We start from the raw sequence: 56,734 nt of genomic DNA on the forward strand, positions 1-56,734 counted from the left end.
GCGCGGATCCTAAAGCTCACCTGGATCAGGAGCAACAGTCAATGACGTCATAAAATATCGAAATTTTGTTCATGTGCAGAATCTGGTCACGTGATTGGTTGAATGGAAGCCCTCTCTGATTGGTTTCTGATTGTAAGCCCTGATTGATTGAATGAATTCCAGTGATACAGGTCATGTTTCTGGCATCCCCTGCAGGTTAGGGCAGAAATTTTTAGCGTTTTTGGCCTGATTTAAACCTGTTAATGAGTGCAGATTTTGATGCGGGCACTACACCTTTGTTAGGCATCAGATATGATGGTTGTGGCCAAGTTTCATCAAAATCGGTGTTTGGTTCAAGCGATAATAACTGAAATGTTTGCAGACCCACTCACTCATTCACTCACTCACTGACTTGCTTACGGACCCTGCTCGATCCCATAAGCTCACCGGACTAAAGTCCAGATGGGCTAAACATGGAAACACCTGGGTAAATGAGAGACATCAAGCAATGGCTTCCACATAGGTGTGGCCCATGTGTTAATGAAGCAAATAACATCCCAGCATGCTTAGGGTCATGTGTAAAAATGTTGCACAGGCCTGGTTGACTATAATTATAGGTAGCATGACTGCAAGAGATTTCTCTTACCTTCAGCTGCCTGTTAGCCTTGTTGTGTTCCTTTTGAACGCTATTAAATTCCCCATCTTGTCTATTTGTTTCTCCTATCCTTTTTTTCCTGTTAGTCCTGTGTTTTCATTCATCCTTTCCCTTCCAGCTCCTTCCAGGCCTCCCCCCCCCCCCGTCTGGCAGGCCTCAACCACCAGGCAGGATTGGAGCCTCGCACTTCTCTTCCCTACCACCTCCCTACCACATCCATCCCTCTCCATCCCTACCGCCCACCCCCCCCCCCCCCCTTCAATCCTAGTGTTGTCCCCGTCCTCCCCAGAACCCTGATATGGTGAGCAGATGCCATAACTGTGTCCTGTTGTCGTTTTTGAAGGATGGAGCCATCCCAACAAGTGAGGTATTTGGTTGGCCGGTATTGGTGGACATGCTGGGGTTTAAAGCTGAAGATTTTTTTTCTGCCTCCTCTCATTTGCCCATGGGCTTGATGTGTCCTTCCTGTCCTCTGAAAGGCTTGCCGAGTTCTGGGTGCCGGCAACTACAGCTCGGTAAGCTGGGTTTCTTGCTGATTGAGTGATTGAGGCCCTCTCTGACAATGAGAGTGTGTCATATTACGATGTGAAATATTAGTTGTCGAGATAGGTTGATAGACCCCACCATGGTTTATCTGGCATGGTTTGGGTATATAGACTGGAGCTCGACAGTTGGCCATTGCGTTTAAATTCCGGGTCAACGAGGATTTCATGGTCACCCACATTCCTCATGGCATTGTTAGAGGGATGGACCGTGGACAGGTTTTTTGTATTCGGGTCAGCCGAAAGTATGCCACAGGGCCGGTCAACTGCGTCACCTTGTGTCTGGGTGCAAAAACCAGTATTGCTCTCAGTGTGGCCAGTTGGGACATTTGAGGGAGCGCTGCAACACATAGGTGCAGTGTAACGTTTGTGATGCACCAGGGCACACCTTCTGCTCCTGCCTGCAGAGCTACACAAGCAAGATGCATGCATCTGTGGGCAGGGGTGGGGATGTTTCCCCAGGGACAGGTGCGGGGGTTGTGCCAGCTGTTTCCTCCCCCCAACCCCAACCTCTCGCAGTAAAGGAGGATGGAGGGAAAGGAGGAGGAGAGGAGCAAGGAGAGGAGCAAGGAGAGGAGCAAGGAGAGGAGCAAGGAGGAGAGCAAGGAGGAGAGCAAGGAGGAGAGTAACAAGGACCTGGATGTGGTAACACCGGGTGCCGGGCCCACTGATGTGGGAGGGGAGGACTACACTGAAGAGGTTGCTTCAGCGGCGGTGTCGGGGGAAATGGTCTCCATTCAAGAGACTCGCTGCCAGAGGTTGGATGTGACGGCTCCTCCTCCAGTTACGAGGACATCAGGGATTCTGGTGAATGGACAACGAAAAAGTGACTTAGGAGGGGCCGTGACAAAGGAAAGGCTCTCCTGGGCAGGACCTCACCATGCATTTACTCAAAACGGATTAAGGGGTTCAAAGCCCACCATGCACGAGGCAGCCCATCTAGAGCCGGGGTAAAATTGGGAGTGGACTTTTTATACCGTTGGTGGTGGGGGAGCTCCCGTTGTCCCCCACTGCTCCTTTCCATTCCTGCTCTCACTCCCCTAGAAAAGGCTCCCTAACCCTCACTTCTGTCCAGTCCCCCACTTCGGGGGCAGTTGAGGCCATGGGGATAAGCTACATATGTGAGGAAATTATTTGGTATGGTTTTATTACTGGATTTATTTGACCTTGATTCTTGTTTATTGATTTTTGGATTTATTGTCCCTGATTTATTGTTCTTTTATTTATTGGTCTTTGGTTTCATGTTCTTTGATTTCTTGTTTTGATTCTTGATTATTTTTGTATTGTGGAGTTTTTTAAACCTTTTTTTTTTTTAATAAAAAAAGTCTGAGGCCATAATCCTCCATGAATGCCCCCAATGATTTGATGAGCATGATAATGATGTTATACATATGTCATGATGGCCTTCTCAGTCACTAGATCTGAACCCAGTCGAGTTTTTATGGTATACTAGCAGGTGTACACAGCGTTACCCGGTGATGTTCTAATCCTGTTGGCATTTTGAACAAATTAATTTGTTTTTTTTCTATTTTTTGTGAGTGCCTAAAACACTTACTGACACCCACAAAGGAAAATTTATATTTCATATTATAACACACAGGCACGCATTAACCTAGCTACAAAGGCTCAGGTACTATAGAGTGATTTTTGTAATCCCCAAAAAATCGAACTTTCTTTTTTTAATTTAGAAATACGTTTTGCCTAAACCACTCCCCGTCACTCAACTGACGAACCTCTGAAAGTTTGATGAAGATCCGTTCAGCCATCTCTTAGAAAAATGGAAATGCATAGACACAATCAAACGGCTCTCATCTCCATATATATAAAAGAAATTTTTTGTTTGTTTGTTTGTTTGTTTGTTTGTCTGCATGCGCTAATCTCCTGAACGGTGAAAGATAGGAGGAAACCTCTGAAACAAAAAATGTCAGGACGGGCCCCGGGAAGGTTATAGCCAAGGTGGCGAGGCCGGTCGAGGCCGCCTCGGCCGGGCAGGGCCCATTTCGCAATTAAAAGCTGAGCTGAATTATAGTAGTCAATCTTCTATAGTATAGATGCTGGAACGACGCCTGAGACAGCGTTTTCCACCTCCATCAAACAGGTGAGGGTTGATTGACGTTCTTGTGGAAGAAGAATACTGCCACATCCCTCCTGCAGAATTCCAGACGCTAGCGCTAGTGCGCTAGTGCCATGGTGCATACAGGCCGTACTGGCCGCACGTGGTGGGCCAACGCAACATTAAGTCACTTTACATTGGTGTTTCCATTTTTTTGTCCACTACCTGTGTGTACTATGCTAAACATGTACTATACTATACCTGTACTATGCTATACTGGTGCTATGCTAGATGTGCTAGTAATAGGTGTCTACAACATTCTTGACCATGTTGTGGAACGCCAGCCGAGGCCCTCACTTTGTATTTCTTCCGTCCTCACTTTTTCACCTTTATTCGCTTTTGTTAAGTGTTACCTCCCCAAACTCCGGTTACGGTGCACCTCAGAGTCTCGAGAGGGAACTCGGCAGAAAGATTTGTTATTTTGAGTGTTCTAATAAACCATGGTAAAACCACACTAACGCAATTGTGTAAAATAAGTAATTCTATAAGAACTCTCACATACACAATAATAACACTCTTAACAAAAGTACCATAAAAATATAATTTGCATCTCATGAACAATTCCTATCCATCATTCCCCAATACTCTCCAATCAGTAAACTCACGATTTGCCAAACGTGAATGAAATGTAACAATCCCAAAGTCCCTGCATGAATCCCCATGCTGGGTGAAGGTCGAAGGTGAAGAACGGCAAGAACAACAGGCAGGTATCAGGATGGCTGCGGACAAGGAGTTACAAGGTGAGAGGTCGGGCTGATGGCGGTACGGTAACGATCCCCTAAAATGTGAGTGCAATCCCCGGCCCACGTCCATCAACGATTAAGCCGATATGGAAACCAATCGTGATCAACACGAAGAGGTCGATATGGGAATTATCCCGATATGGGAACCAACGGCGATCCACACGATGATGTCGATATGGGAATCCCAACGACCAAACACGATGCAGCAGGCGGACGGCCTCGAGGAAAATTGGGATCGGCCTGTAATGGAAGCGCTTGCTTTCCCGCCAACAATAGTTCACACTCGGTACCAAAACCTGAGACACAGGTTTAATTGCAATCGCAATATGGGACGGTGTTGTGAGCAATCCCTTTCACGGGAAGCCTCAATTCAATCGCGACCAATATTGAGGAAGTCCACTCGCAGCCTCGATGCGACTCATGGCTGTCTCTTTTCACCGCCAATTTTCCTCCGCTCTCCTCTTCCGGTTTCTTTGCTGCGTTTTTCTTTTTACTCCACAAACGTTTATTTTTACCTTTTACTAAAGTCATCTCCATTTCACACAGAAATCTTAACAACAATATTACCTGAAACTAAAAATCCTACCAGTATATAATAACAACAAAGGCGGAAGTGACGAATCCGTAACACTTTCAAATTTGTTTTCTCCACAACTGTTTGAACGATTGACACTAAACTTTCAACATAGAAGTGCCTACCCATGGATATTTTTTTTAAACAAAGTTACATGATCATTGAATGGAAAATGCGGCCGGCATTACAAAAAGCGATTTCTGTAAGCATGGGTTGAAGCCTGCAGGGTGTTTCACGTATCAGGAATCAATGGCCTCAACCTTGCTTCACTCACCCTCAGCAGAACTATGCTAGTTATACTATTCTATACCTGTACTATACTCTACCTGTATTATGCTAGATATGCTATGCTATACCTGTACTATGCTAGATATACTATGCTATCTCTACCTGTACTATGCTAGATATACTATATGCTATGCCTGTACTATGCTAGATATACTATGCAGGTACGTACCATCGTTAAAATTTTCAATTTACCTAATTAAGATAAATAGAAATTTTTTAGGACTTTTTAAAATAGATAATGTTTAGTTCTGTGATTTTGTATTGATACTCGTATATCCTAAATTCAATATTAAAAAGTTTATGGCACTTTTTAAACAATTTTGGCGGTCATTTTGAAAAAACATGGCCGTCATGTTGAATTTTCTCGTTGGCTAATTGGCTGGATTTAAAAAGTATCTATATAAGAACATCACTGCCAAGTTTCATGCTTGTATCTCAATGAGAACGGTTTTTTGTGTGTTAGCCGCCTAGCTGTGACTCTCGGGGACAGGTGAACAAGCCACCCAGCGTAACACGTGAGCGCCCTCTTTTGGGCATGTTTGAGCAGCCAGTAGAATCAGCAGGGAGAACCAAAGTAGGATCCAAGATGACGGTTCAGGCAGATGAAGATCATTCGCGAGGAATGCTTACTCAAAACTGCGAAACATCATGTAAATATTTCCATATCAATCTCGATCACTTTGCTGATGCTGATTTATAGTTACTAGCAACGGTACCCGACCGACGGGCTTCAATTGGGAGGCCCAAATGAAAAGGTAATATATCAGAAATTGAAGGCTTTTTTTATTTTAAACGATTCATCTAAACATCCGTTAAATCATATCACACGCAAATCATCAAAATCTAAACAGTATCTTACTATAATTCACCAAATGTCCCACAGTGATCGATACACTATGATCGTGATGATCGTGATCGTGAATCGTGATCGATAATCGTGTTCACAATCGCTATGTCGTATGTACTCCCGATACGTGTTTCCTTCAGTTGAAATGGGTTAGAATTCTCTCAAGCATGGATTCAACCCATGTCCTTATAGATATAGGGGAGATACCCGCTAGATAGAGCTAGCTAGATGGCTAGGGAGATACCCGTGCTTCGCACGGGTGGGAAGCCAGAAGCAAACAGACAATGCAGATACGGCGAATGCTAAAGCATGAAACCAATAAATTCCACATTCCTGTAGCACCCTCAGTCGCACGTCAGACATGGACAGCAAGTTCGTGAAGGACTTCCATGAAAAACGTACCCGTTCGCAAACAAATGGGTACGTTCACGTATCGAAACAGCGATCGTGGGACCGTGGTGAATCTGAATATGGCGATCCGCGAAGTTCACGTTCAGAAAGTAGAAACCATCATGGCATGTCGTCATTTACTTGAACTCGATTTCACTAGAACTCGATAAACTTTTAACAACATTGTTAATGTTTCCTTCATTGTAAGAACTACCAAATCAACAGTTGAAAGGATTTTGAGCTGATAGCTGTTACGGCCTTGGCAAGATCGATGGAGACAGCGATCTGTTAGCGTAATCACCACCCAAATATCAATGTGGAATTCTCTCATGTAGAGATTAAATGTCGTTTGAACTTTGGCCGAGGTCATTATTTACTTTTAATGATGTTTTTTTTCGAATGATGTTTAATGATGTTTATATTGGTTTTGGATCGTCCTTTCCGCATATCTCGTGGGATTGTAAGTTGGAGAGATGGCCGTGATGGCGGGGAGGGGTTTGGAATTCTCTCAAGCAGGGATTCAACCCATGTCCTTATAAAAGGTCTTTGTCCGAGTTCACCAAGTTCGATCGGTGCAGCCGTTTGTGTGGCACCCGGGAAAACAACATCGTCACAATGAAAACATCGTCACAATGAACGTTATGCGAACGTGAATGTTATGCGGGAGTCCAAACCTGAGAATGCTGGAGACCAAAGCTGAAATTGGGAAAACTAAATAGCCTATTTTACTCCTGGAGATCCCAGGATTACCCACACAAAATATCGTTGCGATCGGTTCAGCAGTTTTTACGGTACCTTTGAACGGACAGACAGACAGACAGACAGACGGACGGACATTTGGTGAATTATAGTAAGATAAGCTCGTACGTATTATAACTATACTCCACTCACACTTATCATTCACTTTTCTTTCAATACTTACATCAGATATTTAGAGGGCTTCATCCAAGATCCATCGTTAAGCACATCGATTAGGAGACAGGTCGACCACTTCTCCAAAACACACCACTCTATCTGCTGACGGAAGGCATACGATCTCGTCATTAATAGATACTGATGCTCTTTCCCTGGTGGACAGTTTGCTTGAGGCTGCAGCGGGAAGATCTTTTTGACCAAGTTGGATCAGCACCCACATGTAAAACGGGGCCATGTGAACTCTGGACCACTAAGGGTGTGCGTAAGGTAATGCTGTTCCTGCTCCATGTGTGTATTGGTTTGGTGTTTTGTAAAACACCATAAGCCCTTGGGACTCGAACGGGATTGTGTGAGATCTCGCGAGAGCACATCACACAGCTATGACCTGATGAATAAAGCAGTTGTTCGTGTTGTTGTTGTTGTTGTATAGCCCCGGACAGTTCTCATAAACAGGCCCGAGGCACGGAGACTCCAAATCAATCTCACAGGAGCGACCTAGAGATCCCCCACATCAAGGATGGTGTGCCACTGCCTTCACAAAGTCAGGGCCATGACAGAGTTAGAGATAGAGGAAGACAAAAGGGAAAGGACCGGTCCATGGGGACCAATCAGCACTCTGACCATGACCGCACTGCCCTGATGAAATCCAGGCAGCAGGGAACAATGGGGAAGATTTGGCCCACAACTTGCAATGGGGGGTACAAGCAATGCGAAGATGCATCCCTGATAGATGCCGAATAAAGCAGTTATCTTACATGGTGTCAGAAGTTAACAGAAATCACTGCTTTCCGACAAATGACCATCCATAAGTACAGTATGGCGTTTCCGAAATCTGAATACCCAGCTATCGATTGGGATGCAGTGGATTTCTTTGGCGAATGTACTTGGTTTCGAGACCCTGTTCAGTTCATGTTCCCATGCCCGCTGTCTGAGCTAACCCGGAAGCAAAAGGCCAGATGGCTGAGCACTTGGATCGATGCTTATGGGTATGAAGTTTACAAAACGTTCACATGGGAGGAAACTAAGAAATATGATGCACTAGCACAGGGCGCTCAGATATTTTGAAAGGTATGTGCGTCCGAGAAAGAACAAGGCACCCACGACCCATGTCTCCTCATCCATGCTTCATTCCCACCTCCGCCATCCCTGAAGTGGCCTCCGGTGTACGCCAGGGTACAGTCTCTTCCCTCTCAATCTCATCCACCTCGGTCTCATCCTTCAAAGCTGCCATATTTGGCATGGTACTGGATCACATGAAGCTCGGTTCACAAAGTTGCCGTGCATTCAGCATCTGGCGTGATCCTCGATCTCACCGCGATCTCCCACATCCTCAACGGACAGAGCCCGGAAAAAGGAGTTCTGCTAAAGCTCTGGCCCTCCCATCCGGGTCCGCCAAATCGCAGGCCCCTCCATGTGCACATGTGACTGTTCTCCTTGACAGGTTGGAGACAGCAAAATCCATCAAGCCACGGGCGTCTCCCCTCCAACCACTATAGCCGCCCACGAACCTGTTGTATTCGACACATTACTTGGTCTCACGGAGCTCAGTTCCCTGCAGGCATAACATGGCTTAAAAGGGAGTCGCCAAAACCTGGGCTCTCGCTCCCAGCATGATGAGGTCAGGGAAACCCAGCAAGCCGCCAGGCCAAGTCCCAGATAATCCACGCAACCTCGGGTGCCACGTGCACGGCGTTCCGCCTCATCAAAACCGCCGTGCACTCCGAAGCTGCCACACACAACACAAATCCTCGATCTCACCTCACCCTCTCACATCCTCACCGGACAGAGCTCTACAGAAGGAGGCCATCAAAGCACGGGCCTTCACACCCAGCAGCATGGGGCCCACAAGTCCCACCAAGTTCCAAACCCAGGCTTCCCAAACGTAAGTTGAACGGCGCGACACCGACCACCATCTCGTCCCATCAAAGCTGCCGTTCTCAGGTCAGTCTTTGCTGTCTTCAAAACTGATTTATTGGACACAGCTCATAGTCCCCTCCATTCCAGGCAGGAGGGAGGCGATTACATTTTGTGTAATGCATAGACCGGCAAGTCTTTCCACCTACCTCGCCGCCGCCATCTTGTGATTGTGCGTGTGTGTGTATTGTGTATCTTTTGGTGGAAAATCCACTATACTGTTTCTCATATATTTATATGTTTATTCTTTGTTGATGTGATTTTAATGTGTTTGAGTGTTTTGGGTCTTCAGGGTGTTTTGGGTCTTCGGGGTGTTTTGGGTCTTCAGGTTATTTTGGGTTTTCCTGGTCTTCGGGGTGTTCTGGGTCTTCAGGGTATTTTGTGTCTTCAGGGGTCTTGGTGGCCTTAAGAGAATTAAACGGTCGTCAAAGGTCTGAGGGGTCTCAGCAGTCTAAACGTAATTATGAGGGTTAATTAAGAGGGTGTTAATTGTATTTGAAGAAGAAGACGTTTTCGTCGTATTTAAACAAACATAAATAATGACATAACATATACGTTGGCTCGATTATAATAAAGAAGATATGGAGAAATCAAATTTATAATTTGGTCAAAAGGTCAAAGGTCAGCATCAGATAAAATCGTCAATTTTTATCCAATTTACTTGAAAGTTAAAGAATTTGTACATTAGGTCACTAAATTGGTTCACCAATGAAAAGCTAGAAGGCAATTGTTAGCTCACCTGGAACAAAGTTCATGGGAGCTTATGCAATGGCGCGTCGTCCCTCCATCAGTCCAAACACTTGAAACTTCTCTGATACCGCTGATGGGATTGCGCCCAAATTTTGCACAAATTATATTTGTTGCGTTGTGACTAAATTTTGTTCACGGCATTAAAAAAAAATCTGCCCCTTTGGGGGTCTACGAGTGAAAATCTGCTCCTTTGGGGGTCTACGAGTGAAAATCTGCTCCTTTGGGGGTCTACGGGTGGTCAAAGTGGGTCCAGGTTTGAACCCCCCAAAATAGTGAAACTACACACGCAATTCCGATGAAACTTCACCACAACCTTCACCACCCGTGATGTACCAACGTTTGTTCACGGCATTAAAAAAAATCTGCCCCTTTGGGGATCTACGGGGGGATTGCCCCCCAAAATAGGTATTTCCTTTGTTCTTAGAAACTGCACATGCAATTTTGATGAAACTTGGCCACAACCGTAATCACCCGTGTCGTACCAAAGTTTGTTCCTGGCATTTAAAAAATCGGGGTCTAAGGTGGTCTATGGGGGAGGAGGGATTTGCCCCCCAAAATAGGTAATTCCTGCACTGGATGGGTGTTTGCATTTTCAGATGCTTTCTCGTTGGTAGTGAAAGACATCCCAAGTCATGTTCACAGCTTCCATGGGAGGTCATTAGATTAGGCCAACAGTGACAATATTGATCGTCTTCTCCGCCAAATATAGGATTACATCTTTCGTTGCCTCGGCTTTTTATTTTGTGTAATATTTGTGACGTTCCATATTCGTTCGTCTTCCATACGTCTTATTTTAATGGACATCATAATTATCCTGTGGTGCTATGCACATTGCACACACAACTCGTTTGCCAAGAAGGTAGGCCACAACGCGTTGTACAAACCAAAACACTTTATTCTATGCTCGCACGTAAGCACTGGGCGGGCTCGACTTTCGAGCCCGCATATATGTCCCGAAGCCACGCCTTACCCTCGGGCGTGGCCGGTCGGCCGAAAGGTGGGGCATGTATTTCAGTTCCACCCTGCGCCTCGTGATGCCTTTGCTCCGGGCGTGGCCAGAGTCGTGCTTCCACGCCCGGTCGCTCACGCCACCCACTGGTGCACGGAATTATTACCCGCTGGCATTGTGTCCGCCACACACGCCCCCCCAGAATTCCCACGCACCTGAAGGGTGAGCTTGCGGGGAAGCCGGATGACCCGGCCGAAACGCCCTCTGGCGATGCATGCAGAGCTGGGGGGTGGCGGGACGGCGGGGGTGGGGGGTGGCGGGACGGCGGGGGTGGGGGTGCCGGGGGTCTGCCCGCCGGGGGGTGGCCTCGACGCAGAGGCAGAGCTGCTTGCGGGGGGTGGTCCAGGTCGAGGTGGGCCGGCTTGAGGCGGTCCACGGAGATACGATCTGGAGTACCGCCGATGTCCACGGTGAAGTGCTTGTCCCCGGTCTCCAGCACGTGGAAGGGCCCGTCGTACGGGGGCCGCAGTGGTGCCCGGTGGGCGTCGTGCTGGACAAAAACGTACTCCGCCGTGCGAAGCTCCGGGGCGATGTGGGAGGACGGGCAACCGTGGTGTGCCGTCGGCACCGGGGTGAACCTCCTGGTGGTCTCCTGAAGGGTGGAGCGCTGTTGCGCCGCGGACCAAGGTGCCGTGGAGTCGGGGATAAATTCGCCCGGTACCCGCAGTGGTTGTCTGAAGACCAGCTCCGCCGAGGACGCGCGCAGGTCATCCTTGGGTGCCGTCCTGAGGCCCAGCAGGACCCAGGGGAGCCTGTCGGCCCAGCTGCCGTCGCGGAGGCTGGCCCGGAGCGCGGCCTTCATTGAGCGATGGAAGCGCTCGCACAGGCCGTTGGCCTGGGGGTGGTAGGCCGTGGTGCGGTGCAGCTTGACGCCGAGCCCTTGCACCACTGCTCCCCAGAGCTCCGAGGTGAACTGGGGGCCGCGGTCGGACGAGATGTCCGAGGGGGCGCCGAACCGGGCAACCCAAGTGGCGATGAAAGCTTGTGCGACGTCAGCCGCAGCCGTCGCCGCCAATGGCACGGCCTCCGGCCACCGGGTGGTGCGGTCCACCATGTGAGGAGGTGGGAGGGAGGTGAGGAGGTGGGTGAAACCCAGCGAGGGGGGCAGAGGTCCCACCAAGTCGACGTGGACATGGTCGAACCGACGTTCGGGCACTGTAAACGGGGCCAACGGGGCCTGGTTGTGGCAGTGGACCTTTGCGCGCTAGCACGCGAGGCACGTTCTGGCCCAGTTGCGGACGTTCTTCCGGAGGCCATGCCAGACGAACTTTGCTGCGACAAGCTTCTGGGAGGCCTTCGTGCCCGGGTGGGACAGGCCGTGGATGGCGTCAAAAACCGGGTGCTGCCAGCCAGCGGGCACGATGGGGCGAGGCCGGCCGAGGGAGACGTCGCACAAGAGGGCAGTGCCCGCGACGTCGAACGGTATCTCGGGCAGTGCCCGCGACGTCGAACGGTACCTCGGTGATGCGGAGGCCCGTGTCGGTGGTCCGAAAGGCCTGGACGCTGGGGTCGGCGGTCTGGTCTGCCGCCATCCGGGCATAGTCGATCCCGAGGTGGACCGCGTGTGCGACGGACCGGGAAAGGCAATCCGCCACCGGGTTGTTCTTACCCGCGACGTGTCGGATGTCCGTCATGTATTCGGACACGGCAGAGAGGTGACGCTGCTGCCGGGCCGACCACGGTTCGGCGACCTTGGCCATCGCGAAAACAAGGGGCTTGTGATCGACGAAGGCCGTAAACGGGCGGCCCTCGAGAAAATGGCGGAAGTGTCAGACCGCCAGGTGGAGCCCGAGCAGCTCGGGGTCGAAGGTGCTGTACCGGCATTCATGCGGGCGGAGCTGCCGACTAAAGAATGCCAGCGGCTGCCAAGCACCATTCACCCACTGCTCGTGCACCGCGCCCACCGCGTAGTCCGACGCGTCGGTGGTAAGGGCGATTGGTGCATCGGGCGCCGGGTGCGCCAGCATGGTGGCATTGGCCAAGGCCAGCTTCGCGCCCACAAACGCCGCGTCCATCGGCTCCGTCCAGGCGATATCACCTTTGCCCGGCTTCCCCCGGAGGGCCTCATGCAGGGGGCGCAGGAGCTGGGCGACGCGGGGCACGAAGCTGTGATAAAAATTCACCATGCCCAGGAATTCCTGGAGCCCCTTGATCGTGCGGGGGCGCGGGAATCTCCTGACCGCCTCCACCTTGGCCGGTAAAGGGACGGCCCCATGCCTGGTGATGCGGTGCCCCAAGAAGTCGATGACGGTGACGCCGAACCGGGACTTCGCGAGGTTGATTATTTATCAGTCCATGCTGGCCCAGGCGTTCGAAGAGCGTGCGGAGATGGAGCAGGTGCTCCTCCCTGGACGCGCTCGCGACTAGGATGTCGTCCAGGTAGACGTAGACGAAGGACAGGTCACGCAAGACGCTGTCCATGAGCCGCATTTTTCAACCCAAAAGGCATCCGCAAGAACTCGAAGAGGCCGAAAGGAGTTATAACGGCCGTCTTCGGTACGTCTTCCGGTTGTACGGGGACCTGGTGGTAGCCCCGGATGAGGTACACCTTGGAAAAAAAGGTGTTTTTGCCAACCGGGCAGAAAAGTCCTGAATATGCGGGACCGGGTAGCGGTTGGGGATGGTGGCGTCGTTGAGCCGGCGGTAGTCACCGCACGGCCGCCATCCGCCGCCGGGCTTGAGCACAATGTGTAGAGGTGAGGCCCATGCGCTGTTGGAGCACCGGACAATGCCCAGCCGCTCCAGCGTGGCGAACTCCGCTTTCGCAACGGCGAGCTTCATTGGGTCGAGGCAGCGCGCCCGGGCATAGACCGGTGGTCCGACGGTGGGAATATGGTGTTCCACCCCGTGTTTGACGGCCACCGCTGAAAAGGTGGGCCGCGTGAGTGCCGGGAAACTGGCGAGGAGGCGGGTAAACTCGTCCGCTGCCGGAAGCGTACAGACCAACTTCGCCGGGACGGAACCGCTCAGCAAACCGCTTGGTAAGCCGCTCGGTGAGCCGCTCAGCGAACAAGCGAGCGAGCTGAAGGTTTCGGCCTGGACGAGGCGTCGACGCTTAACGTCCACCAACAGCCCATCTGCACAAAGGAAGTCCGCACCGAGCAGGGCCATTGGCACGCTGGCGGTGACGAAAGACCATTGGAAGCGCTGTCCCCCAAAACGCAGCGAGAGGCAACGCTTCCCGAATGTGCGGATGGGAGTTCCGTTGGTGGCGAGCAAGGCGGGGCCCCGGCCCGCGGCTTGCTTGTCGGACGCGGAGGCAGGGAGGACGCTTACCTGCGCTCCAGTGTCGCACAGAAAACGGTGACCAGACGAGGTGTCTGTGATGAACAGGAGGCTGCCGGAATGGCCGACGCTCATGGCCGCAAGTGAGCGCCGGCCCGGTCGTTTCCCGACCTGTCGAAAGAGCACGGCGGGCGGCACGCCCTAGCCTTGCGGCCGAACCTGGCATGATAATAAAACCAGGTTTGCCCCGGTGGTGGCGGCCGTGTCGGTCGTGACGGCAGTGGTGGACGGGGTGTAGCAGCGGCCACAAGGGGGCGCGGCGCTGAAGCCTCTGCACCGGGATCCAGTACGGCAGCGCTATGCATCGACCGCGTGCCGCCGCACCGGGATCCACTACGGCAGCGCCATACGTCGGCCGCGTGTCGCAGGCCACGAAAAATTTGTCCGCCTCTCTGGCCAGGGCGCGGGGTTCCGTTATGGCTGAACCGGCCAGCGCGAACCGCACCTGCGCAGGTAGCTGGCGGAGGAAAAGCCATCGGAAAAGGAAATCCGGGCGCTGGTCTCCAAGAAGGGACAACATCCGAATGGACGGTCGTGTGTCGCCGAGGGCTGGAAGGTCAAGGAGGCGGTCGGCGCGGTCGGCCTCCGTGAGCCCGAACGTGGTGAGGAGAAGTCGTTTGAGCGCCGCGTACTTGTGGGCGCCCGGCGGGTGCCAAAGGATGGACACGACGCGGGCGGCAGTGCCGGGCCCGAGGGCGGCGACCACGTGAAAGTACATGATGTCGTCCGCCGTGATGCCCCGGAGCTGGAATTGGGCTTCGGCCTGCACAAACCAAACGTCGGCCTGTGCTTCCCAGAACTCCGGGAGTTTAACTCCAACAGCGTTGGTAGCCATGGCGCGTTCAGGGGTCAGCTACGGCTGAACCAGTCGGGGTCACCAGTGTGGTGCTATGCACACACAACTTGTTTGCCAAGAAGGTAGGCCACAACGCGTTGTACAAAACAAAACACTTTATTCTATGCTCGCACGTAAGCACTGGGCGGGCTCGACTTTCGAGCCCGCATATATGTCCCGAGGCCATTCCTTGCCCTCGGGCGTGGCCGGTCGGCCGAAAGGCGGGGCATGTATTTCAGTTCCACCCTGCGCCTCGTGACGCCTTTGCTCCGGGCGTGGCCCGAGCCGTGCTTCCACGCCCGGCCGCTCGCGCGTCGCGCCACCGGCCACCCACTGCCACTGGTGTGCGGAATTATTACCCGCTGGCCGCTGGCATTGTGTCCGCCACAATCCCACCTTTTCATGTCGGGTCGGTCGGGGGAAGCTCGATGCTCGAGTCTTCACGAAGCGGTCGGGGGTGCCGGAGATAGGTCGCTTACTCTTCGCGAATAACATCACATGGTATAGCTATTTAGCGTCCACCAACGAATTATGGCAGACGAGCCGCCAGCATAACGTCCATCCGAGGGAGGCCACACGCATTGATGAATCACCAAGCTGGTAGTTTATAAGTTATAACTTGAGTCAGGAATCGAACCCAGGCTCGACAGCCGAGTGTGTGCATACAGGAACCATCCTGTCCTATTTATGAGCCGCCATGAGTGAGATTTTAGCTTCCAGGGCAAAATATATTCTCTGAGTGCTTGCGTAATGAGTCATAGTTTGTCGGCCAAAGCAGTATAGTTAGCCACAGTACTTTGGCATTAATATTCGCCGTTTCGTTTTAAAATCTTTAAACAAAGAGATATTGTGTATGCATATATTAGGAGACCTCTAAGACGGTCATTGCACCTGAAAATATCTCACTAATATTAATAATAAGAAGAAGAGTGAAGAGTATTTACTATTCGTCATGGCTGCCTCCTGTGTGCGTTTTCGTCCCATGTTTGTCTGGGTAACTCGGGCCGCTAACAGAGCTGGGACTGGCAGTCGCCTTTGCTCAGTTCATGAACTCGGACATAGATTAGACAAGGTACCACTGATGGATCTTGCATGATTTTACATCCCTTGATGTCGCTATTTCTAAATTGTAAAAAATAATGCACTATTCGTGTCCTTTCCACACCTGACAAATGTGGAGGTGTGTGTGTATATATGTATACACACACACACACACACAAGTGAATACAAAATTTTTCATCTTATTATGCTAAATTAAAAAGGCAATGTAGGGATGACAAACTACAGTCTAAAAAAGGTCCTAAGCAAGATCGGGATGATGTTGGTTTAGAGAGTAGCTAACAGTATTGCCATCACATAACAATCCCTGCATCACTGCCTCCAGACTATTGTCTAGGGCTAGGCCTAGCTAAAAGTATTAGAAGCGCCTATATTTCATTTCTGCAGAAGTATAAGAAGCTCCTATATAATTTCAGGGACTTCTTGCAGCTTTAGTTGTCTTTCCTACTTTTTTTTATCAACTTAGAGTAACCAATCACAAATGGAGATAATTATAGAATGTTGTTATTAGAGATGTTCATGCAGTTTGTAAGAAGTTGATGATCATGTACTGATATTATAACATTGTACTCGGCTGCTAATTTGTAGATTCTCAGTATGTGGCTACACTGCAGGAGTAATCAAGTACTGTGGAAACCAGTGAAGTGTTTGTAGAAGCTTGAAGCAATAATTGATGAAGTGTAAATGAGGCAGTGATGTGGGGATTGTTATGTGATGGCAATACTGTTAGCTACTCTCTAAAGTCTAAACCAACATCATCCCGATCTTGTTTAGGACCTTTTTTAGACTGTAGTTTGTCATCCCCACATTGCCTTTTTAATTTAGCATAAATTTTTTTATTCACTTGTTTCTGTAATTTTTTTCACTGTGGAATAACACAATGGTATATGGTACTCAGAGGATACCCAATCTTGGAGCAAAGGTGTCAAGATATCTTGGTCTACAATGTCAAACACTGCACATGTTCCTATATTGTCTTAAGTAACCCTGACTGTATCTTGCAGCTCTGTTATCAAAATAAGATAAAGGTACTTCTCTGTAGTATCCAAATCCTGGTTCTGATAAATCAGAATACCTCGGTAATAGTTGAGTAGATTCTCGCCAGACAAATACAGTCACTATAAATCATCAGAAAGACGTCAGTCAAACACACTGTACACGTGACATGCTTTCTTATCTGCACATGCGCATAGCAAGGTTCAGGATTGAGCAAGTAAGGAAACTAGGATCTTTATATTTAAATATCAATTAATTGACCATTGACCACTGCAGTCGATGCAGTATGCCAAAACAAAGATGAAACTGTTCCATACGAAGGCCTCAGTGATGTGCTGACGTAGCGAATCTTCCGCCGAGAATCCGTGACTGGAGGGTTCGTGATCACGTGTCCCGTGTGCGGTGTATAGCACTGGTACCTCACTATTATTTTATTTTCATAAATGTAACGATGAAAAACAAGGCATTTCCCGACATGATATTTCTGCTGATATTATTTGATGCCACAACATTATCCTTTTGAAATTGAAATTTCAATATGCCTTTTGAATGCCTTTTGGCAATGTTTTTGCCTTTTGCCTTTTGAAATTTCAATATCTCGTCTTCAGTTGTCATACCCTTCCTCCCGTCCATGGTACACGGAATCTTGTGGTGAGGCTGTTGCCCAGAAACAACTTGCCTTCGTCTCCTGGAAAGCAAATCCAATGGAAGGAAATCTCATTTCCTTTCACAAAGCCCAAAACAAGTGTGTCCACCCTCAGGAGAGCCAGGAAACAATATCTCTCCATTCTCAAGAACGAACTCTCTTATCTGTCTCCCTCTTCCAAATCCTGGTGGCGTCTGGTCAAATCTGTTTCTGGTGTTTGTTCCCCCTCAATCCCCTCCCTCACCTCAAACGGCTACACAGCTGACTCCGCACGTGAAAAAGCTGAATGCCTCAACTCTGTGTTTGCCTCTAAATCTTGTGTCCCAAACCCATCCCTCTCTGTACCCACCGTACCCAGTCGTACCCAGCTGCTCCTGGACTCTGTGTCCTTTCCTCCTGACAAGGTGGAAAAGTTTCTGTCAACCCTCGACTGATTCTGCAACTGGACCTGACAGCATCAGCCCACGGGTCCGAAAATCCTGTTCTTCCGCTCTTTCACTCCCTCTCTCTGTTCTCTTCACCCTCTCTTTTGCTCAAGGTCATCTGCCATCTGCTCGGAAATTGGCCAACATCACCGCCTTGCACAAAAAATGTGCAAAAACAGATCCTAGCAACTACAGACCAATCAGCCTTCTCCCAATTATCAGCAAAGTCATGGAATCCATCATTGCTTCGGATATGAAATCTTTCCTCTTCCCCAATGGCTTGATCTCTGATCATCAATTTGGTTTCAGACCAGGTCACTCCACTCTGGACATGCTGCTTCTGCTTTCTCAACAATGGATGGAGGTCCTCAATGCCAAACAGTAAATTAGAGCTGTCTCCCTTGACATATCACGTGCCTCCGATACGGTTTGGCACCCCGCTCTGCTCACCAAACTCTCCTCCTTTGGTATCCATGGAAATGTCCACGCATGGCTGGCGGACTTCCTCTCTAGTCGTAGTCAACGTGTGGCCCTGAATGGGTTTCTCTCATCCTCTTCCTGTTCAGGCTGGAGTTCCCCAAGGCAGTGTTCTGGGCCCTGTGCTTTTTCTGGTCTTCATCAATGATCTCTCTGACTCTTGAAAATCCTCTCTATCTCTTTGCTGATGACTCTACTCTCTGTCGCTCCATTCCTCATCCCTCAGATCGGCAGTCTGCAGCCTCCTCACTCTCTGCAGACCTGGACAAAATCACAGACTGGGCAAACAAGTGGAACATGTCTTTCAATCCTGACAAATCTCACACTCTTACGATTACTCTCCGAAAAGACCGACTGGACAACCCTCCCATCCACTTTCTGAATAATCCTCTCCAAGAAGTTCTGTCACTCAAGCTTTTGGGTCTCACTATCTGCCATGATCTTTCCTGGGAAAACCATATTTCAAATCTGGCCTCCAAAGCCAGTCGCCGACTGGGCATCCTCCGTCGTGCGAAGTCCTTCCTTGGCACACCTGAGCTCCTCACCACATACAAGGCTTTCAACCGCAGCTCAATGGAATACTGCTCTCCCTTCTGGGCTGGTGCTCCTGCATCACACCTAGCTCGTCTTCACGCTGTTGAAACCAAAGCGTTCAGAATCATTGGCATCTCCCCCGATGAAGCTAACTCCGAGGGCCTTTCATTCACTCACCGCAGGCAGGTTGGTGGTCTTTCTGTCTTCTACCGACTCCTCTCCGGACCTGCCCCCCCCCCCCCCCCCCAGCTCTCTCTGGGCTCTGTCCCCCAAATATGCCTACAGGTCGCACAAGATCTGCCTGCAACCATCTTATGGTTAAACTGCCAAAATCAAGACTCTCTGCTCACCTTCACTCCTTCATTCCTCTTTTCTCCCACCTCTGGAACAAACTCCCTCACTTTCTTCAATCCCACTCCTCCCTCCAGGTCTTTAAAACAGCTGTTCACCACAATCTCTTATCTTCCCCCATCCAAAACCTTGATCTTTTCTACCCCCGCTAATTTCACCCCAAATCCACTTTTTTGAAATACCAATTCTTTCCTGGAAGTCGTTGTGTTTGATACTTCTCCCACCCCCCCCCCCCCCTTTCCCACGCCTCCTCCCCCCAAGCCCTCTCCCTCCCACACATCTCCCGATGTCCCTGCTCTCAAATGTTGTGTTTGTGTGCTTCCCCTTCTCTCCCCATCTTGTCTACTGCTCCCTCTTTTCATATATTTTGTTTGTCTGATTTGTTTGTGTGATAAATGTTAGCTCTTTCACGAGCCTCGGTTCTGTATACAAAAAAAAAAAAAAAGGGTGTACTTACTTTTTCCACATGTGAAATTTGCATTTATGTTTATTTAAATTATACAATGGACTACAAAATGTAAATATTTCATGATATTTGTTATATTATATCTCCTTTATCTATCAATATTGTTGACATGAAGATCAAATAGCTGTATGTTGAAATATGTTGAAAAAGTCAAAACTTTACATGGGGTGTACTTACTTTTTCACGTGACTGTATATGCAGAAGTGCATTGGAGATTAATTCATCTACATTTTTTTAATAAACAGGAATTAAATTCCTGCGTGGGGAAAGTGTGGAAAATTCTGACTCAACCCGAGACTCGAACCAGGGACCTCCATCACTTACGCGGTGACAGCCCACTGCGCTGTTGAGCAAACCGAATCTCCTCAGAAATTTTCCACACTTAACATTGCGAGCTTTATAATGGCTGATGTTAGTATATATGTATAATGTATAATGTATATATATATATATATATATATATATATATATATATATATATATATATATATATATACATATATATATATATATATATATATATATATATATATATATATATATATATATATCTCAGAGAGTACACTTGTACTCTCTATGTCGGGATGGCATGGAAAAAAAATGTTGCTCCCATCTGCTACATACAAAACTAAAGTTGGATTATCTTCTTTAAAAACTCGTTTTGGCTACACGTGAGAGCCTACCTGGTCTGTTCAGCTGGTTGACGAGGTGGGGATCACTTTTCAATTCTCCAGACCAAGGCAAAAGCAAAATAAAGCAAAAAAAAAACGAGCTCGGTCAAACCTGGGAATTCATCTTCTTGTTCATAACTCGATGGTATTCATAGAATACTTACCCTGCGCAGTCAACTTGGTGTGAGCCAACTCTTCTATTTTTGAACATTTCTTTTTTTTTTGATCCAATATGGCTGCCAGACCACGTGAGCGATGACATGACAAATTTATATTCTCTAAATAATTGTTGCATAGATCATGCTCAATAAGTTTCAAACTGATCAGACTAAGCGTTGTCCCTGTCGAATTATGATGTCATAATTATGGCACCAATGACGTCATCGTTAACAACACGTATTCCCCATATGGAGTTCTTTACAATGAGCCACGTTTCAATTTTTAAAACTAGTGAGGTACCCGTGCTATGCACGGGTGGGAGGCCAGGAGCAAACAGACAATGCAGAAACGGCGAATGCTAAAGCATGAAACCAATAAATTCCACATTACTGTAGCACCTTCAGTCGCACGTCAGACATGGACAGCAAGTTCGTGAAGGACTTCCATGAAAAACGTACCAGTTCGCAAACAAACGGGTACGTTTGTTCCATACCCAGTCAATGGCGAATCTGCATATGGTGATCCGCGAATTCATGTTTAGAAAGTAGAAACCATCATGGCATTTTGTCATTCACTTGAACTCGATATCTCTTTTTTCATTCCAAACAGCATAACTGCAATCACAAATTAAATAACATTAATATAAAAAATAAACTTTTAACAACATTCGTGATATAAACAAATATTTAAATCCTGATGTGAAGTTTCGTACGGTTAGGTGAACACAATTACCAATTCAAAATCGTAATTGTATTCACTCAATTCCAATCATCAATTGATACTTTAACAAAACGATTAACACGACTAACGTACAACGATTTAACATTACGAATGAATGACGGTTGTATTGGGATATTATCAAACCTGCGCTTTGCCGTCATCTGTCCACTTCCGGATTCGCTGCAGGATCCCAATTCTCATCAAAATCTAAACGGTATTTGTTGAAATTCAATAAAAGCCACATCACTGGTCATATCGGTAAATATTATTCCATCGTGTTTGGAAAAACTGGAAAATTGGAAAACGTGGAAAAACAATATAGCCTATTTTACTCCAGGGGGTCCCAGGAATACCCACCCAAAATATCGTTGCGATCGGTTGAGCCGTTTTTGCGTTACCTTCGAACGGATGGACATTTGGTGAATTATAGTAAGATGCTGACATGGCACACACTTTACTTTACTGGAATGCAGACACAAATGTTATATTTTGGTCAAACATCTTCGGAATTTCGCCAAATCTGTTTTTGTCATGTGTTAATATACCTCGGCGATTGACAAATCTGAAATCAGAATTATATTTGAGGTCAAAATGACCTCGTGAGGTCGCTCCGTACTTTGCCTGCTCGTCATGTGCAGTGTGATAATTAATTCCATGCCCATTCTGGAGGGCTCTTCTTCTTCACGCAATAACAACTTCTAGCTTCCAGACCGTACATCCAATCATCTTGAAATTACACTTCATTACCTCCACGATAATATAAAGTTTCACATCGATCAATGAAGCGGTTCAAGAGTTATAAATTTATTAATATTTTCGTTTAATTATTTATATCTGCCAAACCACGTGACACATCACAAATTCCAAAAGGTCATTTAAGTAGACTGATATGCGGAACACATCTGTGAAGTTTGCCTTCAATAGGATCAAAAATGAGGGAGGAGCTTTGTTTTTAAAGTTTATGCTTATAAACGTCATCTATCTATAATTCCAGTAATGTGTGTGTGTGTGTGTGTGTGTGTGTGTGTGTGTGTGTGTGTGTGTGTGTGTGTGTGTGTGTGTGTGTGTGTGTGTGTGTGTGTGTGTGTGTGTCTGTGTGTCTGTGTGTGTGTGTCTGTGTGTGTGTTTGTTTGTTTGTCTGTGACCGCTGTTTCTCGACAACAACGGGTCCGATATACTTGCAACTTGCCAGGTATATTGCTGGGGACCCGAGGATGTGCCTTTTCAAGGTTTGAAATTAATCGGACAAGTAGTTACCGAGCTATGTCCAAAAAACGATTCAACCAATCAGAGAGCAGCGAGCTATCACGTGTGCCGAACGTGGCGAACAGACTCTGCCTCGGACGGCACATTTGAGAGCGTATTCATTTATTTCACAACTATGTTGGCGCTATGTTGGCGTTAAACTATGTTTTAAAACTAATAAAAACTAATTTGCGATTCTTTCGCTTTCCTGCGCGTTTGGGCACGCTATGGCGATTTCTTTACCAAACTCCGCAAGCCGTTCGCTTTGGACCAAACCATTTCATGTAAATAGAGGGGGGGGGATTGTCACCGTACTCGCAAGCCGTTCGCTTTGGACCAAACCATTTCATGTAAATAGAGGGGGGGGATTGTCACCGTACTCGCAAGCCGTTCGCTTTGGACCAAACCATTTCATGTAAATAGAGGGGGGGGATTGTCACCGTACTCGCAAGCCGTTCGCTTTGGACCAAACCATTTCATGTAAATAGAGGGGGGGGGATATAATTTTAGATATATATATAGTACGGGCATGCCCTAGTAACTCCAAAACCATGTGATGCATGACGTCATGCTCGATTACTTTTTTGTTCATCATGGGTATGCGATTCTGCCTTCAAAGTTTGGCCTCGATCTGTTCAGTCGTTCAGGAGAAAATTGGATTTTAGTGGTTTTTCAGGCTTTTCACTCAAAATAATATGGCGTCCGAACCATGTGACCAACAACGTCATTATAATTTGATTTCTGCATCAATTTATACCGAGAAGATGCTCAAGAAATTCCAAAAGGTGGCAACCTACAAGTGCAACACATTTGTGGGAACTTCTGCAACTGTGTTGGGAAGAACTTCCCGAACAATATTTGATTTCCGTTGTGGAAAGAATGCCACGAGTGTGTTCGGCCGTTATATCTGCAAAAGGTGGCTACTTTGCTGAGTCAAAATTTTAAATTAAATTTTGTTAAACAAAATGATTCTATGATTTCTTTTTATCTCCAATTGTTTTTTTTGTGCTTAATTTCTGTGTTTCTGTGCTTAATTTCAGAGTACATTGAGACATTAAACTGCGTAAATTTCAATAAAAACTGGAAAAATTGAGGTGTTCTCAAACTTTTGACCGGTAGTGTATATATATATTTATTTATTTATATATATATATTGTTGCGGATCTCCCGAAGCCCGTCGACGTACAGAGGGGGGGTTACACCCCTTTTCCCCCTCGGGTCTTCGTGTCCACGAGGCCGAGTCGCCACTCCCACAGCGAGCGTGGAAAAGGGTATCGGGTCGATGCCACACGTACCTTTGGTACCCACGCTGCTACGAAAACGGGGACCGGACCTCGTTCAAGCCACGCTAATCCAATATGCCCGAGCAGTGTGTGTATCACATGACTCGTGCCGTTACCTTTTATTGAACCCGATTCGAGCGGTTCTGTTCGTGCGATGCTAAGCCAATTGTGAAATGACGGGAACGATCAAATAAGAGGAAGAACACGGTTTATTTACAGCTATACAGGTGAAGAGACACAGAGCAGGCACTTTAGCAGTCTTTACTTATCGCCAGACAAAGGGCCCACTCACTCACGCGGGGAAAAAGAAGGAAGGAAGTTCGCGCGCCAAACGCGCCTTGCCGTCGGTCGCTCCCGGACAGCTCGCCCGGCATGGCCCTTGGGTGTTCACGGCACGTGTGCAGGGAGCCCAGGTAGGAGGGTCGTCGGCGTAGGTGGCTCCGGGATGGATCGTCTCCACACCGCGCGATTAATACAGCCGCGGAGCACAGGGCACGGGGAATTCGTGTACAGCGAGGCTATAACAAGCAATTCAATTCAAGCACTCCGACTCGTTCAGGGGCTGGGCGACTCTGACGCGTTCTGTCGATTCTCACTCAAGCTCTGACTTGTCTGCTGACGCGGGGGGCTCGGGGCAGGGTTTTATATGGCCCCTCCCCGGCCTTACCCAAATGTTCCAGGCCCCTCCTCTCGTTGCTGTAGTGAGCCACTCCCCTCGAGCTCTGATTGGCGGCTCGCTGCTTACCGGCCACTCCCCCTGCAGCTCCTCCATTCGGCCTTGCCAGACTTGTTCCAGGCCGAGCACATGGCATTCTAGCCCAATTGAGGCCTACTCACTGGCCTGCTCAACGCAAAACTAACACAGGAAAGGAGACTACGCTTACATTTACTGAGAAATAACTGAACTACAGCGAGGCTACATGTTGTGGTGCAACTACCTACGAGGGGGGGGGGGGGGGGGTCATCCTTTATTCACAAAACCGCAACAATATATATATATATATATATATATATATATATATATATATATATATATATATATATATATATATATAAATATATATATATTTATATAAATATATTTATATGTGTGTGTATATAATGGACGGTAGACCTGGCACGGCGAGGAGGTGGACGTGGGAATGCCAGTGCACAAAGGTGACTTGACGTCAAGTAATTGTAATACTATATTCTACTCTTTCTTTCAGCAACTCTCCCATGACACTTTATTAGGAAAATCCCCATTGCCGTCTGTTCAAACCGTAACAGTGACGTCATCGACCTACCTGCACCAAAAGAGCAACAGACGTTGTGCTTCAGTCTCATCTCGAGAAATTCCAATAAGTTGAAAACTTTATATTTCACCAAATCCAGGGGAGACATCAATGTGATGTTGGGGCCCCTGATTCTCGGGGAGGTTAGTTGCTCATTGTGCTCTGTACTGATAGTATTAGTAGTTCTGATTTTTTGAGAATGACACTAAACGACAAAGGTTGGACCAAGATAGGTCATAGCTGATGGCGAGGCCGAGAAGTTCAAGACTGAACCTCTGCCAGTGGTTGACCAAAGTAATAGGTGGGATGGTTTGATCATCTTGGAGTGACAGGTGAGATGTTCCATGAATGAAAGACATATTCCATTCAGCAGACCAACATCTAATCAATTCCAGACGGGTCTTGTATTCCAGGTAAGTGTAAAAAGAGACCGTTGTAGCAGTGACAACCTTTCTTGTACCAGCCACGTATTTGGCATGCTTTTGCCTGATGTGGATAAAAGATATGAGACAAATCAGCAATTTGACGCCACCGAGGTTGGAGTGCATTTTTTATTTTGTTCCAACATTTTAGGATGAGAATGTAACTTATTCATGTAAATTACTTAATTGGGTAATTGTGACGTTAAAAAAAATGTTTAAACCCTTCCTTTATACCAACTTAGCTCTTAAGTCCTTGGTCATTGGGTACTTTGATTATGTTGAGCCGTGTCGTGTCAGTCATTCACACAGCTCAAAGACATTATTACCGCGTCTCGATGCTTGTAGATATGGAGCCGCAGCCTCTGGCAACGGGCAGCAGTGTCTCAGCAGCACATTTCCCCGGCAGCTATGGCAGCAGCAGCAGCGAAGAAGCAATACACAGAGGAATACATCCGCAAGCAGGTGGAGGAGTTTCAATTCGGCCGGCGACACTTGGCGAACATGATGGGAGAAAATCCCGACAACTTTACTCAGGAAGATGTTGATGTGAGTTGTCGGCTGTGTTTAAATTCTGATCTGTTGTTGTTCTCCAGGAAAAAAATTATCATTGTCATCATCGTCATCATCTTTATCAACAACCACATCGTAAAGCACAATACATTATTGTACTATATGTGCAAGAACAATTTTAACTCTTGTAGTTGTGCACTGTTTCCATCATTCTCTTGTGCTGCAGAGAGCCATTCGGTACCTGCTTCCTTCGGCCCTCCATGAAAAGAGGGCGCGACCCATCATGAAGGTTGGTTAAACACAAGACCAAAAGTCTAACAGCGGTGTAGCCGACCTTGTTTGATAATGTAGTTGAAGAGGGTAGTTTGACCTGGGTGGAGATTCTATTTTTACATATACATATACAGTACATATAGATATAGCATATTATATATAGCATATCTATATTATAAAAGGAGTCGTGTCAGTTTGTCTGTTTGTCGTGTTATAACTTGAGAACGGATTAACGGATTTAAATAAATCCAACTACGGTGGATTCGGGTAACTCCGGGGAGTGTTTGTGATCCAAAATATATACATATTGTTGCGGTTTTGAGAACCCACACAGGTAACATCATTAAAGGTTAAAGGTTGCACCCCATAGATAGGCCACAAGCCACACGTAGGTCACCTTAGGACGTTAGTTATTTCATAGTATGTGTTTAAGATAAGGCCATATCCAATAGTTGCATCTGCGTTGTGTAAAACAAATAAGAGTAGGCCCCCCGTCCATTTTGCAGCCTCCCTTCAATCGACGCCATTAAGCGCTATCCTGTCTGTACTCCATCGCCCTCGCAGTTTGTTACGCTTCCTTTGCCAGCAGCGTTTGCTGCCGCTGGGCTTCCGCTCAAACCAGCCCAAAAGCCACGAGGTAAGGCCCGAAAAGGGGGCGGAGCGCAAGGGTGGGGGTGTGGCCACGTCAAGCAGCCATCAAGGCGGAGCCGGTAAGCCCTCACCAGCCAATCAGGGCTGAGTCGACATCGCCTGACAGGGTGTGGCTGGACATTCCAGAGGGTTCGCTGGGCATGGCAATATAACCCCTTGCGCGAGGCCCCCACCTCAGTTATGAGGAGAGAGGGGGCTTGATCAGAGTTATGAGGAGGACCTGCGCTGAGAAAGATCCCAAAAGTATCGAGTCGAGTTTTGTGTTACGGGAGAGACGCTGGCAGAGTCAGAGGGAGAGACGCGCAGTGACAAGCCTTGATTGATTGATTGATTGCGCTTTACAAAGGGCTGGCGCACGGCACGCATTGCAGAGGACTGCAGCGTGCAGAAGGACGTTGGTGGAAGGCGCTTTAGGAACATCATCGGGGAAACAGCGTATTGTACCCCGCGATACCGGGCGCGCGTATAAAGGCGCCGGTACAAGTATTACATACGCAATCTAATCGCCAGCTTACCTTTCCCCGATATATAATTGTCCGCTCGCGCCAACGCCACGCGGAGAGCTGCCGGCCAACCTCCATCATCTGCACGGTACGAGTCGGGGACCGGACGAGCCGTGGACCCTTGGACCCTCAACACCACCATCCACCATCTACAAACCCCGTGTGAGTGAGCCTGAGGGTGAATCTGAGAGTGAACGGGCCCGTGTCCAGGGATAAGTATAAGACTGTTTGAGGCTGCCCTGTGTACCTGCTTCTTCCTCTTCCCTGTACATCCTTTCTTTTCCTTCCTCTTCTTATTTGTACAAATTGTAATAAATCACCTGTTCTTCCTGGTTTTCCTCTTAATCCGATCGTCCTAGTGATTTCTCAATTGGGTAAGCGTGGCACGATTATAACCGCTCCAATCGGGTTAGTTCCTGGTAACGGCCCGAATCGCGGCTCGCTTCGCTCGGCATGTCCACCAACGCCGTGGTTCGGGCGGACGTTATTTCCTCGTTTCCGGTCAGCGTTAGTACTTAGGTAATAGGACTAATTCGACCAACAACCCTATTTAACGCTGCCCGGGAAGGACGTTATAGCCCCCGGGATCGCGTCGGCCAGTAAAAGGACAAGGGGATTAATCCCCCCTTCGTAAAGGGGAAGGCCGACGGACGAGATCCGCAGCAATATATATATGTGTATATGTGTATATATATATTGTTGCGAATATGGAATTTGGCCTCCATATCCGCTTGTAAATATTCCCCTATTTTCTCCAATACTCCCCAACTTTCCCCAATCCCCCATTCCCTAGTCCCATTGCATGTAAATAACAATCAGTAGAGCCGACCTTCCCCTTATTCCCCCATTAAATGTCGTGCCCAGGTCCACCGCACCACACGTAGACAACTTTCGGACATCTTCCTAGTTATTCTTATTCTATGTCAGTTAAGGCCTCGTTTCCATTAATTATGACTCTTCGTTGCACCAGAATGTGATTATATGGCACCAGTAGTGAGTTTAGGACCTTTCCCATACCTCCTCCCATCTTCTTCCCCGTCTACAACAACAGAGGGGCACGGCGCTGCGCGGGGGGGAGTGTGCGTCCTCCCACCGGCTCGGTTCGCCGCCATCGACAATGCGCTCCAGACGATGCGCTCCAGACCATGCGCTCCACGGGGTTACCACGAAGGGGCTCCTTGTCAGCTCCTCGTCAAGGGCGGAGCCTGGTAAACCCCCCGCACGCACCCAATGAGAAGCAACGTGCCGATTCCACGAGGCGGAGCTAACGAGCCGAGGGCGTGTCACTCCCCGCCGGATATACGCGGCCACGCGCCGGATGTGAAGAGAGATGCGCCCCCAGCTGGAGAAAGAAGGACCTGCGAGCGCTGAAACAGATGCGCCTGAGTTTGGAGAGGCCTGAGAAAGAACGTCACCTCTGAGCGCTGCGACGAGACCTCCCCGCATCTCTGGACCGAACCGTGTACCCTGCTTTGAGCCAAGAGTGCACCTTGAGCCATCGATACCCGCTTTCCTGCCATCAACCCCCGTGTGAGTCAGCCGTTGTCCCGTTTGTCTGTCGTCTGTCCGGGAATAATATAAGATTGTGTCTAAGTGCTTGTCTTTCTATGTTGTACCTCTCGTCCCTGTAATCTGACCTTCCGCACGAATATAATCTCCTCCGGAGGTCTTGAGAACCGTATCCCTGGTGTCTGTCATTATAATTCAGCCGTGTGTCTTCTTTTTCCTTATTGAGCCAGCGTGGCGCGGCTTCGTCAACGTTCGAGTACAATCGGGTAATTTGTGCGGACACGACGGCCATTCCGCTCGGCCCACCTTAACATCAAAGTCGTGTCTGTAACAATTGGTTGTCAGGAGTTGGATTCGAACCTGGGACTAAATTTATTTAGCCCAAATTTTGGACACCAATTGTGTTAGTACTGTAACAATTGGTGTCGAGGAGTGAGATTCGGACCCGGGACTAAATTAGTTAGGCCCAAATTTTGGGGAGGGAAAATCGATCCGGAGCGCGGTCCCGCGGTTACTGCGCTCGACGAAATTATAACAGCAAAATTTGGATTTGTGTTACGAAACTCGAATTTTGAAAGTCGCGCTATGGCGGATCAAGACGGCTGGGGTCCGGTAGGGGAGAGTGAAGCAGGGTCGGTCCAGGACCAAATTGAGACACGTGAGGAGAGCGAAACAGCGGGGGTAGCAGACGCGCGAAATGGCGCCTCGCACATAGCTACGGCGGCCGCACCCGCTGCACAAGTGGGAGGGATGGCCCAGATGCAGGTCCTCATGGAGCAATTTATGGCGCAAATGCAGGCGTCCCTCAAACTGCAGAGTAACCAATTGGGGGTAATGGGGAACCGGATGGATGCTCAGGGTGAGCGATTGGAGGACCAAATGGGGGTAATGGGGAACCGGATGGATGCTCAGAGTGAGCAAATGAGGGTTGATAGTGGGCGATTAGAGGGCCAAATGGGGGTAATGAGGGACGAAGCGAGGGGTACCGGTGAGGGATTAGAAAAGAAATTTGAGGGGTTAGACAACGGGATAAAAGAGGTGAAACATGGGTTAACGGGGGTAGAAAATAGAATGGCTGCCCAGGAGAATCAGATAGAGGGAGTGAAAAATAGGTTAGAGGGGTTAGAAAACAGTATGGAAGGCAAATTGAGGGACATGAGGCACCAAGCGGAAAGGGAAGTTAAACAAATGGAGCAGCAGATAGAGGGGGTCAGAATGGGGGTAGAAACCAAACTGGATGCTCACAGGGAGGAAATGGAGCAGATGAGGGTGGCATCTGGGCAGGAGATGCAAGTGATGGGAGAAGAGATCAGAAGAGGAGTGAGTGAGGAGGTCGGAGGAGTGCGCGAGGAGGTGAGGCACTGTAAGGAGCACATGGAGAAGGAGGTGAGAAAGGGGACTGTAAAATTGCAAGGGGGCATAGAGGACCTGACGCAGGAGGTGGAGCAGCTGACGGTGGGACAAACGGAGTTAGTGGAGCAGGTTCAAAGGAACACTGCGGTATTAGGAGGTTTAAAAGCGACACAAAACGACATAAAAAACGACTTGATAGCGACAAAGAGGGAATGTCAGATGGTACGTGAGGGACTGACAACGAGGTTGGACGAGGTGATAGAGGTAATGGAGACGAAGGACCGGCAGGTGAGGACGCACCTGGAAACGGTCAAGGTAGCCTTAGAGGATGAGCTTGAGGAGACGTACCGGGGAATAAAAGAGGTGAAGCACAAATTAGAAGAAGTGGAAGAAGGGATGAGCGAAATTAAGAAGCGACGGAGAGGGGATAAGAAAGAGATAAAAGAGGAGATAAAAGAATTGGTCCAAAGTCTGTGTTTGGATCGTGATGATGTGCTCATTAACCGGATGAGGGATTCGCAGGTGATGGAGGAGAAGCGAAGAGGAAGAGGACCCGGTGTAAGTGGTGACCAATATGGTCGTGCGTATGATGCGCCAGGGGATTTAAGAAGCTTGGGGGTCGAGATAGACCCGGGTGTTCGTGAGAGGCCACTGGTGAAGTGTGCGACAGGTCTGGTGTGCGAAAAAGGAGGTGTGCGAGAAAGTCCGACTCTGGGGTGTGTGAGGAAAAAGTGCACGCCAAGGAGTGAGGGTGCTGGCGAGAGTGAGTCGGTCGTAGCGAGTGTGCGAGGGAGCACATGGAAGCGCGGTGTGGTAAGTGTTACAGAGGGTGTGACGGGAGAGTGTGCGCAAGGGTGTGCGCGAGAGAGGTGTGTAACGGACAGGTGCATGAGGAAAGAGTGCGCTGTCAGAAGTAAGGAAGAATGCACACCTGTGGTGAGTGTTACAGAGGGTGTAACGGGAGAGTGTGCGCGAGAAAGGTGTGTGACGGACAGGTGCATGGGGAAAGAGTGCGCTGTCAAGAGTAAGGGTGAGTGCGCTGTCAGGAATGGAGGTGAAAGTAGTGAGAGTGACATGGAGCGTGAGTTAGTTGTGACAGGTGAGCGAGGATGTACACCTGGGATGGAAGGATGCACCCCTGGAATGGTAGAGCGTGAGTGGGAATGCACGCTGGAGTTGGTGGTGAGGCACGTGGTTGGGTGTGCGAATGAGAGCACACCTGTGATTGTCACAGAGGAGGTGACCGAGGAGGGGGTGCGAAGCGGTGTATTGGTGAGGTGTGCGAGCAACGAATGTGTGCCAAAGTGTTCGGTGGTCAGGTGTGTGACCAAGGCTGTGAGTGTAATGGGTGTACCTGGGTGTGTAAGGAAAGGTACGAGGAGCATGGGCACAGCTGGATGTGTGAGCAAGGAACGGGCTGCGGGGTGTAAGCGTCCAGGTGAAGCATCGACGTTACACGGGTTAGAGGTTAAAGCGACTTTTAGCCGAAGCAGGCCCTCGGTGCGTGCCGGGCCTCGCTTTGAACGGCCGCGTCCAGGCTCCACTAGGCGGAGCTGGCAGCCCGATAGGAAGGGTCGTTATGGCGACCACGTTTTGTTGAGACGTGCCGGCAGGTCGAGATCGGGACATTGGATGGCTCCACGCCGAGGTGATGCGTGGGATCTCGGCCCGGGTAAGCCCCCGTCCCTGCACCGAGTGCCGGACGCATCCAGCCGCTGGCACAAAACAACCAGCATCCATTGCTTGGCTTCACGAAGCCGGGCTTTGGACAGGGATTGGCGCACCGAGAGGTATTAGTGAGTAGACTGGGTGATGAGGTTAGTGTTTTGGACCCAAAATTAGAGAAAAGCAAAATTTGATGATTGGCAAGGGATTGGCAGTAGTGATTGGCAGATGATGGGCAGTGATTGGCAAATTTTTGATTTATTGAAATTTGATGTGCAAAATTGGTAGTGAGAGACCCCCGATGTGGTGGGATGGCAAATCCACCATCTTTCCCATATGGGGGCAAAGGAGCAATAGCTTATGGGGTGTATGGCAGTGGAAACTAGCCCGGGTGGGTTAGGATATTGTGTGTAGGGCCCTAGAAGATGACATTAGGTGACGTTAAGATTAGTTAGTGACTGATACCTGTAGTGGGGACGCAGGTAGATTAGTATGGATGATAATGACGAGGGAGCGCAATAGTTTAAAGGGACGACTGGGAAGCGCAAGTTTCAGAAGGGAGTAGTTGGCTGAGATGATGCTGTGTGTGTGAGAATTGAACAGGTGTGATTGCACAGGTGTGCAACTGGACAGGTGTGTGGAGCAGTGTATGAGTAGTGAGTGTGTGGATCAGCGCGAATGCGCTTGGGGAGAGAAGGGTGCAGGTGGCACCAGGTGTGAGAGCACAGGTGTGCAGGTACAGGTGTGTGGAGAGAGTTGGAGTGAGTGGTACGGAGTGGTGTGCATGGTGCGAAGGTGTGGATGGGGGAAGAGTGGACCCCTTTCACGAGTACCCGGGGCGGGTAGTGTAAGTGTTAGGTAGAGGGTACAGGTAAATTGTGGTTGGATATTGGCATTTGTGGTGCGGTGGCAGAATGGTGTTGGGGATGGGTGCATTAGTGTTGTGGAAATGGCTGGGCGTGTAGCCTGTTAGTGTGTGTAGTTGGTTGGGCACTCCACCACTGTGAGGATGTCGGCCAGGTGAGGCCGCAGGTGGGCTCTGGGAGCCGGTAGTTGTGAGTGGGTGCCTGAGGATCCCGGGTGTGGATCGGGTAGCCCAGTGCCAGAGAGGGCACCGAGTGGGGAGAGCGCCAGAGGGCCTGCCCCAGGTAGTTAGGTTAGGGTAAGGAGCAGGTAAGCTCGGAGGCAACCGCAGTGGTGGAGGTGTGCAGGTGGGTAGACCCACTGGGAGAGGTACACGCCACAGCCCAGAAATTGTGCGAGGGCACCGGGAGATGAATCGGGGGAGTGAGACCCCAAATTGAAAAGCACCACAGTTTGGCCAATGGGAATTGGTTTTTAGAACCCATAGTGTAAGAGGGCCAATGGTTTGGCCGGAGAAAGACCCCGGGTAGTGTAAAGTTGTTAAAATCATTTAGGAAATAGTTAGGATTGATTAACCTGTCGCACCATACGCAGCCACTTACCTGTGGTGATGATGATGACTCCACACCTGTGTTTTCTTTGTTTTGTAGCAGGAAATGAGATTGCTGTGGATTTGTGAGACGCATCACGACGTGGATGAGACATTGGGGTGATTCCATCTCTCCCTCCCTAGGAGGGACTGATGATGAATTGGTAATGGCAAATTTTGATGTTCAGTTGGAGATGGCAAATTTTGATGAGAGTTGAAAATGGCAAATTTGATTGGTTAGGAGGGAGAGAAGACGAATTTGGTATATGGGAGGAACGGGGAAGACAGTAGGGATGTTTGTTGATTTGTAAAGTAGATGTTTATGGGTAGTGTTGTGTTTTGTGGATACAGTAAGGGGTAAGGGAGGGGCCATGTAGGTTACCTGGTTGGGGGGGGGGCGTACGATAGGAACGTACCTGTCTCACCTGGTTCCCATGTGCCCCCAGTGTGCATCACCTTACATTGCGTGCACTTTTGCGCCCTTACCACCTTACTCACTTGTCTGCTTCTTTTGTCTCCCACCTCCGAGGATCTGGCTTTGGGGTAGAGAGAGAGGAGAGAGAGGTGCTGGCTGCGCAGTTGTGGGCCTGCACTTTCGCTGTTTGCTGCCGGGATCGATACACCATATGGACCGCAATGTTTGTGGCCACCCACAATGGACCGCAGTTCGTTTGCGGCCAAGCACCACCCGGGGATGGACCTATGGGTCAACGTGGCACCTATGCCATACAGGTGAACCACTTTTAGTTAACACCAAGTGCACCACAAGAAGAGCAAGAGACACCTGCAGGGTTAGGGGTTGTCGAATTTATTTTTATTCCAATGAACAATGGTGACTGCACCGATTGGTGGTGGGGTGGTGCTTTTGATGCTGGGAAAGGGTGCTCTGCACGTTATTAAAGGCCGTCGGCCACAGAGCACTCGTGGGTTGGTGTATCGATGCTGGCAAGCGCGCTCTCTCTATGCATAACATCTGCATGTGTTCCTCCAAAAACAGGTCCTGGATCGTAGTGTAGATATCAGCGTAATCTTGTAAATAATGCTCCCTACCGGCTGTATGTTTAGTTTGAGAATTCTTTCCGGATTCGGTTATCCTGTGGGTGTGTTTCTGTGAGGAGAAGGGTGCAACGTCGCAGGGGGGACATATTTACTCATTTGTGAATATCTGTAAAACTGTCGCACTCAGGGTAGAGTTAATAGTAGAGGGAACTACATTGCGTGCCACACTAAAGTAGGTAAAAATTTATCGGGTCGGGACGCCCCGAGGGTAGAGAAGGGTGCAATGTTGCGAATATGGAATTTGGCCTCCATATCCGCTTGTAAATATTCCCCTATTTTCTCCAATACTCCCCAACTTTCCCCAATCCCCCATTCCCTAGTCCCATTGCATGTAAATAACAATCAGTAGAGCCGACCTTCCCCTTATTCCCCCATTAAATGTCGTGCCCAGGTCCACCGCACCACATGTAGACAACTTTCGGACATCTTCCTAGTTATTCTTATTCTATGTCAGTTAAGGCCTCGTTTCCATTAATTATGACTCTTCGTTGCACCAGAATGTGATTATATGGCACCAGTAGTGAGTTTAGGACCTTTCCCATACCTCCTCCCATCTTCTTCCCCGTCTACAACAACAGAGGGGCACGGCGCTGCGCGGGGGGGAGTGTGCGTCCTCCCACCGGCTCGGTTCGCCGCCATCGACAATGCGCTCCAGACGATGCGCTCCAGACCATGCGCTCCACGGGGTTACCACGAAGGGGCTCCTTGTCAGCTCCTCGTCAAGGGCGGAGCCTGGTAAACCCCCCGCACGCACCCAATGAGAAGCAACGTGCCGATTCCACGAGGCGGAGCTAACGAGCCGAGGGCGTGTCACTCCCCGCCGGATATACGCGGCCACGCGCCGGATGTGAAGAGAGATGCGCCCCCAGCTGGAGAAAGAAGGACCTGCGAGCGCTGAAACAGATGCGCCTGAGTTTGGAGAGGCCTGAGAAAGAACGTCACCTCTGAGCGCTGCGACGAGACCTCCCCGCATCTCTGGACCGAACCGTGTACCCTGCTTTGAGCCAAGAGTGCACCTTGAGCCATCGATACCCGCTTTCCTGCCATCAACCCCCGTGTGAGTCAGCCGTTGTCCCGTTTGTCTGTCGTCTGTCCGGGAATAATATAGGATTGTGTCTAAGTGCTTGTCTTTCTATGTTGTACCTCTCGTCCCTGTAATCTGACCTTCCGCACGAATATAATCTCCTCCGGAGGTCTTGAGAACCGTATCCCTGGTGTCTGTCATTATAATTCAGCCGTGTGTCTTCTTTTTCCTTATTGAGCCAGCGTGGCGCGGCTTCGTCAACGTTCGAGTACAATCGGGTAATTTGTGCGGACACGACGGCCATTCCGCTCGGCCCACCTTAACATCAAAGTCGTGTCTGTAACAATATATTGTTGCGGTTTTGAGAACCCACACAGGTAACATCATTAAAGGTTAAAGGTTGCACCCCATATTTAGGCCACAAGCAACATGTAGGTCACCTTACGACGTTAGTTATTTCATCGTATGTGTTTAGGATAAGGCCATTCCCAATAGTTGCATCTGCGTTGTGTAAAATAAATAAGAGTAGGCCCCGTTCGTCCATTTTGCAGCCTCCCTTCAATCGATGCCATTAAGCGCTATCCTGTCTGTACTCCATCGCCCTCGCAGTTTGTGACGCTTCCTTTGCCAGCAGCGTTCGCTGCCGCTGGGCTTCCGCTCAAACCAGCCCAAAAGCCACGAGGTAAGGCCCAAAAAGGGGGCGGAGCGCAAGGGTGGGGGTGTGGCCACATCAAGCAGACATCAAGGCAGAGCCGGTAAGCCCTCACCAGCCAATCAGGGCTGAGGCGACATCGCCTGACAGGGTGTGGCTGGACATTCCAGAGGGTTCGCTGGGCGTGGCAATATAACCCTTCGCGCGAGGCCCCCACCTCAGTTTGAGTTGCGGCTTGGTTCGTGTGCAGAGTTACGAGAGGGAGAGCCGCGCGGTGACGAGCCTTGATTGATTGATTGCGCTTTACAAAGGGCTGGCGCGCGGCACGCATTGCAGAGGACTGCAGCGTGAGAAGGACGTTGGTGGAAGGCGCTTTGGGAACATCATCGGGGAAATGGCGTATTGTACCCAGCGAGACCGGGCGCGCGTATAAATGTGCCGGTATAAGTATTACATACGCAATCTAATCGCCAGCTTACCTTTCCCCGATATATAATTGTCCGCTTCGCGCGTACGCCACGCGGAGAGCTGCCGGCCGTCTTTCATCATCTGCATGAGTCGGGGGCCGGACGAGCTGTGGACCCTTGGACCCTCAACCCGACCATCTACGAACCCCGTGTGAGTGAGCCTGAGAGTGAGTCTGAGAGTGAACGGGCCCGTGTCCAGGGATAAGTATAAGACTGTTTAAGGCTGCCCTGGGTACCTGCTTCTTCCTCTTCTCTGTACATTCTTTCTTTTCCTTCCTCTTCTTATTTGTACAAATTGTAATAAATCACCTGTTCTTCCTGGTTTCCCTCTCAATTCGACCGTATCAGTCTTTTCCTCAATTGGGTAAGCGTGGCACGATTAAGAACCGCTCGAATCGGGTTTAGTACCTGTTAACAGCCCGAATCGCGGCTCGCTTCGCTCGGCGGGTCCACTAACGCCATGGTTCGGGTGGGGTTATTTCCTTGCTTCACGGTCGGTGTTAGTACTTAGGTAATGGGACTAATTCGACCAACAACCCTATTTAACACCGACCGGAAGGAACGTGATAGCCTCGGGATCGTGTCGGCCAGTAAAAGGACAAGGGGATTAATCCCCCCTTGATAAGGGGAAGGCCGACGTTTGAGATCCGCAACAATATATATATATATTGTTACGGACCGCGGATAAGATGTTGGTTTGCCGAGCGGATGGCACCGCGGCCCTAACAGTCACCCCGACTAACCCGATTCCCGAACGTTGGCCGAATCGCGCCACAGGTATTCAATAGGGAAAAGACAAAGGCAACACGGATGTGAAGAAGAAGAAGAAGACAAAAAGGTTTGAAATGCTACTAAATTTATTCCTACTATTTACACGATCAAAGTAACCAAGGAGAAAGAAGGATAATAAAATAATTTACAGAAGAGGCAAGGCGACACAGCGAAACTTAGCTTAACTATACAGGCTTAATTATTACCCAGGGACAGAACAAACAAAGACAGACTCACGCGGGGAATGATGACAGGAATGGCAGGAGGTGGATGGCTGGAGGGAGAGGAAGGTCCACTGGAACTGGGTCACGGTCGGGCCGGGAGCGGCAGCTCCGTTCCTCCGCGGCAACGGTCGGCACCGCCGTCAACGCCCAAGCTGCGGTCGTGCGAGCTGCCGCTGGACGAGCTCCGCCGGTCGAGTTAAAGCTGCCTGGTGGAGCCAACGCCGCTTGGTGGAGTTTAAAGCTGCTGGTACTGCTCGTGGTACTCCTCTTGCTTGCTCTCAGGACTCTCTCTCAATGCTTGCTCTCAGAACTCCTTCTCCCTCCTCTCTGCTTTGCGCTGCTTGTATACTGCCAACTCTCTGACGCATCTCTCTTTGCACGTCTCTCTTCAAAGGCTTCCGCGCGCGCTCTTTATAGCGCCTCAGGCGATCAAGCCGCTGGTGTCCAGGACACGCCCATCGGTGAGCTCACCTCGGCCCTGGTTGGTCGCGTGACCTCCCGACCCCGCCCTTAGAGGAGGCGTTGGCAAGGCCACGCCTTGTTCCCGGCGCTGGGCCGACTCCTCCCACCTTCGGCTCCGAGATCACCTCGTGGCTAATGGAGTCTTGGGGTGAAATCAACAACCCACAGCTGTAGCAAACCTGACAAACTGCCCAGTGCAGTTGGCAATTGAGGCTTGGAGGGGATGTAGTTGGCAATTGACTATAATGGAATGTGAACGGAATCTACTCTTATTTCACCTGGTGCAATGGAGTGTCATCTTAATGGAAGACCAGGCCTTACCCTAATACACATAATAAGGAAATAAACTACTGAACAGGGGTATTATGGTGTCCTTCATGTATGCTTTATGGAACTAACTACGGGAACGCCCTTTGACCTTTATACAACACTGGAGTAAGGAGGGCGATATTTTACAACAATTTACACTACAACAACAACAAAAAAAAAACCATTCTCATATCCACAACAATATATATATATATATATATATATATATATATATATATATATATATATATATATATATATATATATTGTTGCGGATATGGAATTTGGCCTCCATATCCGCTTGTAAATATTCCCCTATTTCCCCAATACTCCCCAACTATCCCCAATCCCCCATTCCCTAGTCCCATTGTCTGTAAACAACACTCTGTAGAACCGACCTTCCCCTTTTTCCCCCATTAAATGTCGTACCCAGGTCCACCGCATCTCACGTAGACAACTTTCGGACATCTTGCTAGTTATTCTTAGTCAATGTCAGTTAAGGACTCGTTTCCATTAATTCTGACTCTTCGTTGCACCAGAATGTGATTGTATGGCACCAGTAGTGAGTTTAGGACCTCCCCATACCTCCTCCCATCTTCCCCATGAAACAACAACAAACAACAACAACAACAACAACAACAACAACAAACAACTACAACAACAGAGGGGGGCGGCGCGGCGCGGCGCGGGGAGTGTGCGTCCTCACTCCGGCTTGGTTAGCCGCCATTGCCCATGCGCCCCACGGGGTTACCACGAAGGGGCTGGCTGTCAGCTCCTCGTCAAGGGCGGAGCCTGGTAACCCCCGCACCCAATAAGAAGCAACGGGCCGATTCCATCTGGGGCGGAGCTAACGAGCCGAGGGCGTGTCACTCCCCGCCGGATATACGCAGCCACTTACCGGACGTGACGTCAGATGCGCCCCCAGCTTGGAAAGACAAGTCGCGACCTCCGAGCGCTGAGCGACCTCCCCGCATCTTTGGACCGGACCGGGTCGATTTTGCCCCTGAGCCAAGGTGCACCTTGAGCCATCGAATACCTGCCCCTCCTTGCCATCAATCCCCGTGTGAGTCAGTTTTGTCCCGTTTATCTGTGGTCTGTCGGGAATAAGATAAGTGTGTCTAAGTGCCTATCTTCCTATGCTGTCTCTCTCATCCCTGTAATCTAACCTTCCGCAATATTATAACCTCCTCCGGAGGTCTTGAGAACTGTACCCTTGGTGTCGTGTCATTTTAACCCAGCCGTTGTGTCCTTTTCCTCAATTGATTTAGCGTAGCGCGACTCGGCCAACGTTCGAGTATAATCGGGTAAACTGTGCAGACGCGGCCATACCAAACCGCTCGGTAAACTAACATCCACAACCGCGTCTGTAACATTTGGTGTCGAGGAGTGGAATTCGGACCTGGGACTAAATTCAGTTAGGCCCAAATTTTGTGACACCAATTGTACCATTAGGGTAACATTTTGGTGTCGGGAAGTAGAATTCGATCCGGAGCGCGTTTCCCGCGCTCGAAATTATAACGGCGAAATTTGATTGTGTTTTACAAAAAAAAAAAAAAACCCGAATTTTGAAAGTCGCGCTATGGCAAACCAAGACGGCTGGGTTCCGGTAGTAGGGAGTGAGGCAGGGTCGATCCAGGACCAAAATGAGGGACAAGAGGAGAGTGAAGCAGTGAGGGTAGCAGATTCGTAAAATAGCGTCGTCACGCACGGGGTAGCAGACGCACAAAACGGCGCCTCGCACATGGCCACGGCGACCGCGCCCGCGACCGTGGTAGCGCCGCTGGTGGATTCGAACCTTTTCCTCCTGCAAATGAAGGCCCTTATGGAACAAATGGGAGACCAAATGGTGGGAATGAGGGCTGATAGTGAGCGGTTGGGAAACCAAATGGGGGTAATGGGAAACCAAATGGGGGTAATGGGGAACCGGATGGATGCTCAGGGTGAGCGATTGGAGGGCCAAATGGGGGTAATGAGGGACGAAGCGAGGGGTACCAGTGAGGGGTTAGACAATAATTTTAAGGAGTTAGACAAGAAATTTGGGAAGTTAGACAATAATTTTGAGGGGTTAGACAACGGGATAAAAGAGGTGAGAAATGGGTTAATGGGGGTAGAAAACAGAATGGCCGCTCAAGAGAATCAAATGGAAGGGATGCAAAAGGGGTTAGAGGGGTTAGAAAACAGGATGGAAGGCAAATTGAGGGACATGAGGGACCAAGCGGAAAGGGAAGTTAAACAAATGGGGCAGCAGATAGAGGGGGTCAGAATGGGGGTAGAAACCAAACTGGATGCTCACAGGGAGGAAATGGAGCAGATGAGGGTGGCATCTGGGCAGGAGATGCAAGTGATGGGAGAGGAGATCAGAAGAGGAGTGAGTGAGGAGGTCGGAGGAGTGCGCGAGGAGGTGAGGCACTGTAAGGAGCGCATGGAGAAGGAGGTGAGAAAGGGGACTGTAAAACTGCAAGGGGGTATAGAGGAGTTGACGCTGGGAGTAGAACAACTGACAGTGGGACAAAAGGAGTTGGGGGACCAGGTAAAGAAGAACACAGCGGTAATAGAGGGTTTAAAATCGACACAGAAGGAGATGAAAAAGGACGTAGGGGTAATTAAAAAAGAGTGTCAGACGGTACATGAGGACCTGACGAGGAAAATGGACAAGGTGGTAGAGGTGATGGAGGTTAAAGAGCGGGAGGTGCGGGAGCACATAGAAAAAAATTAAGTGGAGTTAGAGGAAGAACTTAAAGGGGCGCACGAAGAGATGAAGGAGGTGAAGCAGAAATTAGAAGAAGTGGAAGAAGGGGTGAGCGAAATTAAGAAGCGACGGAGAGAGGATAAGAAAGAGATAAAGGAGGAAGTAAAAGAATTGGTCCAAAGTCTGTGTTCGGATCGTGATGATGTGCTCATTAACCGGATGAGGGATTCGCAGGTGATGGAGGAGAAGCGAAGAGAAAGAGGACCCGGTGTAAGTGGTGACCAATATGGTCGTGCGTATGATGCGCCAGGTGATTTAATAAGCTTGGGGGTCGAGATAGACCCGGATGTTCGTGAGAGGCCACGAGTGAGGTGTATGGCTGGTCCGGAGGGTATGGAACGAGAGGTGCGAGGTGTGGGTGAGCAAGGTTGTGGTGGTATGGAATGGGTAGCGGGTTGCGGAGGTGTGACCCATGCATCGACACCAACAGGGGTAGTTGTTGGAGGGACCGGGGAGGTACGAGAGCCCCTTGGGGGTAATGTACTGTGGGGGCCCGGCCGGTTCGGCCCCGCGCTGACCCCGCAAGGGGCGACGCACGGGGTCCGGCAGGCGGGCAACGACTCGCATACGAGGTTGTCCCACAAGGTCCCACTCGCGCCGTATGACGGCAAGAGTGATCTACGCGCGTACCTGGCGCAGTTCGACTGTGTGTGTAAGGGCAACGGTTGGGGTGAGGACGAAGGTGGAGTACACCTGGTGGCCGCATTGCGCGGCGCGGCGGCGGAGGTGCTGACGGCATTACCAGCGGGTGCTCTCACCCTGCCAGCCCTCCGCGACGCCCTAATTAATCGATTCGGCATTGAACAGCAGAGCGAGCTTGTTAAAGCTCAGCTCGCGCTGCGAAAACGCAAGCCCCAGGAAGCCATCGGGGAACTTGCCCACGACATTCGCCGCGCAGTGGGGATCGCACATGCTAGCATGGCAGCGGATTCCCGGGAAAGCCTGGCGCTGGACCATTTTATCCAGGCCCTCCCGGACATTGAGCTCCGGCAACAGCTCGCCATGTGGCGCCCGCAGACTCTGAGCCAGGCGGCTGACGCTGCGGCCCGTTGGGAAGCAGCGAGGCCCCTGGCCCGGGGGGGGCGAGCGTCTCGCAATGGCGGTCCGCCAGGTGGGACCCCCGATGGAGGGCGGACCCCTTAGGGGGCCCGCCCCCGACGTGGGTCCTGACCTGGCGGGCATGGTCCGGAGGCTGGTGGACCAGCGCCTGGCGGGACCTGGACCATGGCAGGCGGCCCCGGAGGTGGCCCGCGGTGGACCACGAGCGGGTAATCCAATTCGGACCTACAGGGGGGGAAATTTGGAATTCCGGAGACAAGCACCTTACCAGGTGAGGTGCTATACTTGCAACCGTCTGGGTCACCTGGCGCGGCACTGTCGAACCACGCGCCGGGATGATCCCAGGCGGTTGAGGTCCTCAACTCCGCCCAGGGGGGAGCGGGTTAGCCGACCCCAGACACCCCCCCGCCAGACCCCGGGAAACTAGAAGGTGTCGGGCACGTAGGGCGGTTTTCGGCAGCAGAGGATGGAGGAGAGCCCTCATTGACGCGACAGGTCATTTATTGTGGCCAAATTGGAACCGGTAGCCTGACAATTAGATGCAAAATTGCCGGCGTGGGGGTAGACGCCGTAGTGGACACAGGAGCTAGCGCCACGATCATCAGCCCTGTGGTCCTTGATTCGAGCGCAGGTGGCTGGGATAAGATCCAGCGCCTGCAAAATTATAGTTTGCAGCTTGCTACCGGGGTAACGGCCCCGATCATAGGGCGTGGTTCTGTGACCCTCAAGTTAGGGTCGGTAAGGAGGGAGATAGATGTTTGGGTGGCGGAGGTGTGCGACCCATGTTTAATAGGGTTGGACCTGTTGACTGCCAGCGGCTGTAAAATCGACTTGTGCCGGGGGATCCTGCAGGTGGGAGTAGAAGAGCTGCCGTTACGGGGAGTGAGCACGGCCGAGAGAGCGGAGCTGGAGGCTTCCGAGGCCGTGACCATCCCCCCAAGGGCCGAGGCGATAGTGCCGGCCCGGTGGGCAGCTCGCCCAACGTGGCAGGAGTCCTGCGGCCTGGTCGAACCGGTGGCAGCGCAGTCCATACCGGGTTTAATCGTGGGCCGCACCCTTGTAAAAACGGACGGACCGGTAGTGGCCGTCCGAGTAATAAATATGAGTACAGAACCACGCACTATAGTAAGGGGCACGAGGGTAGCTGGCTGCACCCCAGTTGAGGAAGTCGCGACAGTGAGGGGCGAGAACGTCCAGCCGAGCCGACCCCGGGGGGAGCCTTCAATAAGAAGTAGGAATTGGCCCGATCCCATTTGCGAGATGGTAAATCGTAGTAGCGTAGAGTTGGGAGGTACCCAGAGGGAGGCCTTACACAAACTGGTTGGGTCCCATTTGGACCTCTTCTCCCTGTCCACCGAGGATATTGGACTTACGGGCCTGGTGAAACATCAGATCCACACCGGTGAGGCCCGGCCTATTCGTCAGGCCGCCCGACGGCTCCCTTGGAGCAAGAGGGCGGAAGCTGACGAGCAGGTTGAAAAAAATGCTCGACGCAGGTGTGATCGAGCCCTCGGGAAGTCCTTGGATGTCACCTGTTGTGCTGGTCAAAAAGAAGGATGGGACCACGCGGTTCTGCGTGGACTATCACCAGCTAAACAACGTGACACTCAAGGACTCATATCCCCTGCCAAGGATTGATGACACCCTCGATGCCGTTGCGGGCTCAAATTGGTTCACAACTTTGGACCTCAACAGTGGGTATTGGCAGGTGGAGATGGATAGGGCAGGGAAGGAGAAAACGGCATTTTCCACAGGTAAGGGACTGTATCAGTTTACTGTGATGCCGTTTGGTTTGTGTAACGCCCCCGCCACCTTTGAAAGATTGATGGAGCATGTACTAGGCGGCATGCCATGGCAATCATGCCTGGTGTACCTGGATGACGTCCTGGTACATGCCCAAACGTTCCCCCAGGCAGTAGCTAATTTGGACCAGGTGTTCGGGTGCCTCAGACAGGCAGGGTTGAAGCTGAACCCGAGTAAGTGCACTTTGTTTGCAAGAGAGGTGGCCTATCTAGGTCACGTGATCGGCCGCGAGGGGGTAAAAACGGACCCAGACAAAATTAAAGCGGTAGAGGAGTGGCCCGCACCACGTACCATCAAGGAGGTGCGGGGATTTTTGGGACTCTGCTCCTACTACCGGCGCTTTGTGGCGAAATTTGCGGAGTTGGCCCGTCCCCTCCACCGGCTTACGGAGAAGGGGACGCGATTTAATTGGACACGGGAGTGCCACGAGGCCTTCCAAAAATTGAAGGGGTGTCTAACATCCGCACCCCTTCTAGCGTACCCCACTAGTAACGGGGCATTTACCCTGGACACGGATGCGAGCCAGGAAGGATTGGGCGCAGTTTTGTCCCAGACACAGGAGGGCGTGGAGAGAGTGATTGGTTATTATAGTCGGGCCTTAAGTAGGCCCGAGCGAAATTATTGCGTCACTCGCAAAGAGTTATTGGCTATGCTGGCTGCCATGAACCATTTCCACCCGTACTCTTACGGGCGGAAATTTTTGGTTAGAACTGACCATTCCTCCTTGCAATGGCTCCTTCGGTTCAAGGAACCAGAGGGCCAAATTGCAAGGTGGTTGGAAAAGTTGCAGCAGTACGATTTTGATGTGGCCCATAGGGCCGGGAAGGCCCATGGTAATGCGGACGCACTCTCTCGGCGTCCTTGTCTGGGGGAAAACTGCAAATTTTGTGCGAGACACGAGGAGAGGGAACAATTGGGCGATTCGGACCCGACCCTCGTTGTCCGGGCAACCCGGGTGAGAGGGCCAATTTTGCCACTAACCGCTGATGAGGAATTCGGAACTTTGGCATGGAGCACGGCCCAGCAGGAGGATCCTGTCCTGGGGCCAGTGTTCAATTGGGTCAAATTGGGGCAAAGACCAAAGGGGGAAGAGGTCACCCCCCTCGGGGCGCAAACAAAGGCATATTGGGCTCAGTGGAAAACCCTGGAATTGAAGGATAACATCTTGTATCGCAAGTGGGTGGAGGTTCCCTCTGATAAAACTTCCTGGCTGGTGGTAGTCCCAAACAAATTTAAGACCGATATATTGCAACAGGTGCATGGTACCCGCCCCGGCGGCCATTTGGGCAGGACAAAGACGACATCGCGGGTACGCCGGAGGTTTTATTGGGTGAATATGGGGCGCGACATACAGGACTGGTGTCGGAGATGCGACGCCTGAACTGCCAAAAAGGGACCAGCACGGAGGATGAGGGCCCCCCTTCAATTACACCAGGTGGGGGCCCCCCTAGAGCAGGTGGCCATGGATATCCTAGGCCCACTACCCCGCACCCGCCTAGGTAATAAGTACATCCTCGTTGTGATGGACTACTTCACCAAGTGGCCGGAGGCCTACGCCCTCCCCAACCAAGAAGCAGGGGTGGTAGCGCAGGCCTTCGTGGAAGGATTTGTGTGCCGGCATGGGATTCCACAGGAGTTGCACACCGACCAGGGACGAAATTTTGAGAGCAAATTGCTAAAAGATGTGTGCAGTCTCCTGTCAATTCGGAAAACCAGAACAACGCCTTTAAGACCTCAATCTGACGGGATGGTGGAAAGATTTAACCGAACTCTAATCCAACAACTGGCACTGTTCACCGCCACCCGTCAGGATGACTGGGACGAACATCTCCCTTATTTGCTAATGGCCTACCGAACCAGCCAGCACGGGGCCACCGCATGCAGTCCAGCGTTGCTTATGTATGGGCGGGAGTTACGGGCTCCCGCCGACTTGCTATGCGGTCCCGTGCCAGACACAGTGGTTAACCCGCCGAGGGAGGGGTACGCACGTCACCTAGAGGAAGGCATGGAGCTAGTCCATGCCTTCGCCCGCCGCCAACTCTATCTGGCGGGGGAAAAGATGAAGCGCAGGTACGACGACCGGAGCCAGGGGAGTCAATACGCTCCGGGGATGAAGATTTGGTTCTTTAATCCCCGGAGGCGGAAGGGAAGGAGCCCAAAACTCACATCCCCCTGGCAAGGCCCAGGAGTCGTCCTGTCGCAAATCTGTGACGTGGTCATTAAGATCAAAATGGGGCCACGAGCCCTCCCTCGGATCGTCCACGCCGACCGGATAAGACCTTACACCGGCGAGCAGGCGCCCCCGTGGATTGCCTCGGCTTTAGATGCCGAGGCGGGACCCAGTACCTCTGAATAAGGGGGGCTTATTAGTGCCAGAGGACTGGGGGATTGAGGAGCGATGGGCCCGGTGGGTAAGGGTGGCATCCTTGCCACCCTTCCCATATAGTGGGGCAAAGGAGCTATAGTTTATGGGGTGTATGGCAGTGAAAACTAGCCCGGGTGGGTTAGGTTATATTGTGTGTAGGGCCCTAGAAGATTGACATTAGGTAACGTTAAGATTAGTTAGTGACTGATACCTGTAGTGGGGACGCAGGTAGATTAGTGTGGATGATAATGACGTGGGAGCGCAATAGTTTAAAGGGACGACTGGGACGCGCAAGTTTCAGAAGGGAGTAGTTAGCTGAGATGATGCCGTGTGTGTGAGAATTGAACAGGTGTGATTGCACAGGTGTGCAACTGGACAGGTGTGTGGAGCAATGGATGAGTAGTGAGTGTGGTGGATCAGCGCGAATGCGCTTGGGGAGAGAAGGGTGCAGGTGGCACCAGGTGTGAGAGCACAGGTGTGCAAGTAAAGGTGGTGTGGAGAGAGTTGGAGTAAGTGGTACGGAGTGGTGTGCATGGTGCAAAGGTGTGGATGGGGGAAGAGTGGACCCCTTTCACGAGTACCCGGGGCGGGTAGTGTAAGTGTTAGGTAGAGGGTATAGGTAAATTGTGGTTGGATATTGGCATTTGTGGTGCGGTTGCAGAATGGTATTGCGGATGGGTGCATTAGTGTTGTGGAAATGGCTGGGCGTGTAGCCTGTTAGTGTGTGTAGTTGGTTGGGCACTCCACCACTGTGAGGATGTCGGCCAGGTGAGGCCGCAGGTGGGCTCTGGGAGCCGTTAGTGTCAGTGGGTGCCTGAGGATCCCGGGTGTGGATCGGGCAGCCCAGTGCCAGAGAGGGCACCGAGTGGGGAGAGCGCCAGAGGGCCTTCCCCAGGTAGTTAGGTTAGGGTAAGGAGCAGGTAAGCTCGGAGGCAACTGCAGTGGTGGAGGTGTGCAGGTGGGTAGACCCGCTGGGAGAGGTACACGCCACAGCCCAGAAATTGTGCGAGGGCACCGGGAGATGAATCGGGGGAGTGAGACCCCAAATTGAAAAGCACCACAGGTTGGTCAATGGGAATTGGTTTTTAGAACCCATAGTGTAAGAGGGCCAATGGTTTGGCAGGAGAAAGACCCCGGGTAATGTAAAGTTGTTAAAGTCATTTAGGAAATAGTTAGGATTGATGAACCTGTCGCACCATACGCAGCCACTTACCTGAGGTGATGATGATGACTCCACACCTGTGTTTTCTTTGTTCTGTTGCAGGAAATGAGAGTTGCTGTGTGGATTGGTGAGACGCATCACGACGTGGATGAGACATTGGGGTGATTCCATCTCTCCCTCCTTAGGAGGGACTGATGATGAATTGGTAATGGCAAATTATGATGTTGAGTTGGAGATGGCAAATTTTGATGAGAGTTGAAAATGGCAAATTTGATTGGTTAGGAGGGAGAGAAGACGAATTTGGTTTATGGGAGGAACGGGGAAGACAGTAGGGACGTTTGTTGATTGGTAAAGTAGATGTTTATGGGTAGTGTTGTGTTTTGTGGATGCAGTAAGGGGTAAGGGAGGGGCCATGTAGGTTACCTGGTGGGGGGGGGGGGGCGTACGGTAGGAACGTACCTGTCTCACCTGGTTCCCATGTGCCCCCAGTGTGCATCATCTTACATTGCGTGCACTTTTGCGCCCTTACCACCTTACTCACTTGTCTGCTTCTTTTGTCTCCCACCTCCGAGGATCTGGCTTTGGGGCAGAGAGAGAGGAGAGAGAGGTGCTGGCTCCGCAGTTGTGGGCCTGCACTTTCGCTGCTTGCTGCCTGGATCGATACACCATATGGACCGCAATGTTTGTGGCCACCCACAATGGACCGCAGTTCTTTTGCGGCCAAGCACCACCCGTGGAAGGACCTATGGGTCAACGTGGCACCTATGCCAGACAGGTGAACCACTAATAGTTGGCCCCCTGAGGCCACAATAAAGAAATGGACGCGGTTGGCGCCTTTCTTTATTTTTGAAAGAAGTACGAAGGCCAAGTGCACCACACGAAGGCAAGACCAGCGGCAGAACATCGGCCGGCTGCGACACCACACCATGATCATTAAACATTTTATTGGTGCACCGGATGGTGCTGACTGTGTGATGGGGTGGTGCTTTTGGTGCTTGGAAGGGGTGCTCTGCACATTATTAAAGGCCGTAAGGCCACAGAGCACTCGTGGGTTGGTGTATCGATGCTGGCATGCGTGCGTGCTCTCTCTATGCATAACATCTGCATGTGTTCCTCCAAAAACAGGTCCTGGATCGTAGTGTAAATATCAGCGTAGTCTTGTGTAAATAATGCTCCCTACCGGCTGTATGTTTAGTTTGCGAATTCTTTCCGTGGTTCGGTTATCCTGTGGGTGTGTTTCTGTGAGGAGAAGGGTGCAACGTCGCAGGGGGACATATTTACTCATTTGTGAATATCTGTAAAACTGTCGCACTCAGGGTAGAGTTAATAGTAGAGGGAACTACATCTGAGTGCCACACTAAAATAGGTAAAAATTTATCGGGTCGGGACGCCCCGAGGGTAGAGAAGGGTGCAATGTTGCGGATATGGAATTTGGCCTCCATATCCGCTTGTAAATATTCCCCTATTTCCCCAATACTCCCCAACTATCCCCAATCCCCCATTCCCTAGTCCCATTGTCTGTAAACAACACTCTGTAGAACCGACCTTCCCCTTTTTCCCCCATTAAATGTCGTACCCAGGTCCACCGCATCTCACGTAGACAACTTTCGGACATCTTGCTAGTTATTCTTAGTCTATGTCAGTTAAGGACTCGTTTCCATTAATTCTGACTCTTCGTTGCACCAGAATGTGATTGTATGGCACCAGTAGTGAGTTTAGGACCTCCCCATACCTCCTCCCAACTTCCCCATGAAACAACAACAAACAACAACAACAACAACAACTACAACAACAGAGGGGGGCGGCGCGGCGCGGGGAGTGTGCGTCCTCACTCCGGCTTGGTTAGCCGCCATTGCCCATGCGCCCCACGGGGTTACCACGAAGGGGCTGGCTGTCAGCTCCTCGTCAAGGGCGGAGCCTGGTAACCCCCGCACCCAATAAGAAGCAACGGGCCGATTCCATCTGGGGCGGAGCTAACGAGCCGAGGGCGTGTCACTCCCCGCCGGATATACGCAGCCACTTACCGGACGTGACGTCAGATGCGCCCCCAGCTTGGAAAGACAAGTCGCGACCTCCGAGCGCTGAGCGACCTCCCCGCATCTTTGGACCGGACCGGGTCGATTTTGCCCCTGAGCCAAGGTGCACCATGAGCCATCGAATACCTGCCCCTCCTTGCCATCAATCCCCGTGTGAGTCAGTTTTGTCCCGTTTATCTGTGGTCTGTCGGGAATAAGATAAGTGTGTCTAAGTGCCTATCTTCCTATGCTGTCTCTCTCATCCCTGTAATCTAACCTTCCGCAATATTATAACCTCCTCCGGAGGTCTTGAGAACTGTACCCTTGGTGTCGTGTCATTTTAACCCAGCCGTTGTGTCCTTTTCCTCAATTGATTTAGCGTCGCGCGACTCGGCCAACGTTCGAGTATAATCGGGTAAACTGTGCAGACGCGGCCATACCAAACCGCTCGGTAAACTAACATCCACAACCGCGTCTGTAACAATATATATATATATATATATATATATATATATATATATATATATATATATATATATATATATATATATATATATTATTTTTATATTTTTTTATTTTTTTATGGGTACATGGACAGGCGGGTCCAAACTGCAAATGCGAACACGTGACGTTGAATATCCCTGCACAGAGAGCAGGATCTTCCAGGAAGCCTTTTTTTTTTTCATCCCTCATAGGTTAGCCATCGCAGGAAAGATTGGTATTTCCATCAGCGAAGCGACGGGTCTTATATTGTAGTGCATATTACATATAGCCTACCCCTGGAAATTATATTTTTACTTTTTTTTTTTTTTTGGGGGGATTCAATATCGATGGTGTTTCACATGCAGTGCGATACAACACTGTATATGCCGTCCTCCAGATGGATGTTAAACTGGGCATCCCGTCTGTCCGCATTAGGTGGTGAACGTTAACAATCCCACGTCTTTTGCAAAGGGTTGGCGAGTTAACGCCGACACCTTGTGCAAATTCCAAATCCCTGCTGTAACCTACAGAGGCACTGCAACAGCGGCACTGTCGCGTCTTTGCGAGAACTGACGCTAAGCCTTAGCCAGGTGCTGCATACGAACGAAGACAACGAATGGAGCTTGTCGTTAATCACATGAAGGACAAAGTGATTGGTAGACATCAGTGTACTTTATCGTGAATTAGTAGGTAACGGACAAACATGTATGGTAATCGTACATACGTTATTTGAAAATATGAACGGTTCAACCCAAATGTTTTTCATAACTATGACTTGCCTGCTTTGTTGCAGCATCCCAAAGAAATATTCCCAAAGCGAAAAGGTATGGTTTGTGTCTGGGCAGCCACAGTCTGGTAAACTGGAACATTTTATTTCTTGGTAAAAGTTTTCGGTGCGCGTGAGAAGTTCCCTTTAACCCTCCCAATCCCCTGTAAAGTTAATGCTGGAGAACGTAAAGGTATTTTCCGGATTTCGTTATTCTAACCTGATATATTGGAAATGATCCCCGATCGGTATTTTCCGAAGCCGCTCTTTATTTGTCTTGTGTCACATACAGAACACGACTTTGTCGTAAGACTCGCACGAGTTTTGTTATTTTTGCAACATCATTTTCATCTTGTGAAAGGAGCTGTTTTCATTGGCTACCAGAACTATCATTGACTGCCCAATAGGACGGCACAGAGATTGGGCATTTGCTTTTGCCTTATCTAGTTTGAATCTGATTCTCGGCCCGACAATAACCTGTCAGACTGGTGCTTTCGCGGGCAGGTGCACAGTGCTCCGTCCATTGGATAATGCATTGAATTGAGAACCCGTCTGCCGGAATTGATTGCTGGCAGACCTTTACAATTCCACAGTGTCTCTCGCAAGGAGTTTTCGGCAAACGGCCAAATTCCAAGTCCACATCAGCTCAACACCGGAGTTTGAGCTCGTGGGGCCCCCATCACCCACGGTGGACCGTTGGTCCATGGTAGAGCTCGAAACATTGTCGGGATATGTAAACAGCAGCACTTTTGATTGATGTAATGATAGTGGCCATTTGGCAGTGTCATGGGGAGGTGGAGGCCAGAGGGGGGGGACAACTTTATGGAATGAAAGTTCAGGGTTGTGCAGATCGTAGTTTTGATAACCACATGTATGGTGAGCTAATTGCGACATGTTTGTTTCTTCCTTAGTGGCGCAGTGGGGAGCTGATGGACATCCATTTAATTTCCTCTTCTTCACGGGAAAGCATGAATATTACAACCTCATGCACGTATGTGTACATTGTTCGAACGTCTCAGCATGTGTATCATAGTTGGACGTGGCTGAATGCAATTTGTTGTCTACAAATGATCTACACACTTCGGTAGAATTACTCGCACTGTATATACGGCTTTGTAAGTCGGTAAAATTACTGTTGTGAGTGCTGTTGTGGAGCAGGACAGTGTTTTCGTCGAACTCTGAAAAGACTTTTGTTTTATGAAAGGGGGAGAGAAACCAGGGACAGGTGTTCATCATGAATGTGAACGTTTTGAACAGACCTGAGATTTGGAAGGTTCAAGCTGGTTTATGATCCAGCATGGTTTTCCCACCAGATGTAGTTGCAAACAACCTGTGGCCCAATTGTGATGATTACATCAAACTCCTCTAAAAAAGATCGTTATGGTTGTTTTGACTCCATCTTGGTAAGAGGAAGAAAAGAGAAAGCTGCAAAAGAAATGAGGCTCTGCATGCAGAACTTGAACAACGGAGTTGGGTCGGGGAGCTTTATGTTGTGGAAGTTTCCATCAGGAAAGCGAACATGGCTGAGGGATGTTAGGCTTTCTGGTGGAACTATGCACTGTCTATAAGGCCTTTGTCCACAACTCAATACAGTACTGCTCTTCCATATGGGTTGGGGCTCCATTATCACGTCTCTCCTGGATTCTGTGGAATATAAATCTCTCGACATTATTGGAATATCCCTCAATTAGGACGAAGTACAGTCTGTTGTTCCCACATCACCTCCTCTGGTCTCGCTCCCTCTTTGCTCTCAGCCCTTCTTTTCCCCAGGCAACTCGAGGACGAACGTGTTCTTTCAGTAACCCCGTTTTGGTTAAACTTCTAAGATCCAGACTGATGGCACACCAACTATTTTGTTCCTTGCTTCTCCCACATGTGAAACCACCTTCCTGAAGCTCTGCTGTTCCACTCTTCCCTCCAGGGCAGGCGGTGCACGGCCCTGTCATGCCATCTCCCATCTGTTACCCACAAGCCTCTTTACCCACATTAACCCTTCCTCGACACGCCATTCTTACTTGGAGATTGCAGTTTTCCCTTACCTCTTCTTTCTCCTCTCTTCCTCTTTATTTACTTGCTTATTGTGTCCAGGATCTGTGCTTCCATGATTTTCATTCTTGTATTGTGGTTGTTGTAATTAATGTACCTATAAATCCTTTTTTTTTCTTCTGACATCTGAGCTGGTGCTCCAGCCAGCCATTGTTCATGCGACAGCGTTTTCTTGAATACACCGTATTTATTACTTCCATTGATTTTATGGCTCGTGGTGAGGCTTGTACCTAAATTCCAAACACGTCAGGCATTGGTCAACATCAGTACACTCTTAATAAGTGAATTACAAGGACATGTAATGTGTGGGATTTGAACCTGCATTCCCAACATCTTAAGCCATGTTTCACCAATGCCAACACCTACAGGTCAACCCTCCTTCCAGAAAAGGTTCTCAATACTTGGTTTTCATTTACAGGACACCTACGCCCTGCTTGTGAAAGCAGAGGCAGAAGAGGACCACCGGAGAGCCATTGGCGAGGAAATGGACCCTTTGTAAGGCTCTTGTGCAGAATGTTTGACGTATTCTTAAACGAAGTTCCATCATTTCATCATTTCATGATACAAATATTATACAAACTGCACCAGACAAATAGCTTCTTGGAGAAAAGCCTCCAAATATATGCACGTAGAAAGACATCCGCAAACAAGAATGGCACTCGGTAGAGCGCATACCTCCGCCAGGCTGAACAGTTTACTTTTTGTATCCCACTGACAGGCCGGATCTGGATTCGGACCTGAACCAAAATCTAATTGGCTTGGGCTTGTCATCAAACCAACTCATCCATCTAGTTTTATCATAATCCTCCCACAACTTTTTGAAACATCATTTTCTCTCAATTGTGAAGAATCAGTTAAAAATAAAAATTTATATCTGGATCTTCACCAAAGTCGAATCAATTCGTCCAGGTCACACACCCAACCTTTCCACCAAGTTTTGACTGAATCTGTTTATAACATTTTGAGATACTGTATCCAGTTCACAGACAAACAAACAGGCAGACAAACAGGGGTGAAAACATAACCTCCATCCACCTTTGATGGCGGAGGTAATTATGCATCATGTAAACTTCGAGTTAGTTTTACAAATTAATTTAACTCTGGCTCTTTTATTTTGTCCTTCAGCAGCCCTTGTGTATCCTTACTTACTCACTCTCTTGTTCAGCCACTAGGATGAGGCTGTCCTCATTCCTATATAGTGGCAGCTATAAGCCAATGGATGTTCCTCCCTTTTTGCTGACTTTGCTCGAATATAATACACTTGGAAATCAATAGTCCTTTGTCGATACTTGTTTATTTGGTGGGATGTTACAGCAATGTTGGGCTTGACAATTACTTTGAAACTTTTCGGTGGCTTTGGATTTTGCTGCAATCATGTTCTTTGCAAAAGTGTTTCTTCCTCATTGGCCTTCCTTTGCAGGACCTTTAATATGTCTCGGTGGGTAAACAAGGACGAACTGTATGACATCATATTGGAGAATTTGTCTGACAAGAATGTAAGTGTTATTTTAATGGAGTTTAGTGTGGTTCTGTTTTGGTGCCTCACAAGGGATGGCTAAATTCAAACATTGGAATTGCTAGATTGGAAATCCAGTGCACAGTGGCCTTCTTTGTCTTCTTTTGTGTGCAAATCATGGCTGCGGGTAGCATAATCTGTCGGGGGCGCAGCTGTGCTGCTGGTGCAGTGCCCCGCAGAGTAGTATGTATATGCTAACGAAACACTGAAAATGATGAATATTATATACGAGTACTTGCATGCAGGTTCTCTTTTATTATCTGCTATTGTTTCTATCATCAGTACAGCGATTTTATTCAGCTGTGTGAGAAGCTGTTGGCAAATCCCTGTGCGCGTCTGGCTGAAGAGCATCTCCACACCTTTCGAAAGGATGTGTTCGTGAAAGCGTACACGCAGGTGGTCACACCGTTGCAGTACGATGAGGCCGGGAGAGCTTTCTCCCAAAGCAATGGTGAGACCAACTTTGCTGCACGGTGGTATAGGTTACAGCAGGTTCCACGTATTGCTAAACCTGATTGCAGATCCGACAGCAATATTTATTATGCTTTTGATGTGTGAGTTGTAACGTGTAAGGTGGTCATAAATCATTGCAGGCACCAGGAAGTCTGCACACGCGACTGTGACGTTGATGGACGCAGGAACTGGGGAGATCATAGTGAATGGATTGGATTACTTGGAGTACTTTCCGGTGTTGCAGGACAGGCGAGTGCTTTTTGTCTTTTCTTGGAGCCGATCGCTCCTGAGATCATTTCAAATTGAGTGTTCGGTTTAACAATCCTGTAGGTTTGTGGTAAGGTAAAATGTTGTTTCTAATTGGCCTGCAATATCATGAACAGTTTATGATTCACACTTGTTGTCTAATTAAATGTTTTTTGTCTCCTTTCATTGTTAGTTTCACTAATTCCTTCTGTTCCTTTATCTCCCCTCCTCCTCTCACTTTTTCCATTTCACAGAGAGCAGCTGATGTTTGCTTTTCAGTTCATAGACCGGCTCGGCAAACATGATACAGTCTGCAGTGTTACCGGAGGAGGCCATTCTTCGCAGGCCGGGGCAATCCGACACGCAATCTCTCTTGCCCTGGTCAGTTTCCTCCAACCAGATGAGGTCGAGAGCATGCGGAGAGGTATTGCCCCATATGATGACGCCATTTTCATTACTGCATTGCATTATACATCTGACCAGCTACCCTTAAGTTGGCTTCTTGCAAGAATTAGACAGGATTAAATATGGTTGTATGTACTTTGTAGACGGGTCATTGAAATATATTTCCACGTCCAAGTGTTTAACCCTTCATTCAATACTCATTTTCCCATTTAGCTGGACTCCTCACCAAGGATCCACGTAGACGAGAGAGGAAGAAGCCTGGACAGGAGGGAGCTCGGCGCAAGTTTACTTGGAGCAAACGCTAGGATACGCGTTTGCACCACCAAGACGAAACTCTTCAACTTCCCAAAACATTGTACCTGAATGTCGTTGCCTTTATTTCGTTTTGTATTTATTAAATCTGAATACAGGAGTATTTACCGTGAAATAAAATGGATTTGATGCGACACCTCTGGTTTTCATGCTGAACCCCCATCTAAAAGTTTCGATAAGGAAGGAAGAAGATTTAGCCTTGCCTTGCATTGGGATTACACAGAGCCCTTCACCATTTTGTATAATTTTGACAATTTGTTGTCCCCTAAAGTCACTTGTGCCATGTAATCGTGAATGATTGTTTGGCCCTGTGATGCACGTGGAAAATCCCTTTTTATCTATATATAAAAGAAAGTTTTTGTTTGTTTGTTTGCTTGTTTGTCTGTACGCGCTAATCTCCTGAACGGTGAAAGATAGGAGGAAACCTCTGAAACACAAAATGTCGGGACGGGCCCCGGGAAGGTTATAGCCAAGATGGCGAGGCCGGTCGAGGCACCTTCGGCCGGGCTGGGCCCATTTCGCAATTAAAAGCTGAGCTGAATTATAGTAGTCAATCTTCTACGGCCGCGAGTAAAAGCTGAATTATAGTAGTAAATTCATTCAAAAAGAACCCGGGCAACGCCAAGTGCTTTCAGCTAGTATTCAATAAACGAATTAAAGAGGTTTTTTTAAAAAATAAGACAATGCATTTTATTAAAGTGGTAGTCGTAACAAAACATGCAATTTAAGATCTTAAAGAGTACGACTTTAAAAGAAAAAAAAAGATGTCGATTTTATCTGAGATGTTGGCGATTCGAATGCGATTTCGAACGTGGCTCTGCCACGTTATACGAAAGCCTTTAAAATTGCTGAAAGTTGCTTCCTTGTTTGACAAAAAAACCATAAGTTGGCAACCATTGTGC

General features: G+C 49.5%; 2 protein-coding genes across 3 annotated transcripts; both read left to right on the forward strand.

The window, feature by feature from the left end:
• Positions 1-15,743: 15,743 nt before the first annotated feature.
• On the forward strand, positions 15,744-55,966 carry MRPS9 (mitochondrial ribosomal protein S9). 2 transcript variants are annotated; one of them, XM_068135962.2, is made up of 11 exons: positions 15,744-15,911; positions 25,974-26,113; positions 26,304-26,366; positions 50,882-50,912; positions 51,766-51,845; positions 53,319-53,395; positions 54,321-54,396; positions 54,699-54,867; positions 55,010-55,118; positions 55,370-55,539; positions 55,734-55,966. In XM_068135962.2, exons 2-11 carry the CDS (start codon positions 25,976-25,978, stop codon positions 55,823-55,825), a joined length of 1,005 nt encoding a protein of 334 aa, XP_067992063.1. In that variant the 5' UTR covers positions 15,744-15,911; positions 25,974-25,975; the 3' UTR covers positions 55,826-55,966. The 2 variants fall into 2 exon arrangements, with proteins under 2 accessions (XP_067992063.1, XP_067992060.1); XM_068135959.2 differs by having other exon boundaries at positions 15,753-15,911; positions 25,913-26,113.
• Positions 30,218-50,729, forward strand: LOC144888851 (uncharacterized). Its single transcript, XM_078768369.1, has 3 exons — positions 30,218-31,250; positions 31,362-31,605; positions 50,619-50,729. Exons 1-3 carry the CDS (start codon positions 30,229-30,231, stop codon positions 50,727-50,729), a joined length of 1,377 nt encoding a protein of 458 aa, XP_078624495.1. The 5' UTR covers positions 30,218-30,228.
• Positions 55,967-56,734: the final 768 nt, after the last annotated feature.

This window comes from Myxine glutinosa, chromosome 14 (assembly GCF_964187855.1).
Source record: "Myxine glutinosa chromosome 14, kmMyxGlut1.1, whole genome shotgun sequence".
NCBI classification, from domain to species: domain Eukaryota; kingdom Metazoa; phylum Chordata; class Myxini; order Myxiniformes; family Myxinidae; genus Myxine; species Myxine glutinosa.

What these genes read in the sequence shown, in the direction of transcription:
- MRPS9 (XM_068135959.2), top strand. Translation starts at nt 15,792, where the DNA reads ATGGCTGCCTCCTGTGTGCGTTTTCGTCCCATGTTTGTCTGGGTAACT. An exon ending in GGGCGCGACCCATCATGAAG is followed by an intron (nt 26,367 to 50,881) that starts GTTGGTTAAACA and finishes GCTTTGTTGCAG; the next exon opens with CATCCCAAAGAAATATTCCC. An exon ending in GGTCGAGAGCATGCGGAGAG is followed by an intron (nt 55,540 to 55,733) that starts GTATTGCCCCAT and finishes TTTCCCATTTAG; the next exon opens with CTGGACTCCTCACCAAGGAT.
- LOC144888851 (XM_078768369.1), top strand. Translation starts at nt 30,229, where the DNA reads ATGGGGGTAGAAACCAAACTGGATGCTCACAGGGAGGAAATGGAGCAG. An exon ending in GAGAGGTGTGTAACGGACAG is followed by an intron (nt 31,251 to 31,361) that starts GTGCATGAGGAA and finishes TGTGACGGACAG; the next exon opens with GTGCATGGGGAAAGAGTGCG. An exon ending in CTGTGATTGTCACAGAGGAG is followed by an intron (nt 31,606 to 50,618) that starts GTGACCGAGGAG and finishes TGTAACCTACAG; the next exon opens with AGGCACTGCAACAGCGGCAC.